Genomic DNA, 67,576 nt, shown 5'->3' with positions numbered 1-67,576 from the left:
GGTTGTACAATCAGATTGTATGGGGATCACACATATGGTTGTACAATCAGATTGTATGGGGATCACACATATGGTTGTACAATCAGATTGTATGGGGATCACACATATGGTTGTACAATCAGATTGTATGGTGTATGGGGATCACCCCAATGATATGAAGAGTCCTCAGAGAAGAGTGTATGTAGTGTATGGGGGGCACACTTTAGGGGGAATCTGTGGATTATATCTATAGATTTTAATGATTTCTAGGAGAAAGTCTCTCCCGCGCACACACAATGACACCTCGTTGCCCTGGCAACCGGTAAGACAACGTAATGACGCCGTCAGGGCGGGTCAGAGGGGGTGTGTGCAGCTTCTCCGCCAAGTGATTGGCCGAGGAGCGGACACGTGCGGTTAACCATTTGTGTGCGGGGCCGACGCCCTCCTCCCAGCAGGTAACAGAGGAGGAGGAGGAGGGGCGTGTCATACCGCTGACACTCGCTGTGCACCTGCTGAGGGGTAAATACAGGGGGGAGACTGGGGGAGGGGCGTGTATGGGGTACAGAGGCAGATGGGGCTCCTGTGATCAGAACACCTGGGCAGGTGACACCTCTACAATGGGGGTGACTTTGTACCTGAGATCAGAATACCTGGGCAGATGACACCTCTACAATGCTTGGGGGATGTACACCTGTGATCAGTAAACCTGGGCAGGTGACACCTCTACAATGGGGGTGACTTTGTACCTGAGATCAGAATACCTGGGCAGATGACACCTCTACGATGGGGGTGACTGGGATGTGTACCTGAGATCAGAATACCTGGGCAGATGACACCTCTACGATGCTTGGGGGGGCTGGGATGTACACCTGTGATCAGTACACCTGGGCAGGTGACCTATCTATAATCATGGGTATATGTACAAGCTGTGTACACCTGGACAGGTAACCTATGTAGAACAGTGGGTTTATTGGGGTAACTGATATGTATACCTGGGCAGATGACACCTCTACAATGCTTGGGGGGGCTGGGATGTACACCTGTGATCAGTACACCTGGGGAGGTAACCTATCTATAATAATGGGTATATGTACACCTGGACAGGTAACCTATGTAGAACAGTGGGTATATTGGGTACCTGATATGTATACCTGGGCAGGTAACTTATCTAGATGTATAGGTGTCTGATATGTATATACCTGTTATCAGTAAACCTGGACAGGTAACCTATACTGGAACAGGGGGTGTGGGTGCCTGGTATGTACATCTGGGCAGGCAACCCTTCTAGAACAGTGGGTATATTGGGGTAACTGATATGTACATCTGTGAGCGTTACACCTGGGCAGGTGACCTATCTAAGACGGGGGTGTAGGTGTCTGGCATGTACACCTTGGGAGGTGACCTATCTAGAATAATGGGTATAGGTACCCGCTGTGTACACCTGGGCAGGTAACCTATGTAGAACAGTTGTTATAGGTGCCTGGTATGTATATCTGTGCAGGTAACTATTCTAGAACAGTGGGTATATTGGGGTAACTGATATGTACACCTATGACCATTACACCTGGGCAGGTGACCTATCTAGAACAGTGGGTTTAGGTGGGTGTAATTGTCTGGTATGTACATCCGGGCAGGCAACCTATGTAGAACAGCGAGTATATACCTGGTATGTACACACCTGGGCAGGTAACCATCTAGAAGTGTGGGTATAGCTGCATGGTATGTACACCTGGGCAGGGAACTATCTAAAAGAGTGGGTATAGGTGCATGGTATGTATACCTATGATCAGTACACCTGGGCAGGGAACTATCTAGAAGAGTGGGTATAGGTGCCTGGTATGTATACCTATGATCAGTACACCTGGGCAGGGCACCACCTAGAAGAGTGGGTATAGGTGCCTGGTATGTATACCTATGATCAGTACACCTGGGCAGGGCACCACCTAGAAGAGTGGGTATAGGTGCCTGGTATGTATACCTATGATCAGTACACCTGGGCAGGGCACCACCTAGAAGAGTGGGTATAGGTGCATGGTATGTATACCTATGATCAGTACACCTGGGCAGGGAAACATCTAGAAGAGTGGATATAGGTGCCTGGTATGTATACCTACGATCAGTACACCTGGGCGGGGCACCACCTAGAAGAGTGGGTATAGGTGCATGGTATGTATACCTATGATCAGTACACCTGGGCAGGGCACCACCTAGAAGAGTGGGTATAGGTGCATGGTATGTATACCTATGATCAGTACACCTGGGCAGGGAAACATCTAGAAGAGTGGATATAGGTGCCTGGTATGTATACCTACGATCAGTACACCTGGGCGGGGCACCACCTAGAAGAGTGGGTATAGGTGCCTGCTATGTACACCTGTGACTGTTACACCTGGTGACAGCTGTCCTCCATTTTCTGTCTTGTTGACACGTGACAGGAAGTGACACGGATTGCACTCTATCCAAAACCAAAAGAAAACTTTTGGCTGGAGTTCCCCTTTAAACCAGATTTCCGGATTTCGGGCATGAGCGTAGAGCCGACCCGTGTAGGTAAGTGGACACTTAATTTGATACCAAGCTTTGAGCACGGGTGCTTTATCCCATACAGACCATCGGATTGTTTCTCTTCTATACCATTGTGTGGGGGGGGGGGGTCTCTGTAGAATTCAGGAACTAGTCAGTTCAGTTTTTTGGTCAAAGTGCTTACTTAGCATGACAGCCAGGCAACTAGCATTCTCCAAAGTGTAGCCTCCATGTTTATGACAAAATAACTTCCCCTGTCCCTCATGAATTTAAGGACTGACCATGACTTCACTGTAGTGGCTCCTGCTTGTTGTCTGATCCACAGGACTCAATGGGGTCCCCTGTTCTTCAAGAATCAATGGGGCTGACCATAACTTTACTAGGGTTGCCTCCTATGTGTAGACACATTTACAGGACTCAATGATGTCCTCTGTCCCTCAGGAATCGATAGGCTGGCCATGGCTTCACCATGGTGGCCTCTTGTGGGTGGACAGACCTACACACCTCAGTGATGTCCCCTGGCCACAGCTTTACCATGGTTGCTTTCTGCTTGTGGACATATTTATATACCTCAGTTGTGTCCCCTGTCCCTCATGATTCGATGGGCTGACCATGGCTTTACCATGGTTGCTACCTGCGCATGGACAGATCTACACACCTCATTGATGTCCTCTTTCCCTCACAAATCAGTGGGCTGACCATGGCTTTACCATGGTTATCTGCATGTGGACAGCTACAAACCTCAGTGATGTCCCTATTGTTGAGCGAGAATTGATGGCCTGGCCATGGCTTCACTACGGTGGCCTCTGGCATGTGGACAGATCTACATGATGTCCCCTGTCCCTCATGAATCAATGGGCTGGCCATGGCTTTACCATGGTTGTTTCTTGCGTGTGGACAGATCTACACGCCTTGGCGATGTCACCTGTCCCTCATAAATCAATGAGCTGGCTTTGGTTTCGCCATGGTGGCCCCCTGTGGGTGGAAAGATCTACACACCTCAGTAATGTCTCCTGTTCATCATAAGTCAATGGGCTGACCTTGGCTTCACCATGGTGGCCTCCTGTGAGTGGAAGGATCTGCACACTTCAGTAATGTCTCCCTCATGAATTGATGGACTAGCCCTGGTTTTACCATGATGGCCTCCTGTGAGTGGAAAGACCTACACACCTCAGTAATGTCTCCCTCATGAATCGATGAGCTGGCCTTGGCTTCACCATGGTGGCCTCCTGTGGGTGGAAAGCTCTTTACACCTCAGTGATGTTCCCTGTCCCTCATGACTCAATGGGCTGACATTGGCTTCACCATGATGGCTTCCTGTGAGTGGAAGGATCTGCACACTTCAGTAATGTCTCCCTTATAAATTGATGGGCTGGCCATGGTTTTACCATGGTGGCCTCCTGTGGGTGGACAGATTTACACACCTCAGTAATGTTTCCTGTCCCTCATAAATCAATGGGCTGGCCATGGCTTCACCATGGTGGCCTCCTGTGAGTGGAAGGATCTGAACATGTCAGCAATGTCTCCTTTCCCTCATGAATTGATGGACTAGCCATGGTTTTACCATGATGGCCTCCTGTGAGTGGAAAGACCTACACACCTCAGTAATGTCTCCCTCATGAATCGATGAGCTGGCCTTGGCTTCACCATGGTGGCCTCCTGTGGGTGGAAAGCTCTTCACACCTCAGGGATGTTCCCTGTCCCTCATGAATCAATGGGCTGACCTTGGCTTCACCATGATGGCTTCCTGTGAATGGAAAGACCTACACACCTCAGTAATGTCTCCCTCATGAATCGATGAGCTGGCCGGTGATACATTGCCCCTCATTATCCGAAAGACCTACCTACCTCAGTAATGTCTCCCTCAAGAATCGATGAGCTGGCCTTGGCTTCACCATGGTGGCCTCCTGTGGGTGGAAAGCTCTTCACACCTCAGTGATGTTCCCTCATGAATCGATGAGCTGGCCTTGGCTTCACCATGGTGGCCTCCTGTGGGTGGAAAGACCTACACACCTCAGTGATGTTCCCTGTCCCTCATGAATCAATGGGCTGACCTTGGCTTCACCATGATGGCTTCCTGTGAGTGGAAGGATCTGCACACTTCAGTTATGTTTCTTGTCCCTCATGAATTGATGGGCTGGCCATGGTTTTACCATGGTGGCCTCCTGTGGGTGGACAGATTGGATTTTTTTTTTTTACTGGAAATCCAAATTGGCGTCTTTTATGCTTCAATATTGATGTCTTTGGGGAAGGCCTTCCCACTACACCAGTAGGAAGCCATTTTGTTGATGAATCATTGGTGATTACGGTTGTCGCCTTTCCTGATGTCTTTCTTATCAACAACCTAGGCAAGAAGTCCCATTTATTTTTTATTGGCCCTCCCCTAGACCGGCTTTGTGTTATTTTACCCGGAAGCCATTTTATTTCTCTGTCTAGGAACAAAATGGCTCCTCTTATGCTTTAGGAATGTGATTGGTTCATAAACTTTTATCTAGAGACCCTTTTGTTTTACAACATGGCGTCTGTTACGCCTCAGCGCCCCCTAACTGGTCAACCGGCCTGCATTCCCAGCGTCGCAAAACGCCAAGAGGTGGCGCTTCAATCTGATTCGCCGAGGACCTCCATCCCAAAGCCTCCACACCCCCCCCCCCCCCATTCATTCACTTCCCCAAAAAATTGACATAATTCTTTATTCTGAATGAGGAAAAATATTCTGTCAGAGGGCGTCCTCCTCGCCATTCCTTTACAGACGGTGATACATCACCCCTCATTATCCGATTACACCCCCCCCCTTCCCCTCCTCTCCACTGCTTCACGCTGATTTCCATTTTCAGATGGGCTAAAAGGACCCGTGGGGGGGGGGGTTTAGTTGCCGTGGAAACGCAAATAATCTGACGTCAGCCAAAGCCGATTGGACGAGCGGCGTCTCTCGAGTGATGTCATCGACGTTAACACCTTAACCCCTTGTGCGGCACGGAGGCACCGTGACGTCGGCCGGAAGAGCGCCGCCCCGGCAGATGTAACGCTCTGCAGCGGGGGGGGGGGGGGGAAGCAAGCGCTGCAGACATTGCAGGAGGTGCTGCATTAGTTCATAAGCTTCTAACTAGAAGGTGGTCGCTGCTTTTTGTGGTTAATCACAGACAAGCGTCTGGTAAAAGGTAACGGCACGGCCGCGGTTTAGTCGGGTTATCGGGTGAAGAGGCTTTTTCTGAGCACAGGCTGCAGGGGGGTGGCGGTAAAACGATAGAGGGTAGACGCTTTAAGACAAAAGGTGCAGCGGCGTTGTCCTGCATACAATGCTCTGCGGGAATGGGGGGGGTGGGGGTGTGTAGCGGTGCTGCGGGGCCGCGGGCAGCAATGAGTTAACGGAAGGAGCCGCTTGTGGTATGAATATGTATAGCAGTGAGGGGGCAGTGTGTGTATGTATGTGTCTGCCTATCACACGCCCCCCTCACACCCTGCATCATCTTCTCTGCAGAGCCGTCACATAAAGCCGGAGGAGCAGAGCCACGCACGCTCTACCCGGGGACTGTCACACGACATGAGACGCCACCACACAGGTAAGCCGACCTTTTTCCTTCCCGTACAAGGGTGTATGAAGGCACGCCGGAGCTTGCCACCCACCCCGATCCGCACGCCGGCGTACAACCCAGCTGCAATGTCTCCGGAGCTTGCCACCCACCCCGATCCGCACGCCGGCGTACAACCCAGCTGCAATGTCTATTGATTAATTATTAGTACACTGAGGAGGGGGGGGGGGTCACCTCTTCTGAGTTAACCGGCTTGTCTTATTCATTTGGCAGATTTCGTGGAAAGTCTTTTTTTATTTTTTTGCAGCGCGCTTGTAAAAGAAAGTTCCACGCTTCGTGATTTCGCGGTGATCCGGGTTTTTTTCCGAGAGCGTACGGCCGCGGTGGCAGGAGTGACCGGACGCACACGCGCACGGTCCTCAGCGGTGGGGGGGCAGATTAAACCGACGCGCTGTGATCGAGGACGGAGCGCTGGAAGAATACAATACAGGTGATTGGAGGCTGGGGACTGGCGGGACACCCGAAAAGTGATCTGTGTACACTTTACAGTATGCCCTACTGTACTGCGCTATGGACTAGGGTGGTGCTATATCAATGGGTGTTGGGTAAGGGGATGAGGATAGATAAGCGAAAAAGGATATCTGTATTAGATGATAAGTTCTAAATGCATTGACCGGTGTGCAAGCCGGGGGGGCCAGCAATTTTCTAACACCCATCTATGTGCGTCTACAGTATACCCCTACTGTACTACGCTATGGACTATGGTGGGGCTATATCAGGCTGTAATAGGTGTTCAAGAAGGATTGATGAGAGATGAGGATATCTATATTAAATAAGGAGTTCTAAATGCATGGGTGTGTAACCCGGGAGCCAGCAACTCCCTTACACCCATCTATGTGTGCCTACAGTATACCCCTACTGTACTACGCTATGGACTAAGGTGGTGATATATCAGGATGCAATGGGATGAGAATAGAAAAGCAAAAAATAATATCTGTATTAGATAAGAAGTTCTAAGAAGATCTGTATTAGACGAGGAGTACTAGAATGTGTTAAATGATGTGTTAACCGGGAGCCAGCAACTCCCTTACACCCCATCTAGGTGTGCCTACAGTGTACCCCTACTGTACTACGCTATGGACTATGGTGGTGCTATATCAGGCTGCAATGGGTATTCGATAAGGATTGATAAGAGATAAGGATAGATATTAGATAAGGAGTGCTAAATGCATGGGTGTGTAAACCGGGGCCAGCAACTCCCTTACACCCATCTATGTGTGCCTACAGTGTACCCCATACTGTACTGCGCTATGGATAACGGTGGTGCTATATCGGGCTGTAAGAGGTAGGAGACTGTATTAGATAAGGAGTCCTTGAATGCATTGACTGGCATGTAAGCCAGGGGGGGGGGGGGGCAGCAACTCCCTTACACCCATCTATGTGCGCCTACAGTGTACCCCTACTGTACTACGCTATGGACTATGGTGGTGCTATATCAGACTGTTATCGATATTGGACTGTATTAGATGAGGATATAACAATAGACAGGGATATCCATATTAGATAAGGAGTGATAAATGCATTGACTGGTGTGGAAGCCGGGGGGGCCAGCTACACCCATCTATGTGTGCCTACAGTATACCCTAATACCGTACTACACTATGGACTATGGTGGTGCTATATCAGGTAGGGTGAACAGATTTCCAAACTGTCATTCAGGGACACTCCCCTTCCTAAAAACATATTTTTTTGTATACCTTTATTTGTGACCCCCATAGATTTTACTGGTTCATCATGGGACCTGTAGTTCTTCACTGGTTGGGGGGGGGGGGGTCACATCTTCAGCTCTGAGGGGTTCATGGTGGGACCTGTAGATCTTCACTATTTGGGGGGCGAGAGGTGTTACATCTTCAGCTCTGGGGGGGGGGGGGCATGCTGGATCACACCCCCCTCCCCCAAAGTAAAGGACTACCAGTCCCCCAGCATGAACCCCTGATATCTAAAGATGTGACCCCCCCCAAATTTGAAACTCCCAGGATGTACCCCGTGAGATCTAAGGGTGTGATAGATTTATATAGATTTCACAGGTTCATGCTGGGACCTGTAGTTCTTCACTAGTTGGGGTTCGGGGGGGGGGTGTCACATCTTAAGCTCTGAGGGGTTCATGGTGGGACCTGTAGTCTTTCACTTTTTGGGGTCACATCCCCCCCCCAAAAGTGAGGGACTACAAGTGCCAGCATGAACTCCTAATATCTAAAGCTGTGACCCCCCCCCCCCCCAATTTGAAGGACTACAACACCCAGCATGAACCCCGGCGATCTAAGGGTGTGATCCCATAGATTTCACAGGTTCATGCTGGGACCTGTAGATCTTCACTAGTTGGGGTTCGGGGAGGGGTGTTACATCTTCAGCTCTTCATGCTGGATCATCCTGTCCCGGGCAGGGATGTCTTAATGAGAGGGCACTGCCCAGGGGCCCCAGCTGCATGCATGGCCCTGCACTTCCCCCAAAGCAGCTGGTCCTCTTGAGCCCACACTGCCCTGAACTTGGGTGCCCCATGATGGCACTGAGAGTGATAGATACACAGGGGAGGCAGTCTGCCTCCTACCTACTTGATGTCTGTTTACCTGCACTGTCTCCATTCTAGGGGCCCCAGAGCATTACTTTGCCCAGGGGCCCATGATGCTATTAAGACGGCCCTGGTCCCGGGACATGTGGTCACCCTAATATCAGGCTGTAATAAGTATTGGACCGCATGAGATAAAAGGAGTATTTAGAATTCATCAGACCGGATTGTGAGCCGGGGCGCTGGCAGCGCCCTCACACCCATCTGTGTACTGTTTTTTCCTACAGTGCTGCGCCATGGCATACGGTGGCGCTACGCCAGTCCGTATTGGGTATTGGACAGAATTAGATGAGGACTATTCCGATTTATTTGATTAGATTGTAAACTCGGACCAGCAGCATCCATACACCGATCTACAGTTGCTTACTGTATATCCTACTGTACTGCGCTACGGCATACGGTGGTGTTATATAAAGCGGAGCGAACAGTTCTTCTTGTTTATTGGTACAGCGTGACACCGCCCACATTTACTGCTGAGTCTGCTCCACGGTGTCAGGGATTCATGTGCCGTCCTGTCTGATCCTATACAGCTCTGTACAGGCCCTGCTACATCACGTGACAGCCAGGGGCCACAGCTGGATCAGGTGACAGCCGGGGGCCACAGCTAGATCAGGGATTTCTTTGTAGTTTTGTGCTGTACAAGGCAGACGCTGCTGCACCCTGCCACACAATTGTACATTCCGATCATTGTAGCGTTGTGGGGCCCCAAGGAGTGAAGGGACGTATCTTGCTACAGAGTGAAATGTAGACGCACTGTCCTAGCGCAGTGTATTGGTCCTTGGCATTATTATTTTTTAAATTCTTCTGTGCTTCTCTATGCAATGCAGGCAGACCATGGCTGGTGGGAGGGGCCGGCAGGGTGCTGTACAGAGCTTCCTGAACACATCACATCACAGCACCCTTCCAGGAGCCATCAGCTCTTATGCACTTGGGCAGGAGTTCTGCATTTATATAAAACACTTGATGGGTGACCGTCAGTCTGGAGAAGTGGGTGTTCCCGGGCAAGCTGCATTTGCATAGTTAACGCCCACATGTGATGCTGAGCTTTCGTGATTGGAAGACCTGAAATCCAATGAATGAAAGGGGCGGGTCAGGGACAGTCAGACTGGGTAGGAAAGCGCTAGATCAGTGGTCTCCAAACTGCGGCCCTGGGGCCGGATGTGGCCTTTTGGTTGCATCTATCTGGCCCTTGCGCCACTATTCTATCAATGATTGGCACCAGTGACGGGGCGCTGTTCCTCCCATTGGCCCCAATGACTGGGCGCTGTTCCTCTCATTGGCACCAATAACTGGGCGCTGTTCCTCCCATTGGCCCCAGTGACTGGGCGCTGTTCCTCCCAGTGACTGGGCGCTGTTCCTCCCAGTGACTGGGCGCTGTTCCTCCCAGTGACTGGGCGCTGTTCCTCCCATTGACTGGGCGCTGTTCCTCCCATTGGCCCCAGTGACGGGTCGCTGTTCCTCCCATTGGCCCCAGTGACGGGACGCTGTTCCTCCCATTGGCCCCAGTGACAGGACGCTGTTCCTCCCATTGACCCCAATGACTGGACGCTGTTCCTCCCATTGACCCCAATGACTGGCGCTGTTCCTCCCAGTGACTGGGCGCTGTTCCTCCCAGTGACGGGTCGCTGTTCTTCCCATTGGCCCCAGTGACAGGACGCTGTTCCTCCCATTGACCCCAATGACTGGACGCTGTTCCTCCCATTGACCCCAATGACTGGGCGCTATTCCTCCCATTGACCCCAATGACTGGGCGCTGTTCCTCCCATTGACTGGGCGCTGTTCCTCCCATTGGCACCAGTGACGGGTCGCTGTTCCTCTCATTGGCTCCAATAACTGGGCGCTGTTCCTCCCATTGGCCCCAGTGACGGGACGCTGTTCCTCCCATTGGCACCAATGACTGGGCGCTCTCCCGCTCATTGGCACCATTGCTGTTATTATCACTGATACCAACAATAGGGTACTTAGTATTTCTTCCACTAAAACCAATGATGGGACATTTTTTACTCCCACTGGCCACAGTCTGCCCCCCCTAAAGTCTGAAAGACCGTAAACTGCCCCTTTTGTTTAGTAAGTTTGGAGACCCCTGCGCTAGATGTGGGATCGGAGAATGGAGCGGCGACGTTACTCGTGCGTTCCTGATCCATTCACACAATAAGATGTAGCAGTACTCGCCGTAGTACAAATATTATACTCTGTATACCGGAGGAGTACCGGCACACAATCCGGAATACACGTGGATTGTCATCCACGTGCTCCGGAGACTCTCTGTATAGTGACAGTGAGTCAGATACAAGCGGCGTCGCCCACTCGTCCCTCCCACACATATCGCATCTCCCCCCCGCTCTGCTGCGATTCACCGGATGAGTCACATTGTCGGTGACCGATGCAAAGTGTGCCGTTACCGCCATTCAATCTACGAATACAGCTGCTGACCCCTCGCCCTTCATGACCTCCCTGGGGACTTTTATTACCGTCATGGTGCCGTATTCATAGCCCTAGTTACAGACCTGTCGTGCCAGGTTCCTACTAACCCCCCTCTTCTCTAATATAATCTTGCATACCAGCACCATTATTATTACTTTTGTTCTACTATATGCCTAGAAGTCTGTGGATTACCAACCATCACAATTGCATGAGCTGGTTGGACATCTTGTTCCAAAACCATGACCTTGAATATGGAGCCCCCACCACCCTTTGTGGCTAATAACAGCCTCAGGGAAGGTTTTATACGAGATATTGGGGTGTGTGACTTGTCTGTGGAAATTTGTGCCCGTTTGTGAGGCCGGGAACTGATGTTGAATGAGAAGACCTGGCGCACCATTAACTTGTCCCAGTAGGGTTGGGGCTCTTGAGGTCCTCCACACCAAACTCCCCAAACCATGTCTATATGGAGCTGGATTTATACACAGGGGTACAGTCATGTTCGAACAAAAAAGGGCCCTCACCAAACTTTTACCACAAGGGTGGAAGAGCACAGTAGTCTAAAATATCTTTGGGAGGGTATTTGTGGGTATTTGTGCCCATTTGTGAGGCCGGGAACTGATGTTGAATGAGAAGACCTGGCACACCATTTAACTTGTCCCTAAGGTGTTCAGTAGGGTTGAGGTTGGGGCCCTTGAGGTCCTCCACACCAAACTCCCCAAACCATGTCTATATGGAGCTGGCTTTATACACAGGGGTACAGTCATGTTCGAACAAAAAATGGCCTTCACCAAACTGTTACCACAAGGGTGGAAGAGCACAGTAGTCTAAAATATCTTTGGGGGGTATCTGTGGGAATTTGTGCCCATTTGTGAGGTCAGGTACTAATGTTGAATAAGACCTGGTTCAGAATCCAACTTGTCCCAAAGGTGTTCAGTAGAGTTGAGGTTGGGGCCCTTGAGGTCCTCCACACCAAACTCCCCAAACCATGTCTATATGGAGCTGGATTTATACACAGGGGTACAGTCATGTTGGGACAAAAAAGAGCCTTCACCAAACTTTTACCACAAGGGTGGAAGAGCACAGTAGTCTAAAATATCTTTGGGAGGGTATTTGTGGGAATTTGTGCCCATTTGTGAGGTTGGGTATTGATGTTGAATGAGAAGACCTGGCGCACAATTTAACTTGTCCCTAAGGTGTTCAGTAGGGTTGAGGTTGGGGCCCTTGAGGTCCTCCACATCAAACTCCCCAAACCATGTTTATATGGAGCTGGATTTATACACAGGGGTACAGTCATGTTCGAACAAAAAGGGGCCTTTACCAAACTGTTACCATAAGGGTGGAAGAGCACAGTAGTCTAAAATATCTTTGAGAGGTTATTTGTGGGAATTTGTGCCCATTGGGGAGGTGCCGGGTACTAACGTTGAATATGACCTGGCTCACAATTCAACTTGTCCCAAAGGTGTTCAGTAGGGTTGAGGTTGGGGGCCCTTGAGGTTACTTGAGGTCCACCACACTAAACTCCCCAAATCATGTCTATATGGAGCTGGCTTTATACACAGGGGTACAGTCATGCTGGAACAAAAAAGGGCCTTCACCAAACTGTTACCACAAGGGTGGAAGAGCACGGTAGTCTAAAATATCTTTGGGAGGGTATCTGTGGGAATTTGTACCCATTGGGGAGGTCAGGTACTAATGTTGGCTGAGAAGAACTGGCTCACAATCCAAACTCATGGCTATTGAGGCCACTTGTGGTTCTCCAAACCAAACTCCTCAAACGGTGTCGATTCATACCAAAGGTGTTCAGTAGGGTTGAGAACGGGGCTCTTGAAGACACTTGAGGTGCTCCACACCAAACTTCGGCGCTGGCTTTGTACACAGGGGCACAGTCATGCTGAGACAGGATTGGGCCTTCACCAAACTGTTACCACAAGGGTGGAAGAGCACAGTAGTCTAAAATATCTTTCGGAGGGTATCTGTGTGAATTTGTGCCCATTGGGGAGGTCGGGTACTAATGTTGGCTGAGAAGAACTGGCTCACAATCCAATCTGCCCCACATTTGTTCAGTAGAGATGGTGTCAGAGCTCTTGAGGTCCTCCATATCAAACTCATGGCTCAAGGCCACTTGTGGTTCGCCAAACCAAACTCGTCAAACTGTGTCAATTCATACCAAAGCTGTTTAGTAGGGTTGAGAACGGGGCTCTTGAAGGCACTTGAGGTGCTCTACACCAAACTTCTCAAACTATGGAGCTGACTTTGTACACAGGGGCGCAGTCATGGCAGAAAAGAATTGGGCCTTCACCAAACTGTTAGAAGAGTGGAAGAGCACAGTAGTCTAAAATATCTATGGGAGGGTATCTGTGGGAATTGGATGAGAAGACCAGGCTCACAATCCAACCTGTCCCAAATTTGTTCAGTAGAGCTGGTTTTAGGCCTCGTACACACGACCGAACATGTCTGCTGAAACTGGTCCGTCGGACCAGTTTCCGCGGACATGTCTGACCGTGTGTAGGGCCTACCGGACAGTTTTCCGGCCTAGCGGACAGGTTTCCAGCGGACAAAAGTTTCTTAGCATGCTAAGAAACTTGTCCGCTGGAAGCCTGTCCGTCGGACATGTCCAATGGTTAGTACGACGCATCGGACCTGTCCGCTGGCCCGAAATCCCGCGCATGCGTCAAATTGCTTCGACGCATGCGTGGAAGCATTGAACTCCCGTGTCAGAGAACGTCGGTGTCTTCTACGTCACCGCGTTCTCTGTCCGCGGGGATTTTGGTCTGATGGTGTGTACACACATCAGACCAAAAGATCCCAGCAGACATGTCCGATGAAAACGGTCCGCGGACCGTTTTCATCGGACATGTCTGCTCGTGTGTACAAGGCCTTAGGCCGTGTACACACGGGCAAACATGTACGATGAAAACGGTCCGCCGGACCGTTTTCACCGTACATGTCTGCCTGGGGATTTCTGTACGATGGCTGTACTAACCATCGTACAGAAATCCGCGCGTAAACAATACGCGGGGCGTGTCCGAGGTGTCGCCGCGGCGACGTGGGCGGACCTGCCAGTTAAATGCTTCCACGCATGCGTCAAAGTCATTCAACGCATGCGAGGGATGGCGGGCGCTCGGACATGTACGGTAGGTCTGTACAGACGACCGAACATGTCCGAGCGGGCAGGATTCCAGCGGACTGTTTTAAAACAAGTCCAGGAATATTTGTCCGCTGGGAAAAGGCCCGGCGGGCAAATGTTTGCTGGAATCCTGCACGCTCGGGCCTACACACGACCGAACATGTCTGCTGAAACTGGCCCGCAGACCAGTTTCAGCAGACATGTTTGGTCGTGTGTACGGGGCCTTAGGGTTCTTGAGGTCCTCCATGCCAAACTCATATCTCTTGAGGCCACCTGTGGTTCTCCAAACCAAACTCATTAAACTGTCAATTCACACCAGAGATGTTCAATTGGGTTGGGAACAGGGCTCTTGAGGTGCTCCACACCAAACTTCTCAAACTGTTACCACAAGGTTTGGAAGAGCACAATAGTCTAAAGAGTTTCTGTAGGAATTTGCGCCCATTTATGGGGTCCGGTACTGATGTTGAATGTCAAGACCTGACTCAAAATCGGTGATCCAATTAATTTCAAAGATGTTCGGTAGGGTTGCGGTCATGGCTCTTGAGGCCACTTGTGGTCCTCCACACCAAACACGTGTCTTTTTGTAGCTGGCTTTGTACACAGGGGCCACAGTCATACTGGAACAGAAATGGGCTCTCGCCAAACTGTTACCACAAGGTTTGGAAGAGGTTAATAGTCTAAATTGTCGTTGCACGCTGTAGTATTACAGTGGGAAAAAACATTGCTGGCAAGTAGTCTTCTATTGCAGAGGAGAAGGGTCCGCCTTAGCTGCGGGCAATGTTTATTCTGTTTTGTACTTTGAGCCGCGCCTTTTTGTAGCTGGAGGGGGTACTGGCAGGTAAGTCTGTTTATAATGTACAAATATGCTGCTTATACTTGCACATTATGGCGAAACCCTGACTCGCCCCCCCCCCCCCCCCTGCCAAGTCAAAGCTGCAGTGTTGACATCAGCAGGGAGCGTGAGCTTTGCTGATTGTAGACCTCCAGGTCCGACCCTAGTCAAGAGGCTACAGTAGAGGGTGTATTGGACCTCTGAAGGGAGACTACTGCTTCCACACAGAGAGCAAGAGTCGACACTGTGCCCATTTGTTCCCACTGTGCCCATTGTCACCACTGTGCCCATTATCGCTGCTGTGCCCTGTAAAATGCCCCTTCCCCCGGCACTTACCTTTCTGAAAGTCAGCCATCCTCCTAGTCCTTCCACGTCCCTCGATGTCTTCTCCTGCCCTCGGTGACACTTCAGCCAATCAGGTTACCGATAACCAGAACCTGAACCTGATTTCCTGAGACGCCTGTCAGTCTTATCCAAGGAACGCACCCCCGTACGTTCCCTGGATAAGCATCCAGAAGGCTGAGGGCTGTACTCGGAAAGCCTATCGGAGCCGCTGGCTCTGATAGGCACTTCCGCACAGCCAACCAGCTGCCGTTATTCAGGTGGCCGGCGCTCAAGGTCCGGCCATCTGAATAGACCAGCGGCCGGCAACAATAACATAGATTCGTGCAATGCATGAATCTATATTATTGTAATCAGTGGCGGTGCGCGAGCCAGAGGGGGCGGCGCTCCAGCGCCCTCTATAGACGCACCGCCACTGTTGAAAACCAAAAAGGCAATTTGGGTTTATTCTAAAACTCCAATTAGAGTCTGCTAGGAAAGTTGATACACATCAAACCAAGAGTGAGACCCATCTGGTCCTGAGTCTGGAAAAGGGGTGTTGGTTTTGGGGCAGTATGTGAGGGTACCCCAGAATTGGCAACTAGCAGTCAAGCCATGGCAGCTCCGGATAACGTCTCAGACTTTGACAAGTAAAAGGTTCCCTAGCAGAAGGCTAATCTTGAAACTTTCAATTTCACTGCTTACACCTTCAGCTGTTGGCATGCTCCTCGTTGGACGATGACCCGTTTCTTTGTTTCCAGAACTCTTTTTCTAACAGACGGGCCCCTTTACTAACCATGGTGCCAGCTCATGCACTTCCAAGTACCCCGGTCTGCTATCATATCTAATATACTTGGCAACTCTTTGACTGCACTATGAATGTATAATAAGAGTGGCGTTGGCTCCTTGCCGATGGACGAAGTACTATTAGGTAGATTCACGTAGCTTGGCTTAAACTTACGGCGGCGTAGCTTAGCGTGTTTAGGCTACGCCGCCGTAAGTTAGCTAGGCAATTACATGATTCACAATGTACTTGCCTTCTAAGTTACGGCGGCGTAGCCTAAAGCAGGCGGGCGTAAGGGCGCCTAATTCAAATGTGTGTAAGGGGGCGTGTTTTATGCTAATGTGGCTTGACCTTACGTTTTTGACGTTTTTGTTTTTAACTGCGCATGCGCCGGGCGCCTACATTTCCCAGTGTGCATTGCGGCTAAGTACGCTGCACGGGCCTATTGATTTTGACGTGGACGTAAACGACGTAAATCCCGATTCACGGATGACTTACGCAAACGACGTAAAAATTTAGAATTTCGACGCGGGAACGGCGGCCATACTTGACATTACTATTCCAACTAGGGCTAAGCTCTAACTTTAGGCGGCCTATCTCTAACGTAAACGAGGTAAAAGTACTGCGTCGGCCGGGCGTACGTTCGTGAATCGGCGTATCTACTCATTTACATATTCTACGCCGACCGCAATGGAAGCGCCACCTAGCGGCCATCCGAAATATTGCAACCTAAGATAGGACGGCGCAAGCCGTCGTATCTTAGATATGTTTAAGCGTATCTCTGATTGAGCATACGCTTAAACATAAGTCGGCGTAGATTCTGAGTTAGGTCGGCTTATCTACTGATAAGCCGGCCTAACTCTTTGTGAATCTGGCCCTATGTTCCCATTGTTTCTGTATATTTTTGATATGTGACAAGTCGCTTCATTCTTTTTGGATAAATGTTTCTTAAATAAAGAACTGTTCCAGAATGTCAATTCTATAGAACAAGTGCGGTAGAAACCCTGGAGGTAGTTAAAGGGTAGGTTGAAAGATGATTGGGAACTTGGAGGGTCATGGATGGGTTTGTAGATTGAAAGTGGTGCAAGATGGTCTGATTTCTGAAGGCCTTTCTGTTTTATCACTATACTGGGTTAGGATGATAAAATATAGACCCCCCTCGGCCTTTTCCGTGAGGACACGTCCCACCTCCTGCTGAGCAGACGTCAGTAAACATGGCTGACTGGTTCACAGAGCACAGCCGGTCATCCTTCACATACTGGCACAAGATGAATAACCGTCCTGTTGTCTCGCCTTGCTGGCTCCAGCCGGCCCTCACATTCCTGAACGCTAGCCTCGTCCACACCCAGTGACCCTGGACAAGCTACAGCTAGATTATTTACCCCCCTTGTAGAAATCCCTGCATCAAAACCAGAGGCTAGACAAGTGCTTCTGTGGACTACCTGAACCAACCACTTACCCATATCTATGTCCTTGTATCCCCCCTTTCCATAAATAAAAACTCCACACATATTATCCTTGAATGGACGTAGGGGTCGGCCACAGCTTTATTTGTTAAAACATAAACAACATCTGTTTAACCTTAATACCATCTTATGGTAAATTACCAAGGGGGGGGGAAGCAACCAGCCAGCCGCCGGCCTAAACCGCCGGGCATAAAAGCCTTCCCCCTTTTCCTTTATTATTATTACCGCCAGCTGTGACTTAACAATAAATATCTCACTTAAACACGATAACAAGGCCTGTAAAACCAAAGCCATAAAACGTAAACCGTACGGGATAACCACCGTCATAACACCACCGTAACATTTGTTACTCGCACATTTCCATATTTTTTTTTTTTTTAACAATATATATCCTTTTATTTCCTTTGTTTTTTTTTTTTTTTTTTTTAAACCACCTAAGCTGTTGGATAAAACGGGAAAAACCAGGGGAGGGAGGGCGGGAATCTCACTTGCTGGGGGCTGCTGCAGGTAAGAGGAAGAAGGTGGGAGGGAAATCCCCCCTTAAAGCCTTGGTCACATGCTCCCCAAAACCCACCCCCTCGTTCTTGTTTAATTGGTCCTGTCTGCCTTGTAAAACCCACCCTCCCAGAGGGAGGGAGGGAGGAAGGGGGGGAACTAAAGGGGAGAGACACATTTAACCCTTTCCTGGACTGTCCCATTACCTCAGGCAGTCCGTGGCACCTAGCCCTACTTGGGCCGGTGCCCACCAGACTACCTGAACCAACCACTTACCCATATCTATGTCCTTGTATCCCCCCTTTCCATAAATAAAAACTCCACACATATTATCCTTGAATGGACGTAGGGGTCGGCCACAGCTTTATTTGTTAAAACATAAACAACATCTGTTTAACCTTAATACCATCTTATGGTAAATTACCAAGGGGGGGGGAAGCAACCAGCCAGCCGCCGGCCTAAACCGACGGGCATAAAAGCCTTCCCCCTTTTCCTTTATTATTATTACCGCCACAGGAGGAGCACAGCCCCTCAAACTGGGCTCCGACCCCCACCCAAAATATAAAGGGCCTGTTCTATGCCGTCCTGAAGACCATAAAAAAAAAAAAGATATCGAGCCCGATATCGTTAAGATGGACTCCATCCTGACCCATGAGCCGCCTGTTGTCCCCTTCCAGCTGCCTGTGCCTCACCACTATCCCTGATCTGGCCCTGACATGCGTGCGTTAATTGTCCTACGAGCCCTCTCAATTGCTGCCGCATCCCTATCCTCCTGCCAGGTGACCCGAGGGATAATTTCAGACCAGACCAACATCATTTCTGAAAAAAGAAAAACCATCCGTTCCAAATCCATTCTCATCAGGGTAATGATTTCCGGAACCCGCAGGGAGCGAATGTCGTTCCCCCCTGCATGGATAACCAACACCACCGGCGTCCGAGACACGCCGCCAATTTGAATTGCTTCCATCAGTATCCGCGACCAGGGGAGACCCCCAATACCTCTCCAATGAACCTGCACCGGAAACGGGACCTGCCGCCCGGCCGACAAATGGCCCTCTGCGCGGCCCGATGGATATAAGAATGGCCCAGAATGTGCACCACCGGCGCACTAGGACCTGAAAAAGGGGGAAAAAACATTATAACAACAATTCCGGGCGAACATAGCCTGCATAGCACCCCGACTTCCACCTACCAATTCTTTGAATGTCACCCATCGCCAATCCGGCCCTTGCCGCTTCCGTAGCCGCACCAATTCTGAACGAATGTGTGCCAAAATTGCTCGCTGAAAACCCCGCAGCCACAAGGCAGCGTTTGAAAACCGCACTGAACTGGTCCGCGTAAGGGGGGGCCCCAGAAGCATGCACCAAAAACTTTTTCCCAACAGGACTCACCTTCAGGAACTCCGTTACCATGGCAACTGGACAGAGCGTCCCCCCCACCGCCCCAAGGCGTAGCCAAGAACCTTTCCCAAGCTGGTCTGTTTTGGACTTTCTCACCCGGACTTGTACCACCCCGTTAGACAGTAGGACGTCATCCCTAAAAAGGCCCCGGGACCAGTAGCCGAGGACGCCACCAGTTCGCTTACCCGTAACGCTCCGAAAAAACCAAGCAAAACGCCGTAGAAAAAGGAGCCCCTCGTAAGGAGAGGAACATACCGTAAATGTTGCCCCGACAAGAGAATTCAGCAAGGCAAAGGAAATTGGACGCCTACCGTCCCTTTTCCCGTGCACCTTCCGCCAACCCTTTAAAGCTTGCAAGACACTGAAATGTTTTGTGCAATCCTGTCAACCGCGAAGCTTTAGGTGAAAACCAACTCCCCCCATGCGGCGTTGAGCCACCGCAGCGGAACATCCAGAAAGCTCCAAACACAAGAGACAATCCACCGTACCTGAAAACGGACCCTCCCACAGGAAGCCACGTCCCTGTCACCCGCCACCCCTGACCAGGCATTCCATGCCTTACCATGATTGGACCAGGTAGCCGGAGTCACCGAAGCAGCAATGAGTGGCATCAAATTCCCGACACCAGGGTCCACAGGGATCTCGGGCAAGGCAGACCGTCCTGATCCGCCCCCGGGCAAAGATTCCGAAACTCCTGGAAACGAAACAGTAAGTCAGCGATAACGTTATCTACACCGGGAACATGACGAGACCTGAACCAGATATTATATTCCAGACACCTGAGTACCAGGTGACGGAGCAGGGCCAAAACCGGCAGCGTAGAGGAAGACAGACCATTGATGCAATGCACTACACTGCTATTGTCGGTCCAGAAGCAGACCTTCTTGTCCCTGAGCTGCTCCCCCCAAAGTTCAACCGCCACCACGATGGGAAAAAGCTCAAGGAGAGTCAGGTTGCGACATAAACCCTGCTCCTGCCACTCTAAAGGCCACGACTCTGCGCTCCAACTTGACCCGAGAATAGCGCCGTACCCAACCGAACCAGCCGCATCGGTGAAAGGAGACAATTCCTGATTGCCTACTTCGTCCGACAGGAAGCACGTGCGCCCGTTGTATGTGCCCAAAAAACGCCGCCACACTGACAGGTCCGCTCTTAGTGAAGAAGTCAGTCGTATGCGATGCTCCGGCCTCTTGGCACCCCTGGTGGCCAGAGACAGCCGACGCGAAAAAACCCGACCCATTGGCATGATACGGCATACAAAGGCGAGGAGGCCCAACAGCGACTGCAATTGGCGCAGAGTAACTTTTTCAACCGTGCAAAACCCGTTAATCAAACCCAATAGCTTCTCGAGCTTGTCCGCCGGTAACCTAAAGACCATCTCGAGGGAATCGATTTCAATGCCCAGAAAAGACAGCCTGGTGGCTGGGCCCTCCGTTTTTTCAGCGGAAAGCGGAACCCCAAACCGGCTCATCAAAGCACAGAAAGAGTCAAGTAGAAAACGACACTGAGAGGATTCGGCCGGGGCAACTATCAGGAAGTCATCCAGATAATGAATGATGGATCTACAACCCGTTGCACATCGCACCACCCATTCCAAAATGAACTGAACATTTCGAAGTAGTGGCACGATATGGAACAGCCCATAGGCAAACAAGTGTCATAATAGAAGAGGCCATCCACACAGCAACCCAGAAGGTGGTAACAATCCGGGTGCACCGGCAGCAACCTGAAAGCAGATTCAATGTCAGTTTTAGCCATCAGGGCACCTATGCCAGCCCGTCGGACCAACAATACAGCCTTATCAAAGGAGACATAGGAAACAGACGCCTCCTCTTTAGAGATGCCGTCGTTGACCGATGAACCCCTGGGATAAGATAAATGGTGGATTAACCGAAACTTACCGCTCTCCTTCTTGGGTACCACTCCCAAGGGAGAAACCCTCAGATTAGGAAACGGCGGGGATAAAAATGGACCCTCAATGCGACCCAAATTGCCTCCTTACTAACCTTGTCCCGCAGAGCATCCGGGTAAAGAGTAGCCGATATCAAATTGCCAGACAGTTGGTGTGAATCTGAGGGAATGAAGGGGATAAGAAAACCATACAAAAAGCCGATGCGCAACAATTCTGCCTCGGATCTATTGGGGTAACGGTCTAGCCAGGGGAGCATCTCTTCCACGCTCACCGGCGTCTTTTCCTTCAACAGGCCCTGCAACCCTTTGCGCCGGTTTTGCTCCGCGGGGGCAGCGAACTGCTCCGTGGGCACCACCGCAAGAGGAACACTCGTGCTTAAACTTGCACAAGCCGTAGAACTTGCAATGACCCTCGTTAAAGAGCCAGCATGTTCCGGGTCTCTTTGTGGCCGCTGCGCCCTGCTGGTTTGCGGAGGAGGCAGCGGCCCCGCCAAGAAAGGGAGTCTGTCTCTGCGCCATCATAAGCCGCAGCCAGACATCCGTCGCTTTGCAGCCCCATCCCACCTCGGGTTGTAACACCAAGCGCCTTCTGAACTCTTCGTCATATTTCCACCAGGCGCTGCCGCCATGTGACTTGTAGGCATTGTATACTGAGTCCAAATAACGAAGAGCTCCGAACAGCGTTCGGGGTGTTTTTCCCCCATAATACCCCCCAGCACAGCGAAAGCCTGCAGCCAGTTACCTATCGTCCTGGCCACCCGGGGTCTACGCTCGAATGACTTGTCAGTATATGGCTTGCGCTCCCTATCAATGGTGTGCTGATCAGCTGAAACCAAAGACCATATATCTATGTACTTATTCTCCCATATCTTTTGTTTGATGTCTTCACTAACGTGCGCCCCTAGCGGGCTAATCCCACAGAAAAAGGCCTCCTTGTGCACACCGGCCCTTGGCGGAGACGGGGGCCGTTTACCCAAAGGAGGCGAAACCACCCCCTGGGAGCCGGGCTCCAGCTGCGTCAATAAAGCCCTTAAAGCCGGTACCAAAGCATGCGCCCCACCCCCGGCCCCTGCGAAGTCAAACTCACCGTTAACTGCCGAAGATGGAGGAGGAGGAGGGACCACTGGAGGTATGGCAGCTGACACCACCGAAGAATCGGATGCGGGAACGGGCGGAAGGAAAGCCGGAACTGAAGAGGGAGCCACCAAAACCGTCGTGGCCACGGGAGCCACAGAGGATGCTGGCACGCCGGACGGCTGGTCCGCGTGAGAAGGCCGCCTGGAGCGCCTCGATGAACCCTGTCTAGACCTAAGCCTGCCCTCGCGGTCCCTGGATCGGCTCCTGGAGGAACCACCAGATGAGGATGGTGACCCCCACCGGGAGGATCTGGATCTCCGCCAGTACCTGCTGTGACGCCTGGGGGATCTGTGGCGACGGCTTCTGCTGTACCGGCCGTGCCGCCCAGAGCTGCGCGACGAGGATCTGGAGTGTGACCGCATCTCCCGTCTACGGGACCGATCGCTCCTGTGACTCGCGGAACGGGGGGGGGGATAGCGGGGGTGTTCAGCCGAGGAGAGGGAGGCACTATGTCCGGATCTGGGCCTGCAGCTGAAGGTGCCTGGGGGGGGGGGGGGTTGTGAGCACATGGCCAGGATGGGACAGCACATCCACTGCTAAATCAGTGGAGGGAAGAGCTGCAGTGGAGGGGACAACTGCAGCAGCAGGGGTGGAGGGGGGGTCAGCAACTAAGCCAGCCTCCTCGCTACTCGAGGAGCTGGAACCACTCACCACAGCATTGCCCATGATGGAAAACAGGGAGGGGGACAGGCACATACTTTGTGCAGGCACCCGAGGATCAGAAGAGGAAGGGGCGGGGCTACCGCCCGCTCGGGCGGAGGCCACGCCCCCTCGGGCGGAGGCCACGCCCCCTCCACCCGTTTTTCCAAAATCAGGTACAGCGGTGCCTCTGCGCCGCTGTAAAGCCTTGGGGGGACTGGGACTCAGCCTCACAGGCGGTCGGGTGGCCCTGCGAGGAGCCCGACGACCCCTTACCTGATCATCCGCAGTCGGGCACGGCGAGGGGGACGGTCCAGGCATCCCCAGGTCGGTGGTGATGCGAGCCAGGAAGCCTCCATCGGACCGCACCCGCTCCCGGATCAAACCCAGCAGATCTTCAGCCATGACACAGCCAAGGAAGGTAGGGAATCTCACTTGCTGGGGGCTGCTGCAGGTAAGAGGAAGAAGGTGGGAGGGAAATCCCCCCTTAAAGCCTTGGTCACATGCTCCCCAAAACCCACCCCCTCGTTCTTGTTTAATTGGTCCTGTCTGCCTTGTAAAACCCACCCTCCCAGAGGGAGGGAGGGAGGAAGGGGGGGAACTAAAGGGGAGAGACACATTTAACCCTTTCCTGGACTGTCCCATTACCTCAGGCAGTCCGTGGCACCTAGCCCTACTTGGGCCGGTGCCCACCAAAACCGTAAATTCCAGCATCCCATCCCAAAACACTTGTAGGCCTGGGCGCAAAATATAAAATGGGGCAACACGACTTCCCTTTAGTAATTGTACACCATAAGGACCGCCTCCTGCACATATACATCGGCAGAATGGCACGGCTGGGCACAAGCACGTACAGGTACGTCCTCTTTAAGTGACCAGCCGCGGGCGCGCGCGCTCCGTGACCCGCGGACCCGATCGCCGCTGGAGTCCCGCGATCGGTCCCCGGAGCTGAAGAACGGGGAGAGCTGTGTGTAAACACGGCTTCCCCGTTCTTCACAGTGGCGCCGTCATCGATCGTGTGATCCCTTTTTATAGGGAAACGCAATCGATGACGTCACACCTACAGCCACACCCCCCTACAGTTAGAAACACAAATGAGGTCACACTTAACCCCTTCAGCGCCCCCTTGTGGTTAACTCCCAAACTGCAATTGTCATTTTCACAGTAAACAATGCATTTTTAATGCATTTTTTGCTGTAAAAATGCCAATGGTCCCAAAAATGTGTCAAAATTGTCCGAAGTGTCCGCCATAATGTCGCAGTCACAAAAAAAATCGCTGATCTCCACCATTAGTAGTAAAAAAAAAAATTATAAAAATGCAATAAAACTATCCCCTATTTTGTAAACGCTATAAATTTTGCGCAAACCAATCGATAAACGCTTATTGCGATTTTTTTTTTTTTTTTTTACCAAAAATAGGTAGAAGAATATGTATCGGCCTAAACTAAGGAACATTTTTTTTTAAATATTTTTTGGGGATATTTATTTTAGCAAAAGGTAAAAAATATTGCATTTTTTTCAAAATTGTTGCTCTATTTTTGTTTATAGCGCAAAAAATAAAAACCGCAGAGGTGATCAAATACCACCAAAAGAAAGCTCTATTTGTGGGAAAAAAAGGACGCCAATTTTGTTTGGGAGCCACATCGCACGACCGCGCAATTGTCAGTTAAAGCGACGCAGTGCCGAATTGCAAAAACTGGCCGGGTCCTTTTAGCTGCCTAAAGGTCCGGGTCTTAAGTGGTTAATAACACACACAGAATGCTGTACTTCTGAGCATCAGCTGGGCCATATAACATAGTGTGATGTCACTGCTCCGACTCTCCACCTTGTCCAATCAGAGAACGCTTAGCAGTCATTGTGCTGATGCAACACAATCTCTAAATGACGCCCATGCTGAGCAGGTGGAGATGCACTTGAAGTTAATAAGGCCAGGCAGGGACATATAGGCCCAGCTTCTCGTAGAATGGCGTAAAACTCGGCGGGCGTAACGTATCTGATTTACGTTACGCCGCCGCAAGTTTTACAGGCAAGTGCTTTATTCACAAAGAACTTGCTTGTAAAGTTGCGGCGGCGTAGCGTAAATCACCCGGCGCAAGCCCGCCTAATTCAAAGTAGCCGGGTAGGGGGCGTGGAGCATTTAAATTAAGCGCGTTCCCGCGCCGAACATACTGCGCATACGCCGTCCGAAAAATATCCCAGGGTGCATTGCTCCAAATGACGTCGCAAGGTTTTGACGTGAACGTAAATGGCGTCCAGCCCCATTCACGGACGACTTACGCAAACTACGTAAATTTTTTAATTTCAACGCAGGAACGACGGCCATACTTAACATTAGTTGCCCCTCATATAGCAGGCGCAACTTTATGCCGCGCAAACCTAACGTAAACGTCGAAACTTCACTGCGTTGACCACACGTACGTTCGGGAATTCGCGTATATCGAGCTAATTTGCATACTCGAAGGGGAAAACGACGGAGGCGACACCTAGCGGCAAAAAAAAATGGATTTAAGATCCGACAGCGTAAGAGCCTTTCGCCTGTCGGATCTAATGGATATCTATGCGTAACTGATTCTAAGAATCAGTCGCATAGATACGACGGCCCAGATTAGGACTTACGACGGCGTACATGGCGTTGCGCTGTCGTAAGCCCTTTGAGAATCTGGGCCATAGTTAGAGTCTTGAGAATGTAACACATTCCTTATGCACAAAAGAGAAGGGCAGGGCAAATCAACGTGACTTTTGGCAGGTTACTGTATAAATATTTTATCATTTTTTTCTGTTATTTTGGCCTCTGAGAAGGTCATTATGTGGCTCATGTCTTTGACTACTTGTGTCATTACATCAGTGATCCTTACGTTTTTGTCTCTTCTGCCCCCCCTGTAGGTTGCAGAAAGTGACTGCTGAACGAAACGGAAGAAGAGAAGTCGGACCCTCAGCTCGCTCTCCGTCTTACAAAGATCCCCTCTATATGCCCCTGCAGCTGCCCACCATGAATTTTCGCAGCCACCGGCTACTGCGCCGCTCTCCTCCGCCTCCCCCGGCGATCTCCAGCAAACCCACCCCAGTCGGCGGGACTTCTAGCAGCGGACTGTCCAACTTGAGCAGTATCGCCCAGATCAGCCCCTGCCTGTACCTCTCCAGCGGGAACGCAGCAGGCAGCCGCCAACTGGTCTACGCCCGCAACGTCACCTGCATCGTCAACGCCACCCTCGAGATCCCCAACTCCAACTGGCCAGACGTCGACTACATAAAAGTGCCGGTGCCCGATCTACCACACGCCCCGTTGGCGCTGTACTTTGACTCCGTGGCGGACAGGATTCATCAAAATGGAAAGAGGAACGGCAGGACTCTGGTGCACTGCGTGGCAGGGGTAAGCCGTTCGGCCACCCTCTGCATCGCCTACCTGATGAAGTATCACCGCCTGTCCCTTCTAGATGCCCACCAATGGGTCAAGACCAGGCGGCCCGTGGTACGGCCGAATGCTGGATTCTGGCAGCAGCTGATCCAGTATGAGAAGAAGCTGTTTGGCAAAAACACTGTACGATTGGTGCCATCGCCACTAGGACTTATACCTGATATATACGAGAGAGAAACCCGTAATCTCATCCCTGTATGGGGCTTCAGATAAAGAGGACCTCTTTTCTCAAAGACTAGACTTTGACTGGTGCATATAACTATCTAACGAGGTCTTCCATCTATAATATTTAGTTTCAGTATTGGTATGAGGCAGATACACTCTCCTGCAACCAGCGACGGGACCAGGCCCCTTCACGCCCAAGGTGAAAAGGTCAAAGTGCACCCTCCCACCTATGAGCTGTGAACTACTTCAGCAGGATAGGTTGCAGGTTCTGCCGTTTTTATGCTCCCCCCTCCTCCCGACACACCTAAAGCCTCGTACACTCGATCCAACTTTATGCCCATAATTGTCTGATGGACGCGTTGTGTCGGATAAATCGACCGTGTGTACGCTCCATCAGACACTTGTTGGCTGAATTAGCGACAACAAAAGTTGGCTGTTCATGCTCACCAACTGTTGGGCAATAAATCCGTCCAACTAAAATCCAAAGTACAAACACGCATGTTCAGAACCAATACTAAACATCAGACAATAGCAGAAGTTGCCCAAAGGGTGGTGGTAAAGAGCTGAAAAACCACATGGTTTGGTGAATGTTGGCTGAAAATTTTGTGCTGTGTGTATGCAGCACAAGTTCACGGCCAACACCCCTTCGGACCAAAATCCATGGAAAAGTTGGTTGGAAGTCCTATCCCTGCCTATGCCTATGCCTATCCCTGCCTTCACCAATGACATTTAGGTAGATTCAGAAAGAGCTAGGCCGGCTTATCAGTAGATAAGCCGGCCTAACTCAGAATCTACGCCGACTTATGTTTAAGCGTATTCTCAAACAGAGATACGCTTAAACATATCGAAGATACGACGGCTTGCGTCGTCCTATCTTAGATTGCAATATTTTGGATGGCCGCTAGGAGGCGCTTCCATTGCGGTCGGCGTAGAATATGTAAATGAGGAGATACGCCGATTCACGAACGTACGCCCGGCCGACGCAGTACTTTTACGCCGTTTACGTAAGAGATAGGCCGCGTAAAGTTAGAGCTAGGCCCTAGTGGAATAGTAATGTCAAGTATGGCCGCCGTTCCCGCGTCGAAATTTGAATTTTTTTTACGTCGTTTGCGTAAGTCGTCCGTGAATCGGGATTTACGTAGTTTACGTCCACGTCAAAATCAATAGGCCCGTACGGAATACTTAGCCGCAATGCACGCTGGGAAATGTAGGCGCATGCGCAGTTAAGAAAAAAACGTGAGGGCAAGCGCCATTAACATAAAACACGCCCCCCTCAAACACATTTGAATTAGGCGCCCTTACGCCCGCCGATTCAGGCTACGCCGACGTAACTTAGCAGGCAAGTACATCGTGAATCATGTACTTGCCTCGCTAACTTACGGCGGCGTAGCTTAAATGCCTTAAGCTACGCCGCCGCAAAGTTACGCGAACGGACCTGAATCGACCTAATTGTATCTCCAGAGTGAGGGTCCCATTGGCTTGGCCTCAAGGTATTTTTCTCTCTGCTGGTAGGTTCTCAGGTCAGGTTGGTCATCAAAAACCCTTCTTCCGGGTGATCACGGCTAAGCCATTGGTTGATGCAGCAGGTACTAAAATTAACTGCATGGGGCTCTTCTCCAACTAGGCTAACCATCAACAATATGGCAGCTCCTCACACTGGTCTAGATTCACGTAGAATCGGGCAAATCTGCGGCGGCGTAACGTATGACAAGTGCTTGATTCACAAAGCACTTGCCTGTAAAGTTGCGGTGGCGTAGCATAAATCCCCCGGCGCAAGCCCGCCTAATTCAAATGATCCGGGTAGGGGGCGTGGATCATTTAAATTAGGCGCGTTCCCGCGCCGAACGTACTGCGCATGCGCCGTCCCTAAAATTTCCCGACGTGCATTGCTCTAAATGACGTCGCAAGGACGTCATTGGTTTCGACGTGAACGTAAATGGCGTCCAGCCCCATTCACGGACGAGTTACGCAAACAACGTAAAATTTTTAAATTTCGACGCGGGAACGACGTCCATACTTAACATTGGCTGCGCCTCCTAATAGCAGGAGCAGCGTTACGACGAAAACGAGTTACGCAAACGACGTAAAGAAACTACTGCCGGGCGCACGTACGTTTGTGAATCGGCGTATCTAGGTAATTAGCATATTCTACGCCGACAACAACGGAAGCGCCCCTAGCGGCCAGCGTGAGAATGCACCCTAAGATACGACGGTGTAAGAGACTTATGCCAGTCGTATCTTAGGCAAATGTCGGCGTATCGAGCTTTCTGAATACAGAAAATAGATACGCCGGCGCAGATTTGAATTTACGCAGCGTATCTATGGATACGCCGGCGTAAATTCTATCTGAACCTACCCCACTGTTACCAGTTTTGTGAAGGGGAGAGCCAGAGGACAACCGATTGAGCCACTTGGCAGGCAAAAGAGCGGTTCATGTGGACTCAGCCCAACTAAAACATCCACGGAAAAAGCCAACTTGTTGGCTGGGTATCCGGCGACGGCATCCTCAACAACCAGACCGGCTTAAATGCTCCTTTCACTTTATGCGTAGGGGCCACACTTACCAATACTAAAGCTAACATTTCAGGTGGAGACCTCCCTTTTAATTGGAGACCTGTCATGAAATGAATAAGGGGGCTTCTGAAAATGCTTTGATGGCATCAGCAGGGACCACAAAAAGTCTGGCTAGACCCTCCTCACTCTGACTGGCTTAATCATGGAGGTAGAACTCCGACTATGCCCTTCTGGGGGGGGAATGCTTCAGCGTTGTTCCTAGTCTAGAGCAGGGGTCTCCAAACAAGGGGCCACTATTTTGTTCTTAAGACTTTAGGGGGGCCATGGGGGAGTAGAAAATGTCCTGATGTTAGTGGTAGTAAACAAGGCCACATCTTTTTCGGGGAGGAATAATACCCCATCATTGGTTTTTATTGTGAGAAATGGTGTCCCATTGTTGGTGTGTTAGTGGCAGGATAAACGTCCCTGTTGGTGGTGTCAACGGGAGAAATAACGTCCCATCATTGGTGTCAGTGGAAGGAACGGTGCCCCAAGGGCCAGGTAAAGGCAAGCAAATGCCACAGTTGAGACCACTGGTCTAGCGCAGCATTTCTCAACTTTTCTTTTTAGTCACGGTACCCTTTTAATAGTACAGTGGAACCTCGGATTATGAGAACAATCCATTCCAGGAGAATGCTCGTAATCCAAAGTGCTTGCATATCAAAGCGAGTTTCCCCATAGAAGTCAATGGAAATGAAAATAATTTGTTCTGCATTGACTTAAATAGCATGCAATACAGCATGTGGCCAGAGGTGGGGGCGCGTCGGAGAGCCTCAAACACACAAAAAGGCACGGGGTATCCCCAATCGGCTCCAGCGCCCCACCTCAGGCCAAACGCGGTACTGCACTCCACTGTGGCTTGAATCCTGTTCATTTTGCGAGACACTCAAACCGAGTCAGGATTTATTTTTTTGGGAAATGCTCGTTAACCGCGTTACTTGCAATCAGAGGTTCCACTGTATGCAAAATCTCAAGGTACCCTAGTCTAAAATGTGAAAAGAATAAGGTTACTTACCAGACTAGCCTGAGACAATGCACACAGCCATCTTGCCCATCAGAGTCAACCCCTCATGTCAGAGTTCCTCCTATACATAAGAACGCCCTCCTCTGATTCAAGTCACTTCATCCATCTCTGATCCAGGGCAAACTGGGTCTCAAAACACCCCCCCCCCCCAGGGAAACCCAAAAGGGGCACCATGGAACAGTGGTTGAAAAACACTGGTCTAGAACAGGGGGGGGGGGGGGGTCTCCAAACTTTCCAAGTCCTTCAGGCTCTGGGGTGGGGGGGGGGGGGTGAATAAAGCTGGCAAAATCTGGCCAGTAGGAGTAGATCTTGCCCTAGTGTGGGAGCAAACTAGATCATCATCATTGGTGTCAGTGGGAGGAATAGTTGTTTATATTGTTGGTGGCAGTAATTATGGCCAATTGTTGGTGTCAATGGGAGGAACAGCGGCCCCGTCATTGGTGTCAGTGGGAGGAACAGTGCTCCATCATTGGTGTCAATGGGAGGAACAGCGGCCCCGTCATTGGTGTCAGTGGGAGGAACGGTGCTCCATCATTGGTGTCAGTGACAAAAATTATGCACTATTGTTGGTGTCAGTGGGAGGAACAGTGCTCCATCATTGGTGTCAATGGGAGGAACAGCGGCCCCGTCATTGGTGTCAGTGGGAGGAACGGTGCTCCATCATTGGTGTCAGTGACAAAAATTATGCACTATTGTTGGTGTCAGTGGGAGGAACAGTTCTTTGTATCGTTGGGGTCAGTAATTATGGCCAGTCAATGGAAGAAGCAGCGCCCCATCATTGGTGTCAATGGGAGGAACAGTAAATGGAATAGTGCCTCGTCAGTGTGGGGGAGGAATAGCACCCCCCGCCCTTGTCGTCAGTCTGGGGGAGGAACAGCACCCCCCACCCTTGGCGTCAGTCTGGGGGAGGAACAGCGCGCTCCCCCGCCCTTGGCGTCAGTCTGGGGGAGGAACAGCGCCCGCCCACCCTTGGCGTCAGTCTGGGGGAGGAACAGCACCCCCCACCCTTGGCGTCAGTCTGGGGGAGGAACAGCGCGCTCCCCCGCCCTTGGCGTCAGTCTGGGGGAGGAACAGCGCGCTCCCCCGCCCTTGGCGTCAGTCTGGGGGAGGAACAGCGCCCGCCCACCCTTGGCGTCAGTCTGGGGGAGGAACAGCGCCCGCCCGCCCTTGGCGTCAGTCTGGGGGAGGAACAGCGCCCGCCCGCCCTTGGCGTCAGTGTGGGGGAGGAACAGCGCCCGCCCGCCCTTGGCGTCAGTGTGGGGGAGGAACAGCGCGCGCCTGCCCTTGGCGTCAGTGTGGGGGGAGGAACAGCGCCCCCACCCTTGGTGTCAGTGTGGGGGGGAGGAACAGCGCCCCCACCCTTGGCGGCAGTGTGGGGGGGAGGAGGAACAGCGCCCACGCCCTTGGTGTCAGTGGGGGGGGGGGAACAGCGCCCCTGCCCTTGGCGTCAGTGTGGGGGGGGAGGAACAGCGCCCCCGCCCTTGACGTCAGTGTGTGGGGGAGAGGAACAGTGCCCCAAGGGCCAGACAAGAACAAGCAAAGGGCCACATTTGGCCGTTAGGCCACAGTTTGGAGACCACGGTCTAGAAATCATTTCTAGCTTCAACATTTAAGTTAGACTCAAAACAAACCAGGGAGCAAACAGCAGAACCATCTACAATCTCCAGGCTTGTTTTAGATCACTGACTCAACTTATTGAGGAGGAGGGGGGGGGGGGGGGGGGAGTATATCACCAGCAAAACCAGGCAACTAGCATTTTCATGAGAAGCCCAGCGACAGAAGCCCCATATTATCTCATGACAGCTTTCCTTTAAAGGACACTTTTCCTCTTCTCTCCAACCACAGGATAGACCCAACGGATGGCTGTATGGACCAATAATTACTCACACCTCCCCTCCCCCGCAGTAGCAGATCAATAACCATTCAATAACAATAACCCGCTAGATAACAGTTACTTCTTACTGGTGTAACCTTGTGAAGAGCGCGCTCCGGCACCATTCTGTCAGGGAATAATGGCGTGTGGGTGGCTTTCCTGTGACTAACGCCCTTTTGCTTTTTATTTTATAGTGTAAAACATTTCAGATCGTGAAATTTTATTTACTTTAAAAAAAAATTATATATATAAAAAAACGATATCAGAGTGCCACATAACTCAGAATAGGATACTTATTTTTTTCCTGATGTGGGTGCGATATATATGTATATTTCTAAATAAAATAAAATAGAAAATGACAAAAGCTTCAACTTTTATTTTTTTAATAAAGCCTTAAAATTTGACATAAAAAAAATGTATACAAAAAAACAACAAAAATAACAGACTAGAACAAAGACAGATGAATGGGAAGAGAACAAGAACACATCGGAATGGAGGATGGGAAAGCAGGTGGCATATTGAAAACACCTAACAGGGCAAATGGAAGGTTCAGGTTTGTTTTGCCACACCCCCCCCCCTCCCACCCCAATGCAAAAATTGATTTAAAAAGCCATTTGACAAAAAGAGTCATCTTGGCTCAACTTCCAGGCAAAGCTGACGAAACGCGCTGGTGGGAGCTAGGAGCGGGAAATCTCTTGCAACAGGCTGGAGTGCATTCCTATGGGGATTTTAAGCTACCAGCTTTGCCCAAAGCCACAGTAACTTAATATTTTGCCTCCTGTGTCGGGAGGCCATTGCGACTTTTTATTTTTTTTCTATTACACAAATAGTTTTATGGCTTTATAAAGCCATTTACACTTGGGTGGGCAGGAGGCTTGCAAAAGAAAAGATATATATAAAAAATGAAGGTAGAGATCCTAAAGAACATATACAACTTTTTATTTATTTTTGATTAGAACTTCTGGAAGGGGTGTTTTTTTTTTTTGTCCTGGTGGAGAGATTTCACTTCCTGTGCTGGAGACACAACAGGAAGTGAGAGGGAATCCACCCTTACACCAATTGAAAGACTGTCCCGGTGACATTTTGGATTTCCCACCATGGTAACAAAAGGTCCCCTAGGGCAAGAGCGTGACCACCCCCAACAAGGACACATACTTCAATAAAAAAATGTTTTAATTCCACATGATCTTCGACCCAAAAAACACACACACACCTCTAGATCAGGATTGGGCAAACTGTCCCTCCAGCTATTGTGGAACTACAAGTCCCATCGTGCCTCAGAGTCGTATGCTACACGTCCCATCGTGCCTCTGGGAGTCGTATGCTACACGCCCCATCCCACACCCCAATTTTTTCCCATTATATTTGTATCCTCTTGGAGATACATAAGAGGGGGGGCTGCAGTCTTATATTCTAAAATTAATTTTATTATATTCTTTCCCACATCTACATCCTAAGCACGGGTACCCCATATATTTTCTACACGCCCCATCGTGCCCCTGGGAGTCGTATGCTACACGCCCCAGTGTGCCCCTGGGAGGCGTATGCTACACGCCCCAGCGTGCCCCTGGGAGTCGCATGCTACACGCCCCATCGTGCCCCTGGGAGTCGCATGCCACACGTCCCATTGTGCCCCTGGGAGGCGTATGCTACACGTCCCATCGCGCCTCTAGAAGTCGTATGCCACACGTCCCATCGTGCTCCTGGGAGGCGTATGCTACACGTCCCATCGTGCTCCTGGGAGGCGTATGCCACACGCCCCAGCGTGCCTCTGGGAGGCGTATGCCACACGCCCCAGCGTGCCTCTGGGAGGCGTATGCTACACGTCCCATCGAGCCCCTGGGAGGCGTATGCTACACGTCCCATCGCGCCCCTGGGAGGCGTATGCTACACGTCCCATCGCGCCCCTGGGACTCGTATGCTACACGTCCCATCGCGCCCCTGGGAGGCGTATACCACACGTCCCATCGTGCCTCTGGGAGTCAAATGCTTGCGGCTGTCAGTTTTGTAATGTCTCATGGGACTTGTAGTTCCACAACAGCTGGAGGACCACAGGTTTCCCACCCCCTGCTCTCGATAGATTCCAAACTAGAACTAAAAGGCAAAACTTTTATTTTTAGGTTTGGATAGAGTGGAGAGGGATTAGAACCCCTGTCAGTTTTTATTGCCGTCTGTGCCCCTGTTGGGGAGATTCACCCAATTTCGCCAGTTCACCATCATTGAAAGAAAATCCTACGTTTTGGGGGATAAGGACGCTAGTTCTGGTGACTTGCGGGGTCCCCAAGGAATGACCTTACTTTGCAGGGATTTCCTCTTACTTCCTGTTTGGCTATGGGACAGGACGTGAAGGGAAATCCCAAACAATGGGACAGAGATGGCAGGGGAAAAAAAAAAACTGACAGGGGTTATAACCCTCCGTTACTCTATCCAAATTGAAAGAAAAACAAATTGCCTATAGTTCAACTTTAACAGACTCCCGCCGCCCGGGAGTTGGTTAAAGTTGAACTATAGAGGCAGGTTGCTCTCGCTCTGGGACAAGGTCATAGGAAGGGGGTGAAAGAAGAAGTTGTTAAAGACTGCACACCTGAGCGTTTTGTAGCTCAAAATCTCTCATTCATTTCACATCTGAGCATCAACCATTGAAATGAATGTGATTTTGCTTGTTGAGAGGCTTTAAGCTACAAAACGCTCAGGTGCTTGATCCTACCCAACCAACCCACCCACCCACCCCCCTCCACGGATTCATACTTACCTTGATCTGATGGCTACTGTTCCACGATTTGTTCACATCCGGCGTTTCAAGTCTTTAGTGTCCTGCACCTACGCGTTACGTCCCCATAGACTTCCATGGGACGGTTTCCAATAGGAACTCGGCCTCATAGAAGTCTTTGCTTCTGCAATGTGCAGCCACAGCTGGGACACTGAAGTCTTGCGATGCAGAATGTAAATAAGCGCTGAAGGACACGGCCATCAAATCAAGGTATAGGTTGGGTTGGGTGGGGGGGGGGGTTGCAAAAACAAGGATAGCTGTACTTTACAGTGCACTTTAATGAAACTGACAACCCACCATGACCTTTATCTTTTGTGGACAAGCCTCAAGAACTGAGATGTTGGAGAAGTGGCTATTTACAGGAGAGTTCCCACCTATTCCGATTTATAGTGAATGAAGAAAAGAAAAACAACAAAAATCCAAGATGGCGCCTACATCAACCCTGTCCTCAGGGCCCACTAACAGGCCAGGTTTGCAAGATAACTGAAATACATGACAGGTGATATAAATTTTCTGCTCAGTGATTGCAGTATTCTAGTCTGCATCTCCCCAAGGTAATCCATAAAACCTGGCCTGTTAGTGGGCCCTGAGGACAGGGATGATGATCACTGCTTTAAAAGAAACCCATTTGTTCATCAAAAGTGTCCAAGTCTCCGCAACCAAGATTCCCTTTACTTGTTCAAGATCCTTCATTTGGCACCAACAGTTCATTGAAGTCTAGATCTCTGCCAGGGACTCATCACATGGATGAGACGTGAGGCAATGTGTGCCTCAGACATGGTACAATTCACAGGCTCCGTTCTGTTCCAACCTCCAGAAAACAAAAAACTAAGTGGTTCTTGCAGGTAACAGATCCAAATGAAGAATTTTGGCACAATGATAAAATTACTGCGACCTTACTTTTCAGCTTGCAGTTCTGCTGATCCATCACTAAGGGGCGCTAGAAAGGAATACAGATTTGTCTGCAGAAAGAATAGTCACATGTTCTCAGATGTCCTAAAATAGGCAAGAAGCATAGATTATTCGCTGTCGCCATCGTCACTGATGATGCCCTTTAAACCGGACCAATCCATGGGCTTCTTCTTGCGGGGGGGTCCTTCCTCCGCCTCGGAGTCAGAGGACAGCTCCTTGCGGTAGGTGGGAGGAAGAGCAGCGTCAAGAGACGAGGAAGCCTTATAGGGGTTCCAGGTGTTACGGCGCCGGGGGCGTCCTGGGGGAGGGAAGACAGATTATGTGTTAAATCTCTGCCCACGCCCCCTATGCCCTCATAGTGGCATCTGCTGCCACCTGCTCACACCGCCACCCTCTGTTCTTACAGACGCGCCTGTCGCCCTCTGCCCACACCAACGCATCTGCTGCCCTCTGCCCACACGGCCACCCTCTGTCCTCACGGACGTGCCCGTTACCCTCTGCCCACACCAACACACCTGCCGCCCTCTGCCTACACCGCCACCCTCTGTCCTCACGGATGTCCACGTTGCCCTCTGCTCACACGGACGTGCCTGACGCCCTCTGCCCACACCGCCAGCCTCTGTCCTCACGGATGTGCCTGTCGCCCTCTGCCCACACCAACGCATCTGCTGCCCTCTGCCCACACCAACGCATCTGCTGCCCTCTGCCCACACCAACGCACCTGCCGCCCTCTGCCCACACCAACGCACCTGCCGCCCTCTGCCCACACCAACGCACCTGCCGCCCTCTGCCCACACCGCCACCCCCTGTCCTCACGGATGTGCCTGTCGCCCTCTGCCCACACCAACGCACCTGCTGCCCTCTGCCCACACCGCCACCCTCTGTCTTCACAGACGTGCCTGCCGCCCTCTGCCCACACCGCCGCAACTCATCTGCCCCTTTCTCCCCCCCACACCTGACGCCCTCTACATCGCTACAGCCCTCTGCCCTTCCTGCCCACACTCATCTGCCCCCTTTTCCCCTCTCATTGCCGCCCTCTACATCGCTACAGCCCTCTGCCCTTCCTGACACCTTTTGCCCTCATCACCGCACCTAGGCCCCCTCTGCCCACACCAACGTGCCTGTCGCCCTCTGCATTGCTATAGCATTCTGCCCTTCCTGCCCCCTTTTGCCCTCATTGCCGCATCTGGCCCCCTCTGCCCACACTCATCTGTCCCCCTTTTCCCCCTAAATGCTGCACCTGCCCCCCCCCCAAGCCTGCCCCCATCACCGCGCCTACCGCTGTCCTCTGCTACCCTTTTGCCCAGGTTACTCGCTCTATCATTTAACCCTCCTCTCAGCTATGCCACTGTATAAAAACGTTCCCCAATCTCAACAACATTCCTGCACCACCACCATCCCTGCTGTCACCCAATGTCTGCAGAAAGCACTACCCAATGCCCCTGAACCTCATCCTCCCCCATGTTCCATCCATCTCATCCTGGCACCACCCAAACCTTGACTATTCTGGAAGGGGAACACTTTTGGAAAGGAAAAGGAGTATTTTGCCCTGATCTAAAACAGTCCCACTCCACCTTGCAACCTTCATTGTTTACATCCAACGGTGAATGGCACCCTCTCCTGGCTGCACCTGTCCTGCACAGCCCAATGGACTTCCAATATGGCCATCTTCTGGCCGGGAGATGAAGATAGAAAAGTCCCATGTGCAGGCCTGGCCAGCAGAGGGAGCCGTTCACCACTGGATGTAAACAACCGTGGCTGTCGGATTGTGGAAGGTATACATCTGTGGAGGGGGGAGAGTGGGATTATTTAGGTCAGGGCAAGGAGCAAAATAAAAAAGGGGAGACAAAGCAACCTGTGAGGAGGAAAATGGGGTCACTGGCGATTTGTTTTTGGAGGTGCATGGCCCGGGGAAGTCAATGTTGCTCGGTGAGCCACTAAACTGCACAGTACACGATATCCGGGGGCTCCCCACACTTATCTGGCTATATTCTTGTCCCCGTGTAGAGACTCCTTACCTAAAAGGAAATATGGGGAGATGCCATTGATGACCTGTTGGAAGATGCTAGTTGCCTGGCTGTTCGGGTCTTCCTTGGAAGTCTTCTGCCCCGGCATACTATGTTCAGGTCTGAGAGTCATTGAAGCCAGACAACGGCTTTGACAGCCAGGCAACAAGCATTTGCAGAATTATAAAAATCGACAACCTCAATGTTTACTAGCAATTTGACACCCAGACAGGACGTCTACATGGAGGGGGGGGGAGGGACGGGACATGGACGTCGTACATGGAGGGGGGACACGGACGTCAATCAGATCCTGACGGGTTCTAAGCCCTCCCATCTCTAAATAAAGGAGAAGTCCTGGCGGGAGTCCTGAGCTCACAACGTCCTTTCATATATGATTTATACCCAGAACAATCCCTCTTTGTATCCCTCCGGCCGCCGCTCACTCCGATTACAGCTCTAAGAGATCGCTCAGCCATGAGAAGGGACAAAAGGCCGGCTTCATCTCTTCATAAATAAATAATAATTAAAGTGGAGCGATTGTGTTTTCTGTGAGTCATCATTTTGTCCTAATAAAAAGGATAGGAAGCTGGTTACCTTCCCTGACCCCCACCGCGCCCCAACATCATTAAGTGACATTTTAAATTAAAACTTTTCCGTTTTCATTATAAACCCAATAATATCACTGGGTCTCTGTGCAATGCAGGCAGATCATGGCTGGTGAAAGGGACCAGCAGTGATCTTTACATAGCTGCCTAAAACCCTTAATGTCAGGATGGGGGGGGGGGGGGGGGTGGGTTCAAGTGTCTCCATAGGGTGGCTGTCAGGCCAGGGGGGGGGGGGGGGGGGGGGGGGGGAGACACACATGTCTCCATAGAGCGGCTGTCGGCCTGGGGGGGGGGGCAGGGGAGGAGTCTCCATAGGGTGGCTCTCAGGCCTGGGGGTTAGGAGTCTCCAGAGGGTGGCTGTCAGGCCTGGGGGACGACGACACGTGTCTCCATAGAGCGGCTGTCGGCCTGGGGGGGGGCAGGGGAGAAGTCTCCATACGGTGGCTGTCAGGCCTGGGGGGTTAGGAGTCTCCATAGGGTGGCTGTCAGGCCTGGGGGGTGGGGGGACGGACATGTCTCCATAGAGTAGCTGTCGGCCTGGGGGGGCATCTCCATGGCTATTGGTCGGTGGGGGGCATGTGTCTCCATAGAGCGGCTGTCAGACCTGGGGGGGTGGTGGTGTGGGTGAAGAGGCACGAGTCTCCATAGAGCATCTGTCAGGCTGGGGGCGGGGGCGGCTGTCGGCCTGGGGCTTGGGGGGGGCCTCCATAGGGTGGCAGTCAGCAACCAATCAGAATTCATTTCTCACGGACCTGCCTATAGCAGAGTAAGATTTGATTGGCTGATCCGAGTTAGTACTCTTTACACAACAATAAAATGTGGTAGAAGGATGTTGATTCTCACCGGCCACAGCGATGATGTTACTGGTGTCCAGTTCGGCCAGCTCAGCCGCCTCCTCCCTCTTCAGTCGCACGATGCGGCACTTTTCCAGACTCGGATTTCCTGCGTTAGAAAGCAAAGAGCCGTCACTCGGTGTCAGAGGTTCGGGGCCTTTTCATGACACCCCAGAGGCTTCCAAAGACGGTTTTGGGTTTAAACAGCCCATTCACACCTAGGCAGCAAAACGCCCGACGCTCGATACGCCGGAGGGGCGAATTTGCATTGATGTCTATGAGATGGTTCACAGCCGACCGCCCGCTGAAGGAGAGCATACCGGGGTTATGGAAGCCATCTGCTGCCATAACAACGATATTCCTCTTCAAACAGCCAACGTATAACGACGGCGGGCGGTCGGCTACTGGTTAAGGATGTACGGCGGTTGAAAAGCGATTTAAAAGCCCAATCCCCAATACTCATGTGCAAGATTCACATTGCAGCTTACACAAAGGTTAAAGTCTCCCCTTCCTAATGACACGGGGCCCGATTTGCCACTAGGCCGGAACATTGCATCATGGGAGGAAATCCCACGTTCCCCCAAAAAGCCCCGGGCATTTCTCTGGACAGGTTTCCTCTATTAACCATTTAAGGACCGCCTCCTGCACATATACGTTGGCAGAATGGCACAAGCACGTACAGGTACGTCCTCTTTAAGTGCCCAGCCGTGGGCGCGCTCCCGCGACCCGGTCTGAAGCTCCATGACCGCGGGCCCGATCACCGATGAGTCCCGCGATCGGTCCCTGGAGCTGAAGAACGGGGAGAGGTGTGTGTAAACACGGCTTCCCCGTTCTTCACTGTGGCGCCGTCATCGATCGTGTGTTCCCTGATATAGGGAATCACAATCAATGACGTCACACCTACAGCCACAACCCCCTACAGTTAGAAACACACATGAGGTCACACTTAACCCCTTCAGCGCCCCCTTGTGGTTAACTCCCAAACGGCAATTGTCATTTTCACAGTAAACAATGCATTTTTTGCTGTGAAAATGACAATGGTCCCAAAAATGTGTCAAAATTGTCCAAAGTGTCCTCCATAATGTCGCAGTCACGAAAAAAAAAAAAAAAAAAAAAAAAAAAAAAAAAAAAATCGCTGATCGCCGCCATTAGTAGTAAAAAAAAAACAACTAATAAAAATGCAATAAAACTATCCCCTATTTAGTAAACGCTATAAATTTAGCGCAAACCAATCGATAAACGCTTATTGCGATTTTTTTTACCAAAAATATGTAGAAGAATACGTATCGGCCTAAACTGAGGAAATTTTTTTTTTTTTTTGGGGGGGGATATTTCCTATAGAAAAAAGTAAAAAATATTGCATTTTTTTAAAATTTGTCGCTCTATTTTTGTTTATAGCGCAAAAAATAAAAACCGCAGAGGTGATCAAATACCACCAAAATAAATCTCTATTTGTGGGGAAAAAAAGGACGTCAATCTTGTTTGGGAGCCACGTCGCGAGACCGCGCAATTGTCAGTTAAAGCGAAAACTGTCCGGGACCTTTACCTGCCTAAAGGTCCGGGTCTTAAGTGGTTAACAAACAGGCCTGATAAGCGATACACAACGGCTCACCTTTCACCCCCAGGTCCTCCAGCTCCTTCTTCAGCACCTCCACCATGGATTTCACAGATTTGCAGTTCTGAAACAGCTTCTTGTAGTTCCTCCGAGTCCCGCAGGACACGATGTATTTCTTCAGCCGAATGATGTGCGGGTGATCTTCCTTGGAGGTGCTCTAAAGGACGGCAGGAAAGGAGTGAGCTTACAGAATAGAGGCTTCATGATGTGTGCCTTACATGCTGCTTTCTCTTGGGTCCTCCATTAGGGGGAAACTTGCTACTGTCGCTTTGTGGGAGGGGCAGAGACACAAACAGAGGGAGGGGGCAGAGATACAATCTGATGGGAACTTGCCATTGGAGTTTTGAGGGACGGGCAGAGACACAATCCAATGGAAACTCTGCATTGGAGTCTTGTGGGAGGGACATAGAAACCTAGTACAGTTGGGAGCCCTCCATTGGGGCCTTGTAGGAGAGGCAGACACAAAACTAAATCTGTACGGCCAGGAACTCTTCACTGGAGATTTGTGGGAGGGGCAGAAACACCAACATTGGAGAAACTCTATTGGAGCAGTGAGTGAGGGGCGGGACCCATTCTACAGCCAGTTACTGGCCATTGGAACCTTGTAGGAGGGGCAGAAACACCAACTACGTTCGGGATCTCTCCATCTACGTCTTGTGGGAGGGGCAGACACACATGTTACAGTTGGGAACACTCCATTGGAGTCTTGTGGGAGGGGCAGAGACACAATCAGATAGGAACTCACCATTGGAGTTTTGCGGGAGGGCCAGAGACACATGGTACAGTCGGGAACACTCCATTGGAGTCTTGTGGGAGGGGCAGAGACACATGTTACAGTTGGGAACACTCCATTGGAGTCTTGTGGGAGGGGCAGAGACACAATCAGATGGGAACTCTGCATTGAAGTCTTGTGTAAGGGGCAGCGATACAAACAGAGGGAGGGGGCAGAGATACAATCTGATGGGAACTCGCCATTGGAGTTTTGAGGGAGGGGCAGAGACACAATCCAATGGAAACTCTGCATTGGAGACTTATGGGAGGAACAGAGAAACCTAGTACAGTTGGGAGCCCTCCATTGGAGCCTTGTAGGAGAGGCAGACACAAAAACTAAATCTGTACGGCCAGGAACTCTGCACTGGAGTTTTGTTGAAGGGGCAGAAACACCAACATTGGAGAAACTCTATTGGAGCAGTGCGTGAGGGGCGGGACCCATGCTACAGCCAGTTACTGGCCATTGGAACCTTGTAGGAGGGGCAGAGACACCAACTACGTTCGGGATCTTTCCATCTACGTCTTGTGGGAGGGTCAGAGACACCAACTACGTTCGGGATCTTTCCATCTACGTCTTGTGGGAGGGGCAGAGACACCAACTACGTTCGGGATCTTTCCATCTACGTCTTGTGGGAGGGTCAGAGACACCAACTACGTTCGGGATCTTTCCATCTACGTCTTGTGGGAGGGGCAGAGACACCAACTACGTTCAGGATCTTTCCATCTACGTCTTGTGGGAGGGGCAGAGACACCAACTACGTTCAGGATCTTTCCATCTACGTCTTGTGGGAGGGTCAGAGACACCAACTACGTTCGGGATCTCTCCATCTACGTCTTGTGGGAGGGGCAGAGACACCAACTACGTTCAGGATCTTTCCATCTACGTCTTGTGGGAGGGTCAGAGACACCAACTACGTTCGGGATCTCTCCATCTACGTCTTGTGGGAGGGTCAGAGACACCAACTACGTTCGGGATCTCTCCATCTACGTCTTGTGGGAGGGTCAGAGACACCAACTACGTTCGGGATCTCTCCATCTACGTCTTGTGGGAGGGTCAGAGACACCAACTACAGAGGGGAACTTGCTTTTGGGGTCTTCTGGGACAGGCAAAGACACAAGTACAAAACTGGAGCTTTGCGGGCGAGGCCGAGACACAAACCTCAGCTGGGAACTCATCACTGGAGTGTCCCAGAGATACAGCCAGCTTGCAAATTTCATTATTTAAAAAGGGAATGAGTAAGATTAGTGCATTGCACAGCTCACCTTGCTGTTCTTCTTGGCATCTTTGCCTTTTTTGCCATCTTCGGACACGTCAGACAAATCGCTGTCTTTGTCATCTTTGCCTTTATCCTTGCTCATCTCATCGCTGTCATGGGAGTCGCTGCCCTTTGACGCCTTCTTACCCTTCCCACCTTTGCTGCGTTCCGCTTTGTCATTGGCTGTTTTTTTGGTCCCAGTCGGTCTGCTGGTTTGCTTGGTCGATTTTTCCTTTCTTCTGGTGCCCTCCTCGCTGCTGCTCTTCTTTTTCCTTGCAGAACGCTCTTCTCCTTCACTGTCAGTCTCTTTATTTGATCCTTTTTTCACTGAACTCTTGTCATCCTCATCCATATCACTATCACTCTCTTTAGATGCTTTTGCTGGGCTCTTTTTTTCCTCCTCGCTGTCGCTGGCCTTTGATGATGCAGGCTTGACCGCACTCTCTTCCTCCTCACTGTCACTGTCTTTAAGAGACTGTTTCTTGGCCGGACTCTCTTCCTCCTCACTGTCACTGTCTTTAAGAGACTGTTTCTTGGCCGGACTCTCTTCCTCCTCACTGTCACTGTCTTTAAGAGACTGTTTCTTGGCCGGACTCTCTTCCTCCTCACTGTCACTGTCTTTAAGAGACTGTTTCTTGGCCGGACTCTCTTCCTCCTCACTGTCACTGTCTTTAAGAGACTGTTTCTTGGCCGGACTCTCTTCCTCCTCGCTCTCACTAGATTGCTTTGATGAGTTTTTCTTTGCTGTCCTCTTGGCCGGACTCTTTTCCTCTTCACTGTCACTATGTTTCTTTGATGTGGTTTTCTTTGCTGTCCTCTTGGCCGGACTCTCTTCCTCCTCGCTCTCACTATATTGTTTTGATGTGGCCTTCCTTGGTGCTCTCTTAGCTGGACTGTCTGCCTCCTTGCTGTCACTACGTTTCTTGGAAGCAGTCTTCTTTACTTTCCTCTTGGGCGTATACTCCTCCTCACTGTCGCTCTGTTTTTTCTGTGCAGCCTTTACTTTCCTCTTGGGCGTGTACTTCTCCTCCTCACTGTCGCTCTGTTTTTTTGATGCAGCCTTTACTTTCCTCTTGGGCGTGTACTTCTCTTCCTCACTGTCGCTCTGTTTTTTTGATGCAGCCTTTACTTTCCTCTTGGGCGTGTACTCCTCCTCCTCCTCCTCACTGTCGCTCTGTTTTTTCGGTGCAGCCTTTACTTTCCTCTTGGGTGTGCGCTTCTTCTCACTGTCGCTCTGTTTTTTCGGCGCAGCCTTTACTCTCCTCTTGGGCGTGTACTCCTCCTCCTCCTCACTGTCGCTCTCCTCCTCCTCGCTGTCGCTCTCCTCCTTTGGCTTTCTCTTGGCCGCACTCTCCCTCTTGTTACTTGCTTTCAGTGCGCTCACTTTTCTTAGCATGGTCGTCTTCATTCTCCTTTTGGTTGGACTTTCCTCCTCACCATCACTCTCTTTTTTCTGTCCCTTCTTTCTTCCCTCTTCATCGCTGTCTTTCTTACCCTTCCCCTTCTCTTCATCCTCGTTTTCACTGCTTGCCTCGCTTTCGTGGGCCATCTCTTTCTTCTGTGGTCTCTTCCCTGGCTTGGCAGCAGCTTGTTTGGGCTTCGGTTTGGGTTTCGGTTTGGCTTGGACCTTTTTCTTCGGCTTATCCTTGCTGTCCGTGGATTTCTCCTTCCTTTCAGCCTCCAAGGTTTTCAGTTTGGAAAGTGTCATTTCTTCCTCGCTGTCGGAATCCTCACTCTGCGCGCTCTTTTTATTTTTTGCTCCATCACTGTCTTCGCTGTCAGAGTGCAAAGTCTTTTTGTTTTCAGGGGGCTCTTCATCCTCCCCATCGGATTCCTCATTCAGCTTTTTTTTGGAAGTAACGTCCTCGTCGCCGCTGCTCAATTCTGAATTCTCAGCCTTTACCGCGCTCTTTCTTGCGGATGGATTTTGCGGTCCTGTTCCCTGCTTTTTCTTACTCTTGTCGCCTGCGCCTTCCTCAGACAGGACCTCTTTGCCATCACTGTCACTCTCTACGTCTTGTTCCATCTTCTGTGGGGTCACGTCCCCTTTTTTGGAAGTTGGAGCCTCTGGGGAACTGCTGGACATTCTCTTGGCATCTCTTTGCTCAATCCCGGAGTCCTCTCCTGACTCAATGCCTAACAAAAAAAAAAAAAAGGAGCAAAAAAATAAATAAAAAATTCATAGAGGGTCAGTCTAGTGCAGTGACGGTGAACCTCGGCACCCCAGATGTTTTGGAACTACATTTCCCCATGATGCTCAACTACACTGCAGAGTGCATGAGCATCATGGGAAATGTAGTTCCAAAACATCTGGGGTGCCGAGGTTCCCCATCACTGGTCTAGTGTCTCAATGCTAAAAGAGCGGACGAGGGTGGAGGTATAGCTTGGTATCTCCTAAGCCAGGCAACATCAAGGACAGTATACGCTAAATCAGGGATCCTCAAACTACGGCCCTCCAGCTGTTGCGGAACTACACATCCCATGAGGCATTGTAAAACTCTGACATTCACAAACATGACTAGGCATGATGGGAATTGTAGTTCCTGAACAACTGGAGGGCCATAGTTTGAAGACCCATGCGCTAAATCATCACACTGGAGCATCTTTCTGCAGGTAAATATTTGGCAAAAAAAAAAAAAAAAAAACACACATGATAGAGGAAAAACATACAAATAACCGGATCTGTGAAAAAAAAAAAAAAAAAAAATCACCTATACCTACTGTAAACCATAGCAGATTCGCCACAAGATCACTTTTTTTATTGCATTCAAGTGTAAAATGTGAGATCTTTTTGACCCCCAGATCTCACATTTAAGGAGGTCCTGTCTTTCTTTTTCTCTATTACAAGGAATGTTTACATCCCTTGCAATAGGTTAAAAAAAAAAAAAAAAAAAAAAAAAAAGGATTCAAATTTTTGTTTTTTTTTAAAAAAGGGACAGTAAAAATAAAAAGTTTTGCTTGCATCTTTTGCACTTAACCCAAAAAATAATCGTTGGAGTGCAGCCATCCGAATTGAATTATTTTCTCAAAAAAAAAAAAAAAAAGTAAAAATAAACACATCGTCCCTCCCTGCTCGCGCCAAAGCGAATGCATACGCAAGTCGCGCCCACATGTGTTCAAACCACACACGTGAGCTATCGTTGCGTTTGTTAGCGCGAGAGCAATAATTCTAGCACAAGACCTCCTCCAACTCAAAACTGGTAACCCGTAGAAAAATGTTAAATGTCGCCTATGGAGATTTTTGAAGGTCAAAGTTTGTCGCCATTCCACAAATGGGCACAATGGAGAACCTTGGCACCCCAGATGTTTTTGTACTACATTTCCCATGATGCTCAGGCACTCTGCAGTGTAGTTGAGCATCATGGGAAGTGTAGTTCCAAAACATCTGGGGTGCCGAAGTTCTCCATCACTGTTCTAGGGTGTCTGGGAAAAAATAAATAAAAAATTTATAATAAAATTATTGCTTACCATCTACTAGCGGTTTCCTCCTTTTCCCAGGCGGCTCCGCGCTCTCCTTTACGTCATCTCCGCTGTCTTGCCGTGCCCTCTTCTGCATATTAATCAAAGGCTCGTCATCGCTGGCATCCTCGTCCTGTGGGGGGGATGGGAAAATTAGAGAGAACGTCATCATAAGATGCAACAAGGCCTACAGTATGCCAGGTGGTGTATTCAGGACCACATTTTGCACTTCTAATTCCTCACATGCAGTCAGATTCAAAGCAACTCTTATGATAAACACAATCCTGAAACCATGATGCCCCTGACTCACAGGAACGGGGAAGCGGGTGCGTCCACGACATCCTGGACTCACAGCAAAAAGGGGGAGCGGGTTTGTCCACAACATCCTGGGCTCACAGGAAGCAGGGGGTGTGTCCACGACATCCTGGGCTCACAGGAAGCAGGGGGTGCGTCCACGACATCCTGGGCTCACAGCAAAAAGGGGGAGGGGTTTGTCCACAACATCCTGGGCTCACAGGAAGCAGGGGGTGCGACCACGACATCCTGGGCTCACAGCAAGGGGGTGCGTCCAAGACATCCTGGGCTCACAGGAAGCAGGGGGTGCGACCACGACATCCTGGGCTCACAGGAAGCAGGGGGTGCGACCACGACATCCTGGGCTCACAGGAAGCAGGGGGTGCGTCCCTGTAATCCCAGAATATCATGAAGCAGGGGGTGCGACCGCGACATCCTGGACTCACAGGAAGCAGGGGGTGCGTCCGCGACATCCTGGGCTCACAGGAAGCAGGGGGTGCGACCGCGACATCCTGGACTCACAGGAAGCAGGGGGTGCGACCGCGACATCCTGGACTCACAGGAAGCAGGGGGTGCGACCGCGACATCCTGGACTCACAGGAAGCAGGGGGTGCGACCGCGACATCCTGGACTCACAGGAAGCAGGGGGTGCGACCGCGACATCCTGGACTCACAGGAAGCAGGGGGTGCGTCCGCGACATCCTGGGCTCACAGGAAGCAGGGGGTGCGACCGCGACATCCTGGACTCACAGCAAGGGGGTGCGACCACGACATCCTGAGCTCACAGGAAGCAGGGGGTGCGACCACGACATCCTGGGCTCACAGGAAGCAGGGGGTGCGACCACGACATCCTGGGCTCACAGGAAGCAGGGGGTGCGACCACGACATCCTGGGCTCACAGGAAGCAGGGGGTGCGACCACGACATCCTGGGCTCACAGGAAGCAGGGGGTGCGACCACGACATCCTGGGCTCACAGGAAGCAGGGGGTGCGACCACGACATCCTGGGCTCACAGGAAGCAGGGGGTGCGACCACGACATCCTGGGCTCACAGGAAGCAGGGGGTGCGACCACGACATCCTGGGCTCACAAGAAGCAGGGGGTGCGTCCATGATATTCTGGGATTACAGGAAGCAGGGGGTGCGACCGCGACATCCTGGACTCACAGGAAGCAGGGGGTGCGTCCGCGACATCCTGGGCTCACAGGAAGCAGGGGGTGCGACCGCGACATCCTGGGCTCACAGGAAGCAGGGGGTGCGACCGCGACATCCTGGACTCACAGGAAGCAGGGGGTGCGACCGCGACATCCTGGACTCACAGGAAGCAGGGGGTGCGACCGCGACATCCTGGACTCACAGGAAGCAGGGGGGGCGACCGCGACATCCTGGACTCACAGGAAGCAGGGGGTGCGACCGCGACATCCTGGACTCACAGGAAGCAGGGGGTGCGACCGCGACATCCTGGACTCACAGGAAGCAGGGGGTGCGACCGCGACATCCTGGACTCACAGCAAGGGGGTGCGACCACGACATCCTGAGCTCACAGGAAGCAGGGGGTGCGACCACGACATCCTGGGCTCACAGGAAGCAGGGGGTGCGTCCGCGACATCCTGGACTCACAGGAAGCAGGGGGTGCGTCCGCGACATCCTGGACTCACAGGAAGCAGGGGGTGCGTCCGCGACATCCTGGACTCACAGGAAGCAGGGGGTGCGTCCGCGACATCCTGGACTCACAGGAAGCAGGGGGTGCGTCCGCGACATCCTGGACTCACAGGAAGCAGGGGGTGCGTCCGCGACATCCTGGACTCACAGGAAGCAGGGGGTGCGTCCGCGACATCCTGGACTCACAGGAAGCAGGGGGTGCGTCCGCGACATCCTGGACTCACAGGAAGCAGGGGGTGCGTCCGCGACATCCTGGACTCACAGGAAGCAGGGGGTGCGTCCGCGACATCCTGGACTCACAGGAAGCAGGGGGTGCGTCCGCGACATCCTGGACTCACAGGAAGCAGGGGGTGCGTCCGCGACATCCTGGACTCACAGGAAGCAGGGGGTGCGTCCGCGACATCCTGGACTCACAGGAAGCAGGGGGTGCGACCACGACATCCTGGACTCACAGGAAGCAGGGGGTGCGACCACGACATCCTGGGCTCACAGGAAGGGGGAGAGGGGGTGTGTCCATGACATCCTGGGCTCACAGGAAGCAGGTCGCGCGCTCGAGGCCCAGTCCTGAGCTCTGTGACCGTGCCCGCAAACCCGATCACCGACGGGGTGTCCCACGATCGGGTCACAGAGCTGAAGAATGGGGAGAGGCAAGTGTTCTTCCTAGTGGCAGTATCAATGATCGTCTGTTCCCTGTCATGGTGAACGATGATCAGTGACGTGTCACACCAGGCCACGCCCCCTACAGTAAGAATCACTCACTAGGGCACACTTAACCCCCACAGCGCCACATAGTGGTTATCCCCTTCACTGCCAGTTTCATTTTCACAGTAATCAGTGCATTTTTATAGCACTATTTGCTGAAAAAATGACAAAGGTCCCAAAAATGTGTCAAAAGTGTCCAATGTGTCCGCCATAATGTCGCAGTCACACAAAAAAAAAAAAAGTTGTCCGCCGCCGCCATTACAGACTCGGTCCTCTCCTACAGGAATAAAACAGATTTTTTGCTGGAGACACAGTGGAGGAAACACTCTGGCCCAGATTAAAGAAGCAATTGCGCCCGTGTAACCATAAGTTACACGGCGCAATTGCTTACTTGCTCCGGTGTAACGAGTGCTCCTGATTCAGGAACCTCGTTACACCGACTGCAGCCTAAAATCTGCGCGGCATAAGTCTCTTATGCCTCGCAGATTTTAGGCTGCATTCTTGCGTGTGCCGCTAGGGGGCGCTCCCATTGTGATCAGCGTGTAGTATGCAAATTGCATACTACCAACTGATTCACAAACTTGCGCGGGCCCCGCGCAAGCCAGGTACGGAGTTTACGTACGGCAACTTTAGCGCAAGGCTGCACCTTCTAATAGTAGGGGCAGCCAATGCTAAAGTATAGCCGCCGCTCCCGCGACGTGAAATTTGAATTTCACGTTGTTTGCGTAAGTGATTCGTGAATGGCGCTGGACGCCATTCACGTTCACTTTGAAGCAAATGACGTCCTTGCGATGTCATTTGCCGCAATGCACGTCGGGAAAGTTTCCCGACGGAGCATGCGCTGTACGCTCGGCCCCGGCGGGATCATTTACATTGCGCGCGCTTACGCCGGGCAATTTTGCCGGCGCGCCCTCGCAATTTACGGAGCTACTGCTCCGTGAATCGAGGGCAGCGCAAAATATTTGCGGGGGCGCAGGGCAAAATCGTTGCCCTGCTCCCCCGCAAATATCGCGCAAAAGTACCTGAATCTGGGCCTCTGCGTAGAAGACAGACATTGAGAAAGTCACAGCCAATCAAAGGGAAGGAAATGAAGATGGAGGGGTCGGAGGAACTCGGGGGAGGGGACACCGTCTTGTACGGGTACATGCCGGGTGTTATCCGGGCAGTACTAGTCAGAGTTCACGCAGTGCGCCGTGCAGAAGGGCAACTCAAGTGAGATTCTAATAGAGACTTGACAAGTTCCGTGCTCAGGGGGCAGCGGGAGATTCTGATGAATGCCGACTACGCGTAGAGGACGGGCGAGCGCGCCACCTCTGGCTAGGCGCCCTCCTGAAGCTTATTTCTAGAAACGATCATCTAAGTAGACGGTGATAAAAAAAGATCGAGAGAGATGTAACCAAGCCAACTGCGCCCGGGGCGAGTCCCATGACTGGCGTTTATCTCGGCTCTACAACTCATTCATAAAAAAATATATATATAAAGAATAACAAAGGAGAAAAAAAAGAGGGAAAAAAAAAAAACCCGAAATGTAAAGGAGCGCCAAAGGGTTTTCCCCCGCCTTGTAAAATCCCTCTGATAAGAAGCGGGGAGGGGGAGGGGTTGGGTACCTGCATCCTCAGCAGCTCTTCCTCCACGATCTTCTTCAGTGTCTGGCGCTCCTCTGCAGTCAGAGACGATCGCTTACAATGATCCAGGAACTTGGAGCGCACCACAGACTGGGAGAGGACGCTGCAGAGGGGGAGAAGAGAATACTCGTTACCACCCGCCGCCATTAACCGCCATTAATAGTTCAGAAACCAGAAACAAAAGAGCATCACCGCCTTGACCATTGAAGGGTTTTTTATAGCACCCAAATGCCTGTCCACTCCTCTCTCCAGCTCCTCCCCGTATACTCCTCTCTCTCCAGCTCCTCCCCGTATACCCCTCTCTCCAGCTCCTCCCCGTATACTCCTCTCTCTCCAGCTCCTCCCCGTATACTCCTCTCTCTCCAGCTCCTCCCCGTATACTCCTCTCTCCAGCTCCTCCCCGTATACTCCTCTCTCTCCAGCTCCTCCCCGTATACTCCTCTCTCTCCAGCTCCTCCCCGTATACCCCTCTCTCCAGCTCCTCCCCGTATACCCCTCTCTCCAGCTCCTCCCCGTATACTCCTCTCTCTCCAGCTCCTCCCCGTATACTCCTCTCTCTCCAGTTCCTCCCCGTATACCCCTCTCTCCAGCTCCTCCCCGTATACTCCTCTCTCTCCAGCTCCTCCCCGTATACTCCTCTCTCTCCAGCTCCTCCCGGGATTCCCATCTACTCATCTCCTCCCCGTATACTCCTCTCTCTCCAGCTCCTCCCCGGGATTCCCCGTATACTCCTCTCTCTCCAGCTCCTCCCGGGATTCCCATCTACTCATCTCCTCCCCGTATACTCCCCTCTCCAGCTCCTCCCGGGATTCCCATCTACTCATCTCCTCCCCGTATACTCCTCTCTCCAGCTCCTCCCCGTATACTCCCCTCTCCAGCTCCTCCCCGTATACTCCCCTCTCCAGCTCCTCCCCGTATACTCCCCTCTCCAGCTCCTCCCCGTATACTCCCCTCTCCAGCTCCTCCCCGTATACTCCCCTCTCCAGCTCCTCCCCGTATACTCCCCTCTCCAGCTCCTCCCCGTATACTCCTCTCTCCAGCTCCTCCCCGTATACTCCCCTCTCCAGCTCCTCCCCGTATACTCCCCTCTCTCCAGCTCCTCCCCGTATACTCCCCTCTCTCCAGCTCCTCCCCGTATACTCCCCTCTCTCCAGCTCCTCCCCGTATACTCCCCTCTCTCCAGCTCCTCCCCGTATACTCCCCTCTCTCCAGCTCCTCCCCGTATACTCCCCTCTCTCCAGCCCCTCCCCGTATACTCCCCTCTCTCCAGCTCCTCCCGTATACTCCCCTCTCTCCAGCTCCTCCCCGTATACTCCCCTCTCCAGCCCCTCCCCGTATACTCCCCTCTCTCCAGCTCCTCCCCGTATACTCCCCTCTCTCCAGCTCCTCCCCGTATACTCCCCTCTCCAGCCCCTCCCCGTATACTCCCCTCTCTCCAGCCCCTCCCCGTATACTCCCCTCTCTCCAGCTCCTCCCCGTATACTCCCCTCTCTCCAGCTCCTCCCCGTATACTCCCCTCTCCAGCCCCTCCCCGTATACTCCCCTCTCTCCAGCTCCTCCCCGTATACTCCCCTCTCTCCAGCTCCTCCCCGTATACTCCCCTCTCCAGCCCCTCCCCGTATACTCCTCTCTCTCCAGCTCCTCCCGTATACTCCTCTCTCCAGCTCCTCCCCGTATACTCCCCTCTCCAGCCCCTCCCCGTATACTCCCCTCTCTCCAGCTCCTCCCCGTATACTCCCCTCTCCAGCCCCTCCCCGTATACTCCCCTCTCTCCAGCTCCTCCCCGTATACTCCCCTCTCTCCAGCTCCTCCCCGTATACTCCCCTCTCCAGCCCCTCCCCGTATACTCCCCTCTCTCCAGCTCCTCCCCGTATACTCCCCTCTCCAGCCCCTCCCCGTATACTCCCCTCTCTCCAGCTCCTCCCCGTATACTCCCCTCTCTCCAGCTCCTCCCCGTATACTCCCCTCTCCAGCCCCTCCCCGTATACTCCTCTCTCTCCAGCTCCTCCCCGTATACTCCCCTCTCCAGCCCCTCCCCGTATACTCCTCTCTCTCCAGCTCCTCCCCGTATACTCCCCTCTCCAGCCCCTCCCCGTATACTCCTCTCTCCAGCTCCTCCCCGTATACTCCCCTCTCCAGCTCCTCCCCGTATACTCCTCTCTCTCCAGCTCCTCCCTGTATACTCCTCTCTCCAGCTCCTCCCTGTATACCCCTCTCTCCAGCTCCTCCCCGTATACTCCCCTCTCCAGCTCCTCCCCGTATACTCCTCTCTCTCCAGCTCCTCCCTGTATACTCCTCTCTCTCCAGCTCCTCCCTGTATACTCCTCTCTCTCTCTCTCCAGCTCCTCCCCGTATACTCCTCTCTCTCCAGCTCCTCCCTGTATACTCCTCTCTCTCCAGCTCCTCCCCGTATACTCCTCTCTCTCCAGCTCCTCCCCGTATACTCCTCTCTCTCCAGCTCCTCCCTGTATACTCCTCTCTCCAGCTCCTCCCCGTATACCCCTCTCTCCAGCTCCTCCCCGTATACTCCCCTCTCCAGCTCCTCCCCGTATACCCCTCTCTCCAGCTCCTCCCCGTATACTCCTCTCTCTCCAGCTCCTCCCTGTATACTCCTCTCTCCAGCTCCTCCCCGTATACTCCTCTCTCTCCAGCTCCTCCCCGTATACTCCTCTCTCTCCAGCTCCTCCCTGTATACTCCCCTCTCTCCAGCTCCTCCCCGTATACTCCCCTCTCCAGCTCCTCCCCGTATACTCCTCTCTCTCCAGCTCCTCCCTGTATACTCCTCTCTCTCCAGCTCCTCCCTGTATACTCCTCTCTCTCTCTCTCCAGCTCCTCCCCGTATACTCCTCTCTCTCCAGCTCCTCCCTGTATACTCCTCTCTCTCCAGCTCCTCCCCGTATACTCCTCTCTCTCCAGCTCCTCCCCGTATACTCCTCTCTCTCTCTCTCTCTCCAGCTCCTCCCCGTATACTCCTCTCTCTCCAGCTCCTCCCCGTATACTCCTCTCTCTCTCTCTCTCCAGCTCCTCCCCGTATACTCCTCTCTCTCCAGCTCCTCCCCGTATACTCCTCTCTCTCCAGCTCCTCCCCGTATACTCCTCTCTCTCCAGCTCCTCCTCCATCACAGTCTACAGGGAGCAGGGACATTGTGGTCGTTTCACTCAGCAGCCAGATAAAGTTTTCTTTGCACAAAAATAACCAAATTTCTATTCCTGACACTATTCAATGAGAAGACCCCCGGCTCCTGTACTGGGTTCTCCACCCATCCCGAGGTCAGTACACTAGATCCCGAACCCTGTACTGGGTTCTCCACCCATCCCGAGGTCAGTACACTAGATCCCGATCCCTGTACTGGGTTCTCCACCCATCCCGATCCCTGTACTGGGTTCTCCACCCATCCCGAGGTCAGTACACTAGATCCCGACCCCCTGTACTGGGTTCTCCACCCATCCCGAGGTCAGTACACTAGATCCCGACCCCCTGTACTGGGTTCTCCACCCATCCCGATCCCTGTACTGGGTTCTCCACCCATCCCGAGGTCAGTACACTAGATCCCGACCCCTGTACTGGGTTCTCCACCCATCCCGAGGTCAGTACACTAGATCCCGACCCCTGTACTGGGTTCTCCACCCATCCCAAGGTCAGTACACTAGATCCCGATCCCTGTACTGGGTTCTCCACCCATCCCGAGGTCAGTACACTAGATCCCGACCCCCGGCTCCTGATCTGGGTTCTCCACCCATCCCGAGGTCAGTACACTAGATCCCGACCCCTGTACTGGGTTCTCCACCCATTCTGAGGTCAGGAAACTAGATCCCAACCCCCGGCTCCTGTACTGGGTTTTCTACCCTAGCCCACTCTGGTGTCACCGTCCACCCCGACAGGTCACTCTGGATGTCCGCGCCCTGATGTCACCGCCCACCCCGACAGCCCACTCTGACGTCACCGCCCACCCCGACAGCCCACTCTGACGTCACCGCCCACCCCGACAGCCCACTCTGACGTCACCGCCCACCCCGACAGCCCACTCTGATGTCACCGCCCACCCTGATGTCACCGCCCACCCCGACAGCCCACTCTGATGTCGCCGCCCACCCCAACAGCCCACTGTGACGTCGCCGCCCACCCCAACAGCCCAATGTGACGTCGCCGCCCACCCTGATGTCACCGCCCACCCCGACAGCCCACTCTGATGTCACCGCCCACCCCGACAGCCCACTCTGATGTCACCGCCCACCCTGACAGCCCACTCTGATGTCACCGCCCACCCTGATGTCACCGCCCACCCCGACAGCCCACTCTGATGTCACCGCCCACTCTGATGTCACCGCCCACCCCAACAGCCCACTGTGACGTCGCCACCCACCCCAACAGCCCACTGTGACGTCGCCGCCCACCCTGATGTCACCGCCCACTCTGATGTCACCGCCCACCCCGACAGCCCACTCTGATGTCACCGCCCACCCTGACAGCCCACTCCTACATCACACCCCTCCCCCCTTGTATTCGTTGCCTGTGGCAACCTAAAAGCAGCCAATAAAACCAAGGAGGGTGGGCAGTTGCTATGGTAACGCTCTGATGTCACATGACCCCCCAGTTCCGTACACTGAGCTCTGGTCACCCGGCATAATTAATAATCAGGCAGTAGCTGCCCTTCTTCCCGCAATGCATCACCCTGACGTCAACAAGCCTCATATCAGCCGTCATTCAGGGGTCTCCGCAATCCCTGACGTCACCTCCCCCCCGGTCCGCCCAGTCACGTGCCCGCTCGGTGCCGCACCTGAGATCCGGACTGCCTTGGAAGAGCTGCCGGACGAAGGGCCGCATCTCCCGCCCGATCTCTCCCGCCATGTTTAAACCTTCAGACCCGGGGTCCCGCGCTCCGCCCACCCTGCGTGTATTGGCGGGGCGCGCTAGTACACGCCCAAAGCTTTCTCCATCAGGTAAAAGGCTCCGCCTAGCACCCACCTCCTGTTCAGCGTCAGCCCCGCCCTCGGCGCTCTGTGACATGTCCCCGCCCCCTCCATGGCGCCATCTTGGGGTCGTCTTTTCTTATGTAAAGGCTTGCTGGTCTACAGAAACATGGCCGATACTCTCCGCCCTCTGGAGGACGGGGTTAGGACAGGAAGTGAGGTCCTGTTACCTTTAGGCTGATCTTCCTGGGAGAGAAGGGAGCTGTATGTGAGGTGAGAAGCCCAATATAATAATATGATCACTGGGGATCCCGACCTGAGGGCAGGCTGCGGCCTGCAGAGCCTTCTGTCTGTCATAGTCACTGCTCTGCTCCTGCATGAGCTCCGTATTCCCATACATCTCCAGAGGACAGCAGCTATCTCTGTCCCGCTCTTCTCTACTCCAGAGGGGAGTACGGGGTGACCACCTACCTACTACCTACCTCTGTCCCTTTCCCCCACAGGGAGCGGAGGATGAACGGACAGGCGGACGGCGAGGTGGACTACAAGAGGAAGTACAAGAATCTCAAACGCAAACTCAAGTTTCTCATCTATGTAAGTCGCTGAGCGGCCCAGAGCGCGAGTCCAAATCCCAGGCAGCCCGAGTGTGATGTGCCGGGGGGTGGGGACCAATCATCTGATCAATACCGTGCTGGGGGTGGGGACCAATCATCTGATCAATACCGTGCTGGGGACCAATCATCCGATCAATACCGTGCTGGGGGTGGGGACCAATCATCTGATCAATACCGTGCTGGGGACCAATCATCCGATCAATACCGTGCCTGCTGTGCCTGGCCTTCAGAAAAAAATGCTGCTTGCCTGGCTTTGTCCACCTTTCCATACCGCAAGTCACAGACCCCATCCCCCACCCTTCTATGGAAAGGGGATTTCTCTACAAGTGTTCTCTGATGTGATCCCGGCCAATTCCCCCCGAGAACTCCTCTCATTGGCCCACTCGGGGGGGGGTAAAATCACCGGGGCCCACAGGATCGATATCCATCCAACCAGAGTCCGTCCAAACCTGAAACTTCCTCCTTCCACTTCTGATGCATTGTATCTTCCTTCCTTCCTTTTCCTTCCTTCTCCCACCTATCTTCCTTCCTTCCTTCCTTCTCCCACCTATCTTCCTTTTCCTTCCTTCTCCCACCTATCTTGCTTTTCCTTCCTTCCTTCCTTCTCCCACCTATCTTCCTTTTCCTTCCTTCCTTCCTTCTCCCACCTATCTTCCTTTTCCTTCCTTCCTTCCTTCTCCCACCTATCTTCCTTTTCCTTCCTTCCTTCCTTCCCCCTCCTATCTTCCTTTTCCTTCCTTCCTTCCTTCTCCCTCCTATCTTCCTTTTCCTTCCTTCCTTCCTTCTCCCACCTATCTTCCTTTTCCTTCCTTCCTTCCTTCTCCCACCTATCTTCCTTTTCCTTCCTTCCTTCCTTCTCCCACCTATCTTCCTTTTCCTTCCTTCCTTCCTTCTCCCACCTATCTTCCTTTTCCTTCCTTCCTTCCTTCTCCCACCTATCTTCCTTTTCCTTCCTTCCTTCCTTCCTTCTCCCACCTATCTTCCTTTTCCTTCCTTCCTTCCTTCCTTCTCCCACCTATCTTCCTTTTCCTTTCCTTCCTTCCTTCCTTCTCCCACCTATCTTCCTTTTCCTTCCTTCCTTCCTTCCTTCTCCCACCTATCTTCCTTTTCCTTCCTTCCTTCTCCCACCTATCTTCCTTTTCCTTCCTTCCTTCCTTCCTTCTCCCACCTATCTTCCTTTTCCTTCCTTCCTTCTCCCACCTATCTTCCTTTTCCTTCCTTCCTTCTCCCACCTATCTTCCTTTTCCTTCCTTCCTTTTCCTTCCTTCCTTCTCCCACCTATCTTCCTTTTCCTTCCTTCCTTCTCCCACCTATCTTCCTTTTCCTTCCTTCCTTCTCCCACCTATCTTCCTTTTCCTTCCTTCCTTCTCCCACCTATCTTCCTTTTCCTTCCTTCCTTCTCCCACCTATCTTCCTTTTCCTTCCTTCCTTCTCCCACCTATCTTCCTTTTCCTTCCTTCTCCCACCTATCTTCCTTTTCCTTCCTTCCTTCCTTCTCCCACCTATCTTCCTTTTCCTTCCTTCCTTCTCCCACCTATCTTCCTTTTCCTTCCTTCCTTCTCCCACCTATCTTCCTTTTCCTTCCTTCCTTCCTTCTCCCACCTATCTTCCTTTTCCTTCCTTCCTTTTCCTTCCTTCCTTCTCCCACCTAGCTTCCTTCCTTCCCTTTCCTTCCTTCCTTCCCTTTCCCTTCCTTTTTTCCTTCCCTTTTTCCTTCTCCCACCTATCTTCCTTCCCTTTCCTTCCTTCCCTTTCCTTCCTTCCCTTTCCTTCCTTTCCTTCCTCCCCTTTCCTTTCCTTCCTTCCCTTTCCTTTCCTCCCTTCCCTTTCCTTTCCTCCCTTCCCTTTCCTTTCCTTCCTTCCCTTTCCTTTCCTTCCTTCCCTTTCCTTTCCTTCCTTCCCTTTCCTTCCTTCCCTTTCCTTTCCTTCCTTCCCTTTCCTTTCCTTCTCCTTTTGCTTGCTTATTCCCCTTCCTTTCTCTCCCACAGGAGCAAGAATGTTTCCAGGAAGAGCTGAGAAGAGCTCAGAGGAAGCTGCTGAAAGTCTCCCGGGACAAAAGGTAAGTCAGGAATTTGGTAGCACCGGGAGTTATTCATATAAAGTTATTATCCACGTCCCCCGGGTACAGCTCTGCTTTTAAAACTCCTCTCAAGGCAAAATAATTGCGACCCGGCGCCCGGATTTTGTCGAGGCCTGGGTAAAACCATGACTGGATCGCAAGGTTTTTCCAGCCGCACGTGCGAATGAAGCCTGAAAGAAAAGTTTTTGGCTGTAGTACAGACGCCTGTCATTACTGTGTAAGCAGAGGGTCACCTACTGACTGCTGTGCTCTGTCTTCTCAGCTTCCTATTGGACAGAATCCTGCAGTATGAGAACGTGGAGGACGACTCCTCGGGTATGATGATGCAATTACCAGGCTGGGCTAATGGGGAGAATTGTGGTTCATTTTAAAGTAACATCCTCCTCCCCCTTTTTTTTTTTGCACAGATTCTGATATGACGGCTTCATCGGAGAACAGCGACACCGAGGGAGGCCGGGACACCAGCACACCCACAGCTAAGAGGTACGGACGGATCATCTATTGCAGGGGTCCTCAAACTACGGCCCTCCAGTTGTTCAGGAACTACAATTCCCATCATGCCTAGTTATGTCTGTGAATGTCAGAGTTTCACAATGCCTCATGGGAGGTGTAGTTCCGCAACAGCTGGAGGGCCGTAGTTTGAAGATCCCTGATCTATTGTGTGCGGATAGCATTGTGAGCGATTGTCCTCTGTAATGTATTCTTATACCTTCTACAGGAAGCGAAGTCCCTCGGCTGGCCCTGCCTCCCCACCACCCTCCTCATCCTCGGCCTTATCCTTGCATGCCACTGGAGGCTCCTACCTGAGTGCAGTAAGTGTTACCCTCCTCCTATCATAGCCTCCAATCCTCCCAAGTCCTTGCCTCCTGCTTGCTGATGTTCAGCTGAGCCGCTATTCCTTTGCAGAACCTGTTTCTGCTTCATCCAATAGAATGTTTCTGCTCCAAGGTTTAGGCTCTGTTTTTACAGTGTGACTTTGCAATGCGATTTTTTTATATATATATGTGTTATATATTTTTTTTTATTTTTTTTTTTTATGCAATGTCATGCGACTGGTGAGAACAAGTCAGAACAAAAACTTTTTTCGAGTCGCTGTAACTTAAAGCGGGAGTTCACCCAAAAATCAACTTTCTGCAGTTAGATCCAGCATACTGCTGACATCTGCAGTATGCTGGTCGTTTTTTACTTTATTTTGGTACTTCTCGTTTTAGCAGTATCTCTTCTTTGGCTCCGAGCGGGGAATCCTGCGGGGAATGGGCGTTCCCGAAGGCAAGCAAGTTGATTGACAGCCTTCGAGCGTCACTGCTTCCGAAAACAGCCGAGGTGACACTTGGCTGTTTACGGCGCCTGCGCCTGCCGTGTAGAGCTGACTGCGCAGGCGCCATAAATTGCCGAGTGTCACTTGTGTGTATTTTCGGAAGCCGTGACGCGCTATCGAAGGCTGTCAATCAACTTGCTTGTCTTCGGGAACGCCTATACCAGGAAGTAATCCCCGCTCGGAGCCATAGAGGAAATACTGCTAAAACGATAAGTACCAAAAAAAAAAAAAAAGACCAGCATACTGCAGATGTCAGCAGTATGCTGGATCTAACTGCAGAAAGTTGATTTTTGGGTGAACTCCCGCTTTAAGTCCCACCAATTAGTACGGGGACCATTGAAATACATGGATTTTGACTTGTCATGCGACTTCACATGTGTCAAGTCACACAACAACTCGCAGTAGTAGAAACAGAGCCTTAAAGATGATCATGTTTGCTGTCACTTTAAATAGTTTGGTCCAAGCAAACGATTTGCTTCACTAAGTGCGGCAGTGTCTTTAAAGGGTATGTAAAGGTTCAATTAAATAAAAGACGAAAAAAAACAAACCTGTCATACTTGCCTCCTCTATGCCTCCTCCGTTTGAGAGCTGCTCTCCCTATGGGTACTCCTGCGGGTGCGCTCCCGTGTCCTGCTGCTGCGTCCATTGACACAGACGGCAGGACCCGACCCCGCCCCCTGGCTCCTGTGTCATTGTATTTGACAGCAGGTGTATTGTCACATTCTGCTGCCTATCGTAGAATGCTGCGGAAGTCACGTGGCGGCCAACTGCGCATGCGCAATGCGTTCCAACCGCAAGTGCGATGCGTTCCACAGGATTTACGACACTACCCTTCAGTGAACCCATCACAATTTGTCACGGAAGTGACGTATTACCATACACTGAGATACATTCAGAGCGAGAGAGGGATCGTGTACATATATTTTATATAAGGGAAGTAATGCACATAGGGGAGGTAATCCCCTCCCTGAGCCCCGCTTCTCTCTCTCTCTCTCTCTCTCTCTCTCTCTCTCTCTCTCTCTCTCTCTCTCTCTCTCTCTCTCTCTCATCACTTCCGTGACAAATTGTGATGGGTTCACTGAAGGGTAGTGTCGTAAATCCTGTGGAACGCGTTGCACATGCGCAGTTGGCCGCCACGTAACTTCAGCAGCATTCTACAATAGGCAGCAGAATGTGACAATACACAGGGTTGCTTTGCATTTTTAAACCCCTGTTTTTTTGCATGCAGTTTTCATGCATTTTGTGTTTGTTGTTGAGGGTATATTGCCTGCAAGCTGACCCCTTCGGGGGAGAGCTTCTCAAAAGGGGGTTAGCTATTGCTGGGAGGAGCTGAGACAGTCGCCGAGTGACCCCAGAAGACCAGGATCGGGGCCCACTCTGTGCAAAACGAACTGCACAGTGGAGGTAAGTATCATATGTTTGTTATTTAAAAAATAAAAATAAACCTTCACAACCCCTTTTAAGGACGTGGCAGCCGATCCTTATCAACCAGCTACACACAGTGTTAAAGTGAGGGAAATAAACACACCACGGGAAACTATATTAAATGGACTGTAGTTTCAGCAAACCGCAAAACGCGCTAAACTCATAGGTGTGAACGTAGGGTAAAGGATAAGTTCACCTTTGAGGGGGGAAAAAATAAAATGCTTTTTTTTTTTTTATTTTATTTTTTTTTTTTTCTCCCCCCTCTTAAGGAGCCTGTAGAGCAGGCATATGCAATTAGTGGACCTCCAGCTGTTGCAGAACTACAATTCCCATGAGGCACAACAAGACTCTGACAGCCACAAGCATGAACCCAGAGGCATGATGGGACTTGTAGTTTTGCAACAGCTGGAGGTCCGCTAATTGCATATCCCTGCTGCAGAGCATTGCACCCATGATCAGCGGGTGCAATGCCAGACTCATAGCAGTTTGCCCATACCTTACAGGCAGGCAGTTGCTTGAGAGCAGAAAGATCAATGAACTTCAAGAGCGCTCTTCAGAACCCTCACAGTTCATTGAGAACTACAAGCCATGATCAGCCACAGTGGCTGACTGTACTTGTAGTCTGTTCATTCACAGGAATCTGTAAATTAATGACGTGGGCGGAGTGTGGGGAGAGGATGCTCAGCCCACTGTCGCAGGGTGGGGGGGAAATCTGGAGGAGAGGGGTGCAGGCTGAACATGCTACATCCTAAATACGGGTGTAACAAGTTTACCTTTCTGAACATATCTTTTTAATACAAGCATCGTGTGTACTTGAATTTGATTTGCTATCACCCTATTTAGCCCCTCCCCACTCCTACATATGTATTGCACCCGTGTGTTTAGCAGTTTGCCTGGAGTTCAGCTTTAATGTATGGAATTCTATCTGATGTTAGTGAGCCTGTGTCTTCAGGGTGGTCCTTTGTTCTTCTCCTGTTCTCCCCCCCCCCCCCCTGAATTTTTTATTTTATTTTCCTCCCTCTGCCTTTCATCATCCCATCTCATGACTTGTGTTCTCTCCCCAACCTCTCCCCTCCATCAGATGAGCTCACCCCCCTACACCCCGTTTCCCTCGGAATATCTGGCTCCCATCCCCAACTCCACGCCCCCCAAAACCGACCGACCCAAGAGAGACAGAAAGAACCGCGGCGCTAACCCCAAGAAGCCCAAGGTACCTGTGTGTGTGTTGTGGCGTGAGAGTACTTGAGTGCGTGATCACGTGAGCGCCTATAACAGGGATGTTTCCCTTTTTAATGTGGAATTTTTTTTTCTTTTTCTGTCCACTCTGATTCCTCTCTCTCAATAAACTCGCCAGATTCCGCTGAGCCCCTCCTCTAGCTGCGGCGGAGGCCTCCCGTTCAGCCCCCGCTCTTCAGGTCTCTCGTCCCTTTCGTCTTCCAGCAAGCACGCGCCGCCTCCCACCATCCTCAGCACCGTCCCGCAGCAGATGTTCAGTGACGGCGGCGAGGGCAGCGGAGACGAGGGTCCCCTGGATGGAGACGAGGAGGACGACTTGGTCATAGACATTCCTGAGTAAAGTGAAGGGGGGGGGAGGGCATCTGGATATGTTCACATTTTGGGCTTGCCGTGGTTTGTAACCATTTTACAAGGACCCCATTTATCTCTGTGGTTGCATACAAAACCGTTTTCAGTGCAGATTTTCCCCCATTCAATTCCCACGTCTGCGTCTCCCGACGACTTCAAAGAACTGGAAACGAGATGGAGTTAGTGTTCACCTAGTGTGTGTTTACAACTGTAGGGGGGTGTGGCTGTAGGACTGAAGTCGTCGATCGAGTCTCCCTTATATAAAGGATCACTCGATCGATACGCCGCCACAGTGAAGCACGGGGAAGCCGACAGCCGCATGTAGCGGTGGGGGGGTCCCGATCAGACCCCACACCCGCTAGAAGGCAAGGACGTACCTGTACGCCCATTTGCCTGTACGTGCCTTTCTGTGGACGTACATATACATGCGGTGGTCGGGAAGTGGTTAATTTATTTTTATTTTTTTGAAAATAAATAATTTTTTTCTTCTTCAATTATGGGCACCGATGAGGTGGCACTGGGCATAGATGGGCACTAAGAGGTGGCACTGACACTGGGTGGCACTAATAGACACTGAGGGGTGGCACCCTGATGGCATTCCTGGGCATCATTTCAGTCAGTGCCCATTTGTGGGCACTGATTGGCATCGATTGTGTTTTTTTTTTTTTTTTTTTTTTGTGCCTATTTTTGCTCTATTGAGCACTGGGGGGCACTTCCTGGTGGTCCAGTGTTGGCATCCGAGGGGGGCTGCACTGATAAACAATCAGCGCGAACCCCCCCCCCCCATCGGGAGAGCCGCCGATCGTCTGTCAGACACGAGTAAGGAAGAGCTGATCAACGGCTCTTCCTGTTTACATCGTGATCAGCCGTGATTGGATATGGCTGAGCCTCCACCATGTCAGACTGACACCCCGCATCACCGATCGCTGCGCGCCCCCACGTAATCCTGCAGGACGTCAATAGACGTCCAGTCAGGATTACAGAACCACTTCCCGGATGTCAATTGACTATTGACCGGGCGGGAAGTGGTTAAAAAAAAAAAGTGTACAATGCAAAACTCGGATGTGTGTAACAAGATGTCCGCTTCCCTCCTCAGAGTATCTTTACTATGGTAGAGTGTGAGGTGTGGCACGATGGGGGTGATGAACAGTCACTTCTGTTACCGATTCTGACGGGTCGCCATATCTGACGGAATACCTGCAACCATGACTCGCTTCTAATCTATTTATTTGAATTGTGTTGCCTGAGTATGTCTGCTCTGCTTTATTATCTGTAGACCGTCACAGACGGCATAGTAAATGGCGCACATTGATCAAAGTTAGGGCAGTGGCAGTTTTTTTTTTTTTTTTGTTTTTTCATTTGCAATAAAAATTGATAGCCACACCTTGCACCTTTTGCATCAGTGTAAAAAAATATATATATATATATATCTATATATATATATATATATATATATATATATATATATATATATATATATATATATATATATATATACACTATAATATATATATATGTGTGTGGCGTTATCTTTTATTTTTATTATACATGCCTGTAGCACCATCTTATGGAAGTTTGTTTGTACTGCATCCTGAATAAATTGAATTTGCAAATGTAATGTCTCCTTCATGTCTTGTATGATTGTATCCATTTTTATAAAGCTGAAGTTTCTTTGTGAAAGAGCCGGTGATCGTCCTGATTGATGGGAATACATATTAAAGATGTACACGATATTTAAAGCAACCTTTAAAAAAAATAAAATAATTCAAAGCTCTTTTTGCATAGACAAGAATTTGAAAAGAGAAGCATCCAATAGACGTCTGGTTGTGTCGGGGTGCCCGGTCCTCCGGTGTGCACTAAGGTTCTCCAGCATGCGGGGTCAGACCATGCCTATGACACCCAGGCGGCCCCGTGCAGCTGATCCTTTGCTTATCATTAACTTACAGTGTCTGGATGGAGGCGGCCATCTTGGTAGAGGAGCGGGGCTTTGCTTTCTCCTGCCAGAGCCAGGTTGCTTATTTAGTCATTGGCTTTTTCAGAAGGACTTTAAAAATGGCGATCCCATTTTTGATTTTGCACTGGTTTCCCTAAAATCAGTACATTGGATTTATATCTTTTAAAGACTCTTGCTGAGACCATTGCACAGAGTTCCCAGGTCTGCACACCTCCTGTGCCCATTATGGGTGCTCACATCTTCACTGTGCTTGGTTCCCAGGTCTGTACAGTTGTGCCCATTATAAAGGGGTTCCCACCATCCCTGTGCCGAGTTCCCGGGTCTGTACACCTCCTGTGCCTATTATGGGTGCTCACACCTTCACTGTGCTTGGTTCCTAGTTCTGTACACCTGTTGTGCCCATTATGAGGGGTTCCAGAGTCTGTAACCTTCTGTGCCCTTTATGGGGGTGCCCACCATCCCTGTGCTGAGTTCCCGGGTCTGTACACCTGATGTGCCCTTTATGGGGGTGCCCACCATCCCTGTGCTGAGTTCCCGGGTCTGTACACCTGATGTGCCTTTTATGGGGGTGCCCACCATCCCTGTGCCGAGTTTCCGGGTCTGTACACCTGCTGTGCCCTTTATGGGGGTTCCCACCATCCCTGTGCCGAGTTTCCGGGTCTGTACACCTGCTGTGCCCTTTATGGGGGTTACAGAGGGGTGGGACCGTTTTCATCGGACATGTCCGCTGGGAGATTTCGGTCTGATGGCTGTACACACCATCAAACCGAAATCCCCGCGGACAGCGAACGCGGTGACGTAGACGACACCGACGTTCTCTATCGCGCGAGTTCAATGCTTCCACACATGCGTCGAATCAATTCGACGCATGCGTGGGATTTCGGTCCGCTGGTTAGACGTACTAACCAGCAGACAGCTTTCCAGCGGACATGTTTCTTAGCATGCTAAGAAACATTTGTCCGCTAGCCTGTACACACGATCGGATCTGTCCGCGGACCAGTTTCAGCGGACATGTCCGGTCGTGTGTACAAGGCCTGACGGTTTTCTTTTTTTGTCCCAAAAAAAATTCTCTGGAGATGTTTCAAGTGTTGTAGCCTATGGGCTTGTGTAGGGGGCCACGCCTTTGGGGGGGTCTGTGTAGGTTTCTGTAGCATGTTCTGTCCGGTGTGAGAACACATGACTCAGACTCAAGAGTGGGTCAGTTTTTTGCCTTTATTAAGTGCAGTTATCAGAAGGAGACTGTGACATGCAAATACAGAGTGTGCAGCCTCCATCACACCTCAATCCAAACCTGACACAAACAAATACAAAGCACAACCAGCCGCGTGCCGTCCGCTCTTATGAAAATGCCCCCAAACCCTCTTCCCGGGGAGGGGTACCCAGCCGGCCGTCACCATCCTTCCTAGGTCATGTGGTGCCCAATGGCCCATTCTCATCTTTATTCATTCTACATACAAGTTTTTGTTTCATTGAGAGTTCCTTGCAGTAAAAGGTCCACTTACCCTCCCTTTTCACAAATTAAATTAGTACACCCCCCCTTTTTTTTTCCACCCATGGTGCCTATCTGAGGATGACATTACACCCCATCTGGTTACATCCCGGAGAATAGAGAACTGCCAAAATCTCAAGAGAAGCTCCTCTTGCAATAGACCGGATTGTCTTCTCAACTGGAGTTTTCCTGGATGGACACCGATGCTGAAGACAGTGATCGAGTAAGGTAGGTATACATTTGACACCTACTGCCAGTAGTAGGTTTGTAAAGGGGGGGTCCTGGCCAATTTGGGTGGAGCTTACATTTAACTCGAAGGTCAGTGATCGAGTAAGGTAGGTATACATTTGACACCTACTGCCAGTAGTTGGTTTGTAAAGGGGGGTCCTGGCCAATTTGGGTGGAGCTTACATATAACTTGAAGGTCAGTGATCGAGTAAGGTAGGTATACATTTGACACCTACTGCCAGTAGGTGGTTTGTAAAGGGGGGTCCTGGCCAATTTGGGTGGAGCTTACATATAACTTGAAGGTCAGTGATCGAGTAAGGTAGGTATACATTTGACACCTACTGACAGTAGTTGGTTTGTAAAGGGGGTCCTGGCCAATTTGGGCGGAGCTTACATTTAAATTGAAGGTATTGCTTTAAATTCAGAACAGCTTACAAATAAAATAAAAATTGGCGTGGAGTTCCCCTTCATGCAGAAGTCACATGCCAAAGTCAAGTCAGTTAATACGAGATCCGACTTCAGAAAAAAAGTAGTGCAGGAACTACTTTGAAGTCGGCATGACTTATGCCGCGTACACATGATCGTATTTTCCATCGGAAAAACCTTGGATGTTTTTTTTCCCCGACGGAATTCCGCTCAAGCCTGGCTTGCATACACACGGGTCACACAAAAGTTCTCTGAACTTTTCGTCCGTCAAGAACGCGGTGAAGTACAACACTACGACGAGCGGAGAAAATGAAGTTCAATGCTTCCGAGCATGTGTCGGAATTTTGCGCGTCGGAATTGCTACAGACAACTTTTGTGTGACCCGTGTGTATACAAGCCAAGCTTGAGCGCAATTCCATCGGAAAAAAAACATCCAAGGTTTTTACCGATGGAAAATACGATCGTGTGTACGCGGCATAAGTCGTGCCGACTTCAAAGTAGTTCTGCACTTTTTTTCTGAAGTCGGATCCCGTATTAACTGACCCGACTTTGGCATGTGACTTCGGATTTTCCAATATGAATTTTTTTCTCTCTGAAAAAATCGAGAACCAGCTCTCAATCTTTTGTTGGCGGAAATTACGACAGTAAAAGGCCGATGGAGCCTACACACGGTCGAAATTTCCGTGCAAAAGCTCACATGGACTTTTGCCGTCGAAAAATCCGATCGTGTGTACGGGGCATCTCGTAATTTTTTTTTTTGCTTCAATCACTTATGTTTTGGATTCAACAGATGGCAACCAATTGACCTTTGAAGATGC

The 67,576-nt window shown here is 51.3% G+C and overlaps 3 protein-coding genes across 6 annotated transcripts; 2 read left to right on the top strand and 1 right to left on the bottom strand.

Moving 5' to 3' along the window:
- The first annotated feature begins 401 nt into the window (after positions 1–401).
- DUSP14 (dual specificity phosphatase 14) lies at positions 402–26,839 on the top strand. 3 transcript variants are annotated; one of them, XM_040356124.1, is made up of 3 exons: positions 402–498; positions 5,978–6,059; positions 26,075–26,839. In XM_040356124.1, exon 3 carries the CDS (start codon positions 26,160–26,162, stop codon positions 26,817–26,819), a length of 660 nt encoding a protein of 219 aa, XP_040212058.1. In that variant the 5' UTR covers positions 402–498; positions 5,978–6,059; positions 26,075–26,159; the 3' UTR covers positions 26,820–26,839. The 3 variants fall into 3 exon arrangements, with proteins under 3 accessions (XP_040212058.1, XP_040212060.1, XP_040212059.1); XM_040356125.1 differs by lacking the exon at positions 402–498 and adding an exon at positions 5,552–5,657; XM_040356126.1 differs by lacking the exon at positions 5,978–6,059 and having other exon boundaries at positions 411–498.
- Positions 26,840–35,520: 8,681 nt separating this feature from the next.
- On the bottom strand, positions 35,521–55,640 carry HIRIP3 (HIRA interacting protein 3). 2 transcript variants are annotated; one of them, XM_040356123.1, is made up of 8 exons: positions 55,508–55,640; positions 50,712–50,832; positions 46,458–46,581; positions 43,696–45,125; positions 42,997–43,644; positions 40,960–41,119; positions 39,358–39,456; positions 35,521–36,201 (listed from the first exon to the last, which is right to left on the bottom strand). In XM_040356123.1, the coding sequence occupies exons 1-8, from the start codon at positions 55,576–55,578 to the stop codon at positions 36,011–36,013; spliced, it is 2,844 nt and encodes a 947-aa protein (XP_040212057.1). In that variant the 5' UTR covers positions 55,579–55,640; the 3' UTR covers positions 35,521–36,010. The 2 variants fall into 2 exon arrangements, with proteins under 2 accessions (XP_040212057.1, XP_040212056.1); XM_040356122.1 differs by having other exon boundaries at positions 42,997–45,125; positions 55,508–55,638.
- A 163-nt stretch (positions 55,641–55,803) lies between these two features.
- Positions 55,804–62,904, top strand: INO80E (INO80 complex subunit E). The gene is made up of 8 exons (XM_040356120.1): positions 55,804–55,913; positions 56,144–56,234; positions 58,243–58,313; positions 58,597–58,649; positions 58,742–58,817; positions 59,053–59,146; positions 62,159–62,287; positions 62,432–62,904. Exons 2-8 carry the CDS (start codon positions 56,154–56,156, stop codon positions 62,651–62,653), a joined length of 726 nt encoding a protein of 241 aa, XP_040212054.1. The 5' UTR covers positions 55,804–55,913; positions 56,144–56,153; the 3' UTR covers positions 62,654–62,904.
- Positions 62,905–67,576: the final 4,672 nt, after the last annotated feature.

Source organism: Rana temporaria, chromosome 6 (assembly GCF_905171775.1).
Source record: "Rana temporaria chromosome 6, aRanTem1.1, whole genome shotgun sequence".
NCBI classification, from domain to species: domain Eukaryota; kingdom Metazoa; phylum Chordata; class Amphibia; order Anura; family Ranidae; genus Rana; species Rana temporaria.
This window is presented reverse-complemented; position numbering and strand designations above follow the sequence as displayed.

Excerpts from the sequence above, each read along its gene's own strand:
- DUSP14 (XM_040356124.1), top strand. The coding sequence starts at position 26,160 with ATGCCCCTGCAGCTGCCCACCATGAATTTTCGCAGCCACCGGCTACTG.
- HIRIP3 (XM_040356122.1), bottom strand. The coding sequence starts at position 55,578 with ATGGCGGGAGAGATCGGGCGGGAGATGCGGCCCTTCGTCCGGCAGCTC. Across the intron at positions 45,126-46,457 it reads GAGGAAACCGCTAGTAGATG|GCATTGAGTCAGGAGAGGAC; the intron begins GTAAGCAATAAT and ends TTTTTTTGTTAG. Across the intron at positions 41,120-42,996 it reads ATGCCAAGAAGAACAGCAAG|AGCACCTCCAAGGAAGATCA; the intron begins GTGAGCTGTGCA and ends GCCGTCCTTTAG.
- INO80E (XM_040356120.1), top strand. The coding sequence starts at position 56,154 with ATGAACGGACAGGCGGACGGCGAGGTGGACTACAAGAGGAAGTACAAG. Across the intron at positions 58,314-58,596 it reads AAAGTCTCCCGGGACAAAAG|CTTCCTATTGGACAGAATCC; the intron begins GTAAGTCAGGAA and ends CTGTCTTCTCAG. Across the intron at positions 58,818-59,052 it reads AGCACACCCACAGCTAAGAG|GAAGCGAAGTCCCTCGGCTG; the intron begins GTACGGACGGAT and ends TACCTTCTACAG.